Source organism: Hordeum vulgare, chromosome 6H, assembly GCF_904849725.1.
Source record: "Hordeum vulgare subsp. vulgare chromosome 6H, MorexV3_pseudomolecules_assembly, whole genome shotgun sequence".
Taxonomy (NCBI): Eukaryota; Viridiplantae; Streptophyta; class Magnoliopsida; order Poales; family Poaceae; genus Hordeum; species Hordeum vulgare.
This window is the reverse complement of record NC_058523.1, coordinates 153,311,086-153,383,174: the sequence shown is the minus strand read 5'-3', so window position 1 is coordinate 153,383,174 and position 72,089 is coordinate 153,311,086. Positions and strand designations below refer to the sequence as shown.

The 72,089-nt window shown below is 45.2% G+C and overlaps 1 protein-coding gene across 1 annotated transcript; it reads left to right on the top strand.

The window, feature by feature from the left end:
* The first annotated feature begins 60,084 nt into the window (after positions 1–60,084).
* On the top strand, positions 60,085–61,086 carry LOC123406127 (BTB/POZ and MATH domain-containing protein 1-like). The gene has a single exon (XM_045099607.1). The coding sequence runs from the start codon at positions 60,085–60,087 to the stop codon at positions 61,084–61,086; it is 1,002 nt and encodes a 333-aa protein (XP_044955542.1).
* Positions 61,087–72,089: the final 11,003 nt, after the last annotated feature.

The following is a 72,089-nucleotide window of genomic DNA, read 5'->3' as shown; positions in this document are numbered from 1 at the left end:
ATGCAACTCCCACCGTTCCATCTCATGACTTGTGTCGTCACTCTCATATTGCCATTGCATGATCGTAAGATAGCTAGCGAGATGTTTCAACATCATACGCCAAGCTAGATCGTTGCACATCCCGGTACACTACCGGAGGCATTTCCTATAGAGTCATTTCTAAGCTTTGAGCTGTGAGTAAATAAAAGTGTGATGGTCATCATTATTAGAGCATTGTCCCATGTGAGGAATAAAAAAAAGGCCAAAGAGCCCAAAAATAAAAAAAGAGAACAGAGAAAAAAGAGGCCCAAGAGCCCAAATAAAAAAAAGAGAGAAAAAGATAGAAGGGACAATGCTACTATCTTTTTCCACACTTGTGCTTCGTAATAGCACCATGTTCTTCATGATTGAGAGCCTCTCGTTTCGTCACCACCATATGCTAGTGGGAATCTTCATTATATAACTTGGCTTGTATATTCCAATGATGGGCTTCCTCAAAATTGCCCTAGGTCTTCGTGAGCAAGCAAGTTGGATGCACACCCACTAGTTCTACTTTTGAGCTTTCACATACTTATAGCTCTAGTGCATCCTTTGTATGGCAATCGCTACTCATTCACATTGATATCTATTAATGGGCATCTCCATAGCCCTTTGATACGCCGAGTCAATGTGACCATCTTCTCCTTTTTGTCTCACAACCACCACCACACTCTATTCCACTTTTAGTGCTATATCCATGGCTCACGCTCATGTATTGCGTGATAGTTATATAAAGTTTGAGAAAGTAAGAGTGCGAAAACAATTACTTGGCCAATACCGGGGTTGTGCATGATTTACATTCGTTGTGTGAGGATGATGGAGCATAGCCAGACTATATGATTTTGTAGGGATAACTTTCATTGGCCTTGTTATTTTGAAAGTTCATGATTACCTTGCTAGTTTGCTTGAAGTATTATTGTTTTCATGTCAATAGCAAACTATTTTTTTGAATCTTACGGATCTGAACATTCCTGTCACATGAAATAAGGTGCAAAGGACAACTATGCTAGGTAGCATTCCACATCAAAATTTCATTCTTTATCACTTCCCTACTCTAGGACGAGCAGGAGTTAAGCTTGGGGATTCTTGATACGTCTCCAACGTATCTATAATTTTTGATGGTTTCATGCTATTATCTTGTCAAACTTTGGATGTTTTGCATGCCTTTTATATATTTTTTGGGACTAACTTATTAACTCAGTGCCAAGTGCGAGTTCCTGTTTTTCCATGTTTTTGACCCCTTTCAGAGGAGAATTTTGAACGGAGTCCAAACGGAATGAAACTGCAAAAAGATTTTTTCCAAAACAGAAAATGATCGGAAACCGGAAAATCAGGGCAGGGGGCCTGCAGGGTCCCCACAAGCCCTCATGGCGCGGCCAGGGGGGCCCCACGCCTCCCTGGCTTGTGGGCTTCCTGGGCCACCTCTGCCCTAGGTTTTGCGCGTATATATTCCCTAAAATCCCAGAAAAAATCAGGAGATCATCGAAAGTACTTTTCCGCCGCCGCAAGCTTCTGTCTCCGCAAGATCCCATTTGGGGCACGTTCTGATGCCCTGTCGGAGGGGGGATTCGGACACGGAGGGCTTGTTCATCAACACCATGACCTCTTCGATGATGCGTGAGTAGTTCACCATAGACCTACATGTCCATAGCTAGTAGCTAGATGGCTTCTTCTCTCTCTTGGATCTTCAATACAAAGTTCTCCATGATCTTCATGGAGATCTATCCGATGTAATCTTCTTTTGCGGTGTGTTTGTCGAGATCCGATGAATTGTAGATTTATGATCAGATTATCTATGAATCTTATTTGAGTTTCTTCTGATCTCTCTTATGCATGATTTCATATCCTTGTAATTCTCTTCGAGTTGTGGGTTTTGTTTGGCCAACTAGATCTATTATTCTTGCAATGGGAGAAGTGCTTGGTTTTGGGTTCATACCGTGCGGTGACCTGACCCAGTGACAGAAGGGGTAGCAAGGCACGCATCATGTTGTTGCCATCAAGGGTAAAAAGATGGGGTTTTCATCATTGGTTTGAGATTATCCTTCTACATCATGTGATCTTGCTTAAGCGTTACTCTGTTCGTCATGAACTCAATACACTCAATGCATGCTGGATAGCGGTCGATGTGTGGAGTAATAGTAGTAGATGCAGAAAGTATCGGTCTACTTGTCTCAGACGTGATGCCTATATGTATGATCATTGCCTTAGATATCGTCATGACTTTGCGCGGTTCTATCAATTGCTCGACAGTAATTTGTTCACCCACCGTAATATTTGCTATTTTGAGAGAAGCCTCTAGTGAACACTATGGCCCCCGGGTCTACTCCACACCATATTTTCAGCCTTACACTTTTTCTTCGTTGCCCTTTCCGCCTTCAGATCTCACTTTGCAATCAATCTTGAAGGGATTGACAACCCCTTTATAGCGTTGGGTGCAAGCTCTTTTTGTTTGTGCAGGTACTCTGGACTTGACGAGATTCTCCTACTGGATTGATACCTTGGTTCTCAAACTGAGGGAAATACTTACTACTCATGTGCTGCATCACCCTTTCCTCTTCAAGGGAAAAAACGACTCAAGCAAGAGAAGTAGCAAGAAGAATTCCTGTTGTTGCCGGGGAAGAACTTTTGTTGCCGTAGCAAACACAAACACCAAATAACAATTATTTAGGTTTTACCACCAATCCCGATGATAGAGGGAGCGTGCGATGTTTGATCACATCAACCTTGGAAACACTTCCAACACGTATCATCACCTCGCCTTTAGCTAGTCTCCATTTAGACCGTTGCTTTCATTTCGAGTTACTAATCACGCTTAGCAACCGAACCGGTATCCAATACCCTCGTGCTACTAGGAGTACTAGTAAAGTACACATCAATATCATGTATATCAAATATACTTCTGTCGACTTTGCCAGCCTTCTTATCTACCAAGTATCTAGGGTAGCTCCGCCTCAATGACCGTTCCCCTCATAACATAAGCACTTATTCTTGGGTTTGGGTTCAATCTTGGGTTTCTTCATTAGAGCAGCAACTAGTTTGGCGTTCCATGAAGTATCCCTTCTAGCCCTTGCCCTTCTTGAAACTAGTGGTTTTACTAACCATCAACGATTGATGCTCCTTCTTGATTTCTACTTTCATAGTGTCAAACATTGTGAATCAGTCAAGGATCATCATATCTATCCTTGATATGTTATAGTTCATCACGAAGCTCTAGCAGCTTAGTGGCAGTGACTTTGGAGAACCATCACTATCTCATCTGAAAGATTAACTCCCACTTGATTCAAGCGATTGTTGTACTCAGACAATCTGAGAACATGCTCAACGATATGAGCTTTTCTCCTTTACTTTGTAGGCAAAGAATCTTGTCGGAGGTCTTATACCTCTCAACAAGGGCACGAGCATGAAACCTCAATTTCATTTCTTAGAACATCTCTTATGTTCCGCAATGTTTTCAAAACTACTTCAGCGCGTTGCTTCTAAGCCATTAAGTATTGCGCACTGAACTATCACGTAGTCATCAAAAACGTGTATGTTAGATGTTCGCAACATCCACATACGATGCTCGAGGTGCAACACACCGAGTGGTGCATTAAGGACATAAGCCTTCTGCTTAGCAATGAGGACAATCCTCAGTTTTACGGACTCAGTCCGCAAAGTTGCTACTATCAACTTTCAACTAAATTTTCTCTAGGAACATATAAAAATAGTAGACCTATAGCGCAAGCTACATCGTAATTCGCGGAGACCATTAGACTATGTTCATGATAATTAGTTCAATTAATCATATTACTTAAGAACTCCCACTCAAAAAGTACATCTCTCTAGTCATTTGGGTGGTACATGATCCAAATCCACTATCTCAAGTCCGATCATCACGTGAGTTGAGAATAGTTTTAGTGGTAAGCATCTCTATGCTAATCATATCAACTATACGATTCATGCTCGACCTTTCGGTCTCATGTGTTCCGAGGCCATGTCCGCACATGCTAGGCTCGTCAAGCTTAACCCGAGTGTTCCGCGTGTGCAACTGTTTTGCACCCGTTGTATGTGAACGTTGAGTCTATCACACCCGATCAACACATGGTGTCTTGAGACGACGAACTATCACAACGGTGCACAGTCGGGGAGAACACAATTTTGTCTTGAAATTTTAGTGAGAGATCACCTCATAATGTTACCGTCGTTCTAAGCAAAATAAGGTGCATAAAAGGATTAACATCTCATGCAATTCATAAGTGACATGATATGGCCATCATCATGTGCTTCTTGATCTCCATCACCAAAGCACCGGCACGATCTTCTTGTCACCGGCGCCACACCATGATCTCCATCATCATGATCTCCATCAACGTGTCACCATCGGGGTTGTCGTGCTACTTATGCTATTACTACTAAAGCTACGTCCTAGCAATATAGTAAACGCATCTGCAAACACAAACATTAGTTTAAAGACAACCTTATGGCTCTTGTCGGTTTCCGTACCATCGACGTGCAAGTCGATATTAACTATTACAACATGATCATCTCATACATCCAATATATCACATCACGTCATTGGCCATATTATATCACAAGCATACCCTGCAAAAACAAGTTAGACGTCCTCTAATTGTTGTTGCATGTTTTACGTGGCTGCTATGGGTATTTAGTAGATCGCATCTTACTTATGCAAAAACCACAATGGAGAAGTGCAAATTCATATTTAACCTCTCCAAGAACCACCTCGGTCAAAACCAATTCAACTAAAGTTGAAGAAACTGACACCCGCCAGTCATATTTATGCAACGAGGTTGCATGTCAATCAATTAAACCAGTCTTTCGTAAGCGTACGAATAATGTCGGTCCGGGCCGGTTCAATCCAACAATACCGCCGAATTGAGAAAAGACTAAGGAGGGCGGCAAATCAAATATCACCGTCCACAAAACCATTTTTTTCTACTCGAGATAACATCTACGCATGAACCTAGCTCATGATGCCACTTTTGGGGAACGTTGCATGGGAAACAAAAATTTTCCTACGCACACGAAGACCTATCATGGTGATGTCCATCTACGAGAGGAGATTTAGATCTACGTACCCTTGTACATCGCACAACAGGAAGCGTTAAGAAACGCGGTTGATGTAGTGGAACGTCTTCACGTCCCTCGATCCGCCCCACGAACCGTCCCACGACCCGTTCCGATCTAGTGCCGAACGGACGGCACCTCCGCGTTCAGCACACGTACAACTCAGCCGTGTATCTTGTTCTCAGGACACGACGGATGAGCTAGACGTCGGGATCGCTAAACCCTGGGTGACCAGGGGGCGCCGGACATCGCTCAGGTGGGACCAACACTCATGTGGAGCACTGGCCCGGGGGTTGATTAATTATCCTCGGGGTCCAGAAAGTCCCTATGCAATTTTATTAGGTTATTAGGCAAATGTAGTACTAAAGGTGGGCCTTGCGAGACCAGCTTTAATCTAAAACGAATTATCAAGGGGGTCCCCATAGCAACCCCGATCATGTTAGGAGCTCTTAATTATGGAACATAATACCGGTAGCCGAAACTAAGGGGGCAAAGGTGGAACAAAACACCAGGCTAGAAAGGCCGAGCCTTCCACCTTTTACCAAGTATATAGGTGCATTAAATTAAATAGCATTAATATGATGATATAACAAGGAACCCATGTTATCACATGGAAGCAACTGCGCCTGCAACTAGCAACGCTAACACATGGTTAAGCAAGTGGTAACATAGCCAATCAGTGGTTTGCTAGGTTGTGAACAGGTTGAAGGTTTTCATGGCATTGTTGAGAGGCTGATATTTAACATGTGGTATGCAACGAGACATAGCGATAGAAATGATAATACAAGCATGACAATGATATTAATGGTATCTGGGGAAATGGTCATCTTGCCTGAGATCCCGCTGAGAAGAAGAATGACTCCGTGAAGCAGACGAACCGACGTAGTCGAGCGGGTCCTCACTTTACAACACGCTTGCGGAACTCTATCGAGAGAAACAAAAACGGAAACAAGAATCAACACACGATATTCACCACACGATGCACAACACATATGATGCATGAACGGAGAATATATGCAAGACATGGCATGGCAATTCACGACAATCAAACACTACACATACGAATTATTCAGTTCTATCCCGATTAGGTACACGGAAATATTATATGTGGTTAAACATGGCAAGAGGTGAATCGTAATTAAACTACCTATCTAGACATTTTAAATGAGGCCAGAAATGACATATAGCACCTCCGAGATGACCTCATACGTTAATTTGTAATTCTGTCCAGATCTTAACTAACACTTTTAAATATTTTCTAGACAGCAAAATAAATAGGTTCACGTGATTCTATGCGTCGTTACAAGCAATTTACACATAGAGAACATCTCCAACAGAGCTACGGTTCAAAAGATACGAACACCGCAAGATATGATGGCATGAATGCAATATGTGTGCAAATGGCATCCACAACATTTCAAAACACACAACCAACAAGATAATATGAAACTACACGAGATTCTAAACAAGTTTCATATAGGACACAATCAAATCAGAGCAACGGTTCAACAACTACGAGCTAAACAAGAAATCACTACAGTCTGCCAAAATCAGCCACATAGCATTTTCTACGCCCTCGAACAACTAGCTAGACAGAAACAAAATGCTCAAACAAGGCATGAGGAAATAGAGGGAAATATGCACTACCACATGCAACTTATAACACCTAGCATGGAAGCATGGATCACTAGGAAAATAGCTCACAAAATAGCATCTCACACACAGTTTCAGACTTAGAGAAAAACACAGTTTATGAAAGTGCAGTTTTCGATCTGAAGGCATATTGACAACAGAAAAACCATAAGCTACAGGACTCCAAATGGCATGAAAATTCACAGCATGCTAGAGAATCCTAAAGTCTACAACTAACTCCATTGCACCAACCTCAAAAGAGCTACAGATCACCAGATAAACTCATGCAAAGATAGCAACAAAATATAAGAGATTTCAGACTTAGAAATATTTCAGCATCTCCCAAACAACACTATTTCCTAGCAAGTTGAGAGCAAGCAAACCACACCTAAATATGGATTTCTATTGCAACCAAAATTACCAGGGGCTAGGCTAAACATCCAAGAGCAACTCTCTAGTTGACAACTCCTTCATATCACGCACGGATTAAATCCCACAAAATAAACAAAAGGGCATCATGGCAAAATATCACGCGCACTAACTTGCTCAAAATCTAAAACTAAATGCACAGTTAAATTCTATGGATTTTTTTACCCCGAAAATATATATAACATGTGGGGTTGCAACACAAAAATATCGCCACACGAATATGCGGGTATATGTCCTAAACACGATATAGCAAACTAGCGACGGAATCCTACGTGCAAAAATACAACCAACTACTCTAAAATACATGGCAAAGGGTCCCTAAAAACATGAACATTTTATCTACGGTGCTGGAGCTATCTGGACAAGCGCGAAAATAAATACGAGGCAATTAACCTATTGGGGCAACATGCAAAACTAGGCATTCGGTATGTGAAACTAATTCTAACATGCATGCAAGTTACAAAATCATAATCTACGCGAAATTCTACACGAGTTCCATATATAAATCTCTTCGATCCGACGCACGGTTAAAAAGTTACATGCGTTTTAAAAAACCTCTATTTCGGGAAAATTCTAAACTCACACGAAAAAATACCTAAAAATGCTACGGGCCGGAACTACTAGTGCTAGATACTATCTTGCGCCAAAGGAATATACGAGGTGAGGCGTGAGACGTCCCAAACGTATCTATAATTTTTGATGGTTTCATGTTGTTATCTTGTCAACTTTGGATGTTTTATATACCTTTTATATCTTTTTTGGGACTAACTTATTAATTCAGTGCCAAGTGCCAGTTCCTGTTTTTTCTGTGTTTTTGACTCTTTTCAGATCTGATTTTGGAACGGAGTCCAAACGGAATAAAATCCCCGAAATAAATTTTTCCAGAACACAAGAAGATCGGGGGACTTGAGGGCCAAGGCAGGAGAGCCACAGGGGGCCCACAAGCCCTGTAGCCGCCACCAGGGGGCGGCGGCTACCAGGCTTGTGGCCTCCCTGGCGCTCCCCTGCCCTAGCTCTTTGGCCTATAAATTCCCTAAAATCCCAGAAAAAATGAGGGCATCCAGGAAAACACTTTTCCGCCGCCGCAAGCTTCCATTTCCGCGAGATCTCATCTGGAGACCCTTCCCGGTGCCCTGCCGGAGGGGACTTTGGAGCTGGAGGGCTTCTTCATCAACATCATCGCCCCTCCAATGACTCGTGAGTAGTTCACTTCAGACCTACGGGTCCGTAGTTAGTAGCTAGATGGCTTCTTCTCTCTCTTGGATCTTCAATACAAAGTTCTCCATGATCTTCATGGAGATCTATCCGATGTAATCCTCTTTGGCGGTGTTTGTCGAGATCCGATGAATTGTGGATTTGTGATCAGATTATCTATGAATTATATTTGAGTCTTTGCTGATTTCTTATATGCATGATTTGATATCCTTGTAAGTCACTCCAAGTCTTGGGTTTTGTTTGGCCAACTAGATCTATGATTCTTGCAATGGGAGAAGTGCTTGGTTTTGGGTTCATACCGTGTGGTGACCTTTCCCAGTGACAGAAGGGGCAGCAAGGCACGCATCATGTTGTTGCCATCAAGGGTAACAAGATGGGCTTTTATCGTAGATATGAGATTGTCCATCTACATCATGTCATCTTGCTTAAGGCGTTACTCTGTTCTTTTGGACTTAATACACTAGATGCATGCTGGATAGCGGTCGACGTGTGGAGTAATAGTAGTAGATGCAGAAAGTATCGGTCTACTTGTTTTGGACGTGATGCCTATAGATATAATCATTGCCATAGATAATGTCACGACTTTGCGCGATTCTATCAATTGCTCGACGGTAATTCGTTCACCCACCATCTACTTGCTTTCATGAGAGAAGCCACTAGTGAACACTACGGCCCCGGGGTCTATTCACAACTATCGTTTCCACTTTCACTTTTACTTTGCTTTGTTTCCTTTTTGCTTTCAGTTCCCACTTTGCAAACAATATATAAGGGATTGACAACCCCTTCATAGCGTTGGTGCAAGCTCTTTGTGTTTGTGCAGGTACTTGTGACTTGACGCAATCCTTCACTGGATCCATACCTTGGTTCTCAAAACTGAGGGAAATACTTACCGCCGCTGTGCTACATCACCCTTTCTGCTTCGAGGGAACACCAACGCAAGGCACCAAGGCCACGGGGGGATCCTTTGAATATTTGCCAAGGAAGTCCCCAAAGGCGTAGCCGTAGCAGAAGGATTCCTGGCGCCGTTGCTGAGGAGTATCAAGACAAGAATAGTCTCCCGTCAACACGCTTGTTTCTGGCGCCGTTGGAAAGTCTTTTGTTGCAGTAGCAAGGCCTCACCCCGCGGGCCTGGCCCGGTGAAGTGGAGGAGGCTGCCTGGCCGAGCTGGGCCTCGGCGAAGGGAGGCAGGCCGGCCTGGGCGAGTTGGGCCTGCTGTGGGAGAGTGGCCACGCTGGCGCTGGCGTGAGCCGACTGGGGTCGCGGCCCAAGCGCAGGAGGTGCTCGTGCGGGCGGCCCAGACGCAGGAGGCGGTTCCCCGTCATTCTCCTCCGGTGCTCGAGGGCACAGGGGCCTGGCGGCGCCGGCGCAAGGCAGCGAGGTTGCAGGCGGCAGGGATGGCCTCGGATCGGTGGATCTGGTCCTCGGGGACCCATTCCCGGCGGAGGAGGAGGTAGGGCCGACAGGAGGCGGTGGCACGGCGGCTGGACTTGGCGGTGCGCGGGGGAAGCTGGCGCGGGGAGACCAAGGCCAGCGTCGGGGTGCAGGACGGCGGCTGCGGCTTGCTCGGGCACGGTCGGTGGCGGGAGACGGCCGGGGACGAGGGGCTCTGGATCGGGGCTCCTCCCTGATCTGGAGTTCGGGCCTCTGGTGGCTCTGTGATCGCCGGACGTGTCTGGTTTGACCACAGACATGTCCAGTAGGTGGGAAAACTGGCGAATCTGGGCCTTTGGATGGAAATCCAATGGTCCAGATCTGACCTGGGATGAGATTTCGGGGAGAGAGGAGATGGGGCCAGCAGGTGGGTTTTTTTGAGGGGGGTGGCTACAAAAATGACTAGGTGGAACCCTAGTGAAGTGAGAGAGGCCTCTCCATGGGGTGGTCTATTGTGGGGCGGACCTCGTTCGTCCCATCCCGATCCGACGACCACGAACGGAGGAAGTGGCTAGGTGGCACCAATGGCTGTGTAGATGGGCTATGTAGGGATGAGAGGGAAATAGTGCGGCGCGGCAACGCGATTTTAAAACACCGATAGAACGTCCGACGATAGACCGAATACGGTGTTGCTACGGTCGACCGTTCGGGTACCAGACGGACTCCGATTGCAACGAAAATTGGCACGCGGCCTAGCTACAACTAATTAAGAACGCACTTCAAGTTTCAACCCAATCAGAGAAAGTTTTATACACACTTTTAAAAACAGGATTTAAACGATGCCGCGGGCGCGTGCGAGTGTGGTCGGGCTTAGAACGGGCAACGACGAGAACCGACAACTAACAACGGATGCAAGTTTTCAAAACTGGCGGCAACGGGATGCCGATGCAATGCACATGATGCGCATGATGTGATGATGATGCGGTAAATAAAATAAACACATGACGAAAACGGAATAAAGGGGGAATCTTCTGGAACGTCGGTCTCGGGTTGTCACACCAAGCCTCATCCCTCTCTCCTCCTACATATACTAGAGGTTTTGAGGGTTTTGACATACAATTCGCCACGTGCTATCTCCTCTAGATCGTAGCTCTTCCTCTAGATTATTTCAGTGGTGCTTAGGCGAAGCCCTGCAGGAATAGTTCCACCACCACCACCACGCCATCGTGCTGGAGAACTCATCTACCTCTCCGCCCCTCTTGCTGGAGAACGCGGAGGTGTCATCCGTTCGGCACTAGATCGATATGGATCGTGATGGGATCGCGGGATGGATCGCGATGAGATCACGGGACGGGCTGCGATTTGGATCGCGAATATGTTCCACTACATCAACCGCGTTATATACTCTTCCGCTTAGCGATCTACAAGGGTATGTAGATTCAATCTCCCTCTCGTAGATGATCATCACCATGGATAGGTATTGTGTGTGTAGGATTTTTTTGTTTCCCATGCAACGTTCCCCAACAGTGGTATCAGAGTTAGGTTCATGCATAGATGATATCTCGAGTAGAACACAAAACAGTTAGTCGGCGTTGATGTTCAATTTGTTGCCCTCCTTAGTCTTTTCTTGATTCGGTGGTATTGTTCGATTGAAGCGGCCTAGACCAACTTTACTCATACACTTACGAGAGACCGATTTCATCGACTGACATGCAACTTGTTGCATAAAGATGACTGGCGGGTGTGTGTTTCTTCAACTTTAGTTGAATCGGATTTGACCGAGGTGGTCCTTGGAGAAGGTTAAATAGCAATTTGCATATCACCGTTGTGCCTTTGCGTAAGTAAGAGGCGATCATACTAGATACCCATAGCAGCCACGTAAAATATGCAACAACAAATTAGAGCACGTCTAACTCTTTTTTGCAGGGTATGCATGTGATGTGATATGGCCTAAGACATGATGTGATATATTGGATGTATGAGATGATCATGTTGTAATAGTTAAATATCGAACTGCACGTCGATGCTACGGCAACCGGCAGGAGCCATAGGGTTGTCTTTAAACTAACGTTTGTGCTTGTAGATGCGTTTACTATATTGCTAGGAGGTAGCTTTAGTACTAATAGCATAGATAGCACGACAACCTTGATGGCGGCACAATGATGGAGATCATGGTGTGGCGTTGGTGACGATGAAGATCATGTCGGTGCCTTGCTCATGGAGATCAAGAAGCACAAGATCATGGCCATATCATGTCACTTATGAATTGCATGTGATGTTAATCCTTTTATGCACCTTATTTTTCTTACAACGACGGTACCATTATAAGGTGATCCCTCACTAAAATTTCAAGATAAAATTGTGTTCTCCCCGACTGTGCACCGTTGCGACAGTTCGTCATTTCGAGACACCACGTGATGATCGAGTGTGATATACTCAACATTCACATACAACAGGTGCAAAACAGTTGCACACGCGGAACACTCGGGTTAAACTTGACGAGCCTAGCATGTACAGACATGGCCTCGGAACACAAGAGACCGAAATGTCGAGCATGAATCATATAGTTGATATGATCAACATGGAGATGTTCACCACTGAAACTATACTCAGCTCACGTGATGATCGGACTTGAGTTAGTGGATTTGGATCATGCACCACTTGAAAGACTAGAGGGATGTCTATTTGAGTGGGAGTTACTAGTAATATGATTAGCTAAACTCAATTTTCATTAACATAGTCAAAAGGTCTTTGCAAATAATGTTGTAGCTTGCGTTGTAGCTCTACTAATTTCTATATGTTCCTAGAGAAAATTTAGTTGAAAGATGATAGTAGCAATTATGCAGACTGGGTCCGTAAACTGAGGATTGTCCTCATTGCTGCGCAGAAGGCTTATGTCCTTAATGCACCGCTCGGTGTGCTGAACCTCGAGCGTCGTGTGTGGATGTTGCGAATGTCTGACATGCACGTGTTTGATGACTACGTGATAGTTCAGTGCATAATGCTTAACGACTTAGATTAATTGAGGCGCCGAAGATGTTTTGAACGTCACGGAACATATGAAATTGGGATTTCATGCTCGTGCCCTTATTGAGAGGTATGAGACCTCCAACAAGATTCTTTGTCTGCGAAGTAAGGGAGAAAAACTCAATTGTTGAGCATGTGATGAGATTGTCTGAATGCTACAATTGCTTGAATCAAGTGGGAGTTAATCTTCCAGATGAGATAGTGATGGTTCTCCAAAGTCACTGCCACCAAGGTACTAGAGCTTCGTGATGAACTATAACAAATCAGGGATAGATATGATGATCCTTGAGCTATTTGCGATGTTTGACACCGCGAGAGTAGAAATCAAAAAGGAGCATCAATTGTTGATGGTTAGTAAAACTACTAGTTTCAGGAAGGGCAAGGGCAGGAAGGGATACTTAATGAAATGGAAAACCAGTTGCTGCTCTAGTGAAGAGACCCAAGGTTGAACCCAGACCCGAGACTAAGTGCTTCTGTAATGAGGGGAACATCCACTTAAGAGGAACTACCCTAGATACTTGGTAGATGAGAATGATGGCAAAGTCGACAGAAGTATATTGGATATACATGATATTGATGTGTACTTTAGTAGTACTCCTAGTAGCATGAGGGTATTAGATACCGGTTCGGTTGCTAAGTGTTAGTAACTCAAAATAAAAGCTACTGAATAAACGGAGACTAGCTAAAGGCGAGGTGACGATATGTGTTGGAAGTGTTTCCAAGGTTGATGTGATCAAACATCGACACTCCCTCTACCATCGGGATTAGTGTTAAACCTAAATAATTGGTATTTGGTGTTTGGGTTGAGCATGAACATGATTAGATCGTGTTTATTGCAATACGTTTATTTATTTAAAGAGAATAATGGTTATTCTATTTGCTTGAATAAATACCTTCAATGGTTTATTTGAATCTCGATTGTAGCGATACACATGTTCATAATATTGATGCCAAAAGATACAAAGTAGTAATGATAGTAGCACTTACTTGTGGCACTGCCGCTTGAGTTATATTGGTATAAAATGCATGAAGGAGCTCCATACTAATGGATCTTTGTACTCACTCATTTTTGAAACATTTGAGACATGCAAACCATGCCTATTGGTATAAACGCATGAAGAAACTCCATACAGATGGGTCATTTGGACTCACTTGATTTTGAATCACTTGAGGCATGCAAATCATACCACATGGTCAAGATGACTGAAGGCCTCGTTTTTTAGTGAGATAGAACAAGAAAGTAACTTGTTGGAAGTAATACATTTTGATGTATGCAGTCCAATGAGAGCTAAGGCACGCAGTGGATATCCTTATGTTCTTACTTCACTGACAATTTGAGTAGATATAGGAGTATTTGCTTGATGAATCACAAGTCTGAAATATTGAAAAGTTCAAGCTATTTCAGAGTGAAGATCATCGTGACAAGAGGATAAAATGCATACGATATGATCATAGAGGTGAATATCTGAGTTGCGAGTTTGGTACACAGTTAAGACAATGTGGAAATTGTTTCACAACTCATGCCACCTGGAGCACCATAGTGTGACGGTGTGCCCGAACGTCGTAGCCATGCCCTATTGCATATAGCGCATACTATGATGTCTCTTATCGAAATACCACTATCGTTTTGGGTTAGGCATTAAACACAACCACATTCACTTTAAATAGGGCACCACGTAAATTCCATTGAGATGACAACGTATGAACCAAGGTTTGGAGAAACTTAAGCTGTCGTTTCTTAAAAGTTTGGGGCTACGACGCTTATATGAAAAAGTTTCAGTCTGATAAGCTCGAACCCAAAGCGGATAAATGCATCTTCATAGGATACCCAAAATAGTTGGGTACATCTCCTATCTTAGATCCGGAAGCAAAGTGTTTGTTTCTAGAAACGGTTCCTTTCTCGAGGAAAAGTTTCTCTCGAAAGAATTGAGTGGGAGGATGGTGGAAACTTGATGAGGTTATTGAACCGTCACTTCAACCAGTATGTATCAGGGCGCAGGAAGTTGTTCCTGTGGCGCCTACACCTATTGAAGTGGAAGCTGATGATAAGTGATCATGTAGCTTCGGATCAAGTTACTACAAACCTCGTAGATCGACAAGGTCACGTACTTCTCCAAAGTGGTATGGTAACCCTGTCTTGGAGGTTATGTTGTTGAACAACAATGAACCTACGAGCTATGTAGAAGCGATGGTGGGCCCGGATTCTGACAAATGGCCGGAGGCCATAAAATCTGAGAGAGGATCCATGTATGAAAACAAAGTGCGGAATTTGGAAGAGCTACTTGATGGTCGTAAGACTGTTAAGTATAGATGAATCTTTAAAAGGAAGACAAACGATGATGGTCACCATTAAGAAAAGCTCGACTTGTCGCAAAGATGTTTCCGACAAGTTCAAAGAGTTGACTATGATGAGACTTTCTCACTCGTAGCGATGCTAAAAGTCTGTTGGAATTATGTTAGCAGTTGCTGCATTATTTATGAAATATTGCACATAGGATGTCAAAGCATTGTTTCCTCGACGGTTTCCTTGAGGAAAGGTTGTATGTGATACAACCAGAAGGTTTTGTCGACCCTAAGGATCCTAACAAGTATGCAAGCTCCAACGATCCTTGTGTGGACTAGAGCAAGCATCACAGAGTTGCAATAAGTAGTTTGATGAGTGACCAAAGCTTTTGGTTTTATACAAAGTTTATGAGAAACTTGTATTTCCATGAAAGTGAGTGGGAACACTATAGAATTTCTGATGAGTATATGTGGCTGACATATTGTTGATCGGAAATGATGTAGAATTTCTGGAAAGCATATAGATTGTTTGAAAAGTTTTTTTCAAAGGAAAACCTGGATTAAGCTACTTGAACATCGAGCATCAAGATCTATAGAGATAGATCAAGACGCTTGATAAGACTTTCAATGAAATGCATGCCTTGACAAGTTTTTGAAGGAGTTCAAAATAGATCGGCAAAGAAGGGGTTATTGGCTGTGTTGTAAGGTGCAAATTTGAGTAAGACTCAAAACCCGACCACGACAGAAGAAAGAGAAAGGATGAAGGTCGTCCCCTATGCCTTAGCCGTAGGCTGTGAAGTATGCCATGCTGTGTACCGCACCTGATGTGTGCCTTGCCATGAGTCTGTCAAGGGGTACAAAGAGTGATCCATGATTGAGTCATTAAACAGTGGTCAAAAGTTATCCTTAGTAACTAGTGGACTAAGGAATTTTTCTCGATTATGGAGGTGATTAAGGAGTTCGTCGTAAAGGGTTACGTCGATGCAAGCTTTGACACTAATTCAGATGACTTTGAGTAGTAAACCGGATTCATATAGTGGAGCTGTCATTTGCAATAGTTCCCAATGGCGCGTGGTAGCAACATCTATAGGATGACATAGAGATTTGTAAAGCACACACGGGTCTGAAAGGTTCAGACCCATTGACTAAAAACCTCTCTCACAAGCAAGATATGATCAAACCTGTCGTGGTTTTATCACGGCAGATGTCCTCGAGAAAGGACTTAGTGTTGGAGCCATCGCACCTTGGTGGCGACTCAAAGGGGTTGAACGGGAGCGAGACAGAGATTTACCCAGGTTCGGCCCCTCGTGAGGAGGTAAAAGCCTACGTCCTACTTTGTGTTGTATTGATGATGTTTCGATTACAAGGAGGGCGTAACTCGCCTGACCTAGCTCTCGATGATTTCTAACCTGCCCTCTCCTTCTCCGGGACTCGCCTTTGTATACAGGTCGAGCCCTTAAGGTTTACAAGAGTCCTTGCCATTACGCAAGTCATGATTCTTCCTATCTCTAAGTCGCCGTGCTTTCCAAGACTTGAAGACCTTCCCAATGATCGACTCTTCACCAAGATCTTGAACCACCATCTAGCTACTGGGCTTTATTGGGCCAAAGCTTAAATCGCCAATGGATGAGTCGCCCGCTTGGTGACCCGGCCCAACCAAGGCGGGTCACACAACAAATAATATCCCCAACATTAGGCCCCAGATTGACTTGAACCTGTTCACGCCAATTCTTACCTAGTTAGGGGCGACTCACTCTGCTCTTTTTACGCATCATACGCTTAATCCGCCATCTTCCATTGAAATATCCAAGTCGCCGAACCGTTTCTTGTTGACACCATCTTATCCCTTTAATCTCGGAAGAAATGATGACGCAATCTCCAAGGGATCTTTCAGCACAGATATCCCGAAAATCTTGGCGCTATTAAAGCGAATCTTTTACCCTGTTTCAATTCCCGCCAAAGCGCCTTGATTCCAGCGCCCGACCCAATAAATAGGCTCGGGGAAGGAGGCAGGGCGCATCCCCACCTACCCATTTCGCTGGTCTTCTTCTTCCTCGCGACCACATCGAGAGCTTCACCGCCGCCCGAGGAAAACTCCACCTCCGGCCACCTCTTCTGACGCGTCTCCAGGCCGCCCAAGGATGCTGCACTCACCGCGGATTTCTCTTGGTCGCCACCGGACACCACCATCAGGTCAACCTTTCACCATTAGAAACCGATCTAAGCTCTTCGGTGTTCATTGTCCGCCGGTTCCTTAGCGCACCTTGAATCCTTTCATTTATATACTGATTAATTTGTAGTAGTGCTAGGCGCGGTAATTTCAACCATACTCTCAACCGATTAACTCTTGTCAAGGAACTAAAAGGGCTTCTGTCAAATCAGCTTTACTGTTTTCACCCTAGCCATAGGCTGTTTTACTTTATCCAGGCCTTTTTCCATTTATTTTTGCCTGCTCTGTAGATCTATGTTTTACTGTCTGTTGTATAAAACCTGTTTGTAGATCCGTACTTCACCATTTTAGCGAACATCTCTGAAGCTTTGAGTTGTCTCCCTCAAACAGTAGGAAATTCCTAAATCGCCCTTGTATCTTGACCGGTCCCTTGTTGGCGAGTCAACAGACTCCCTTAGTCACCTGACAAATGTTTGGCGAGTTAATTGATCCTTTTAACCGCTCAGTAAGCACTCGACGAGTTAATTTATCCGTAATCTTTTCCTTTGTAGCCATGGGTACCGTTTTCAAAGCCGATTGGCTCCCGACCAAAGTTGATGAAGCTTTTCTCAACGACTGTGTGAAGACAGGAAATCTCGACCCGAAAGAGGTTATCGGATGGCGATCCAGGTTTGGAGAAAAATTCCCAACCCGAAGGAAGGGGAAATAGTTGTCTTTGTTGAACACCTCGAACGGGGGTTTAAGCCGCCAGGGTCAAAATTCCTCAGAGATGCCATGACTTTCACGAACGTCTGCCTCCAAGACTTAGGACCCAACTCAATTAGTAACTTATGCCAGTTCCAAGTGTTCTGCGAAGCCTACTTGCGGATGGAACCTTCAGTTCCTTTGTTCTGGTATTTTTTTCATTTGAATCGCCAGACCGAATTTTCCAATGGCCGTAGCTTAGAACTTGGAGGCGCCAACGTTCAATGCTGTAGGGACAGCTCGTTCCCATCACTTGCCATGCAAAGCCATCCCAAAGGCTGGGGCGAGTCTTGGTTTTATTGCCAAGAAACTTCTCCTGAGGGTGAAAACAAGATCCTTGGCTATAGGGAGGAATGCCTTCCTACAAACTTTAAACTTCCAGACAAGCTCACTGAAGAAGAGGAGTCGGATTTTATTCTGGTGCTATCCGAGTTACGATCAACAATGGTCTCACTCGGATTGATTTGATCCGCTGTTGGGTAGAATGGCGCGTCCTTCCCTTAAGTCGCCGAGACGGCTTAATGTGTGAGTTTGATGGCACCTTGTACCATCCCCAATGCTACTTCCGTACAACACTGACGGAAAATGATATTGTGACCATCATCAAGAAGCTGACCGACGAGCCCTTGGCCAAGTGTAGCCAAATAGGGCTTAAGCCATTTTGCAAGATCAACCCGGCTCCTAAGGTAAATAACTTAACCCGCCTTTGATTTATTCTTTCCGACTTACTTGAATTATGATCCGCATAATAAAAATTCTACTTCAGAAAGGTGACCGATTCTGGTCCAAGTGGCCGAAAAAGATGGCCCTGAAGCAAGCCAGGCCACCTCCAAAAAATAAATCCAAGAGCAAAAGCAAAGCCGCCATCACTGAACCGTCTGATGTGGATGAATCCCAAATCGGCGACGTATCTTCAAAGGTAAAATTCTCTCTTCTTTGTCTTGACACCCATTGCTATAATTTGTGTTTATACCTCTGTATCTCTTATGTATAGAATGATGGCAACGAAAGCCAAGATGACTCCGTAGAGGTAATTTCTATTTCTTCCGACTCATCTTCTCCTCCGCCTAAGCCGGCCAGGCGGGTTTGTGGGAAGGTTCCCATGTCTTATCCAAATGCTTGTCTGGATCCTAATTTCCTTTTGAAGAAAGCGCAACATGCTTCCTATCGGAAGACTTGGAGTCAGTCTGGAGACTTGGTGTCCGGGTTACCAGCGAAAACTCCTACCAAGAAAAGGCAGAATGAGGTATCCGTCTAGAAGCGTCCCCCTTTGCTTCCTTTTGGATCATACTTATAACTTGCTCGTATCTTGAGGTATTACTTTTGCAGAATTCTCCCCCTTCGTTAGGCGACTCAGTGATGTCAGCCCTTCCGCCAATGATATGCGTTCCAGGGTAAGTCCTCATAATACTTACATTTGTCCTGATGATGATATTTTTTTAAGCATATCCCCTTCTCTTTTTAGAGCACAAGCGAAGAAAAGGAAAACTGGCGGATCAACTTCCACTACAGCTCCGGAACCTATTGAAAAACCGCGCCGACTCAGGCTAAGCCGTCAAAGGATAAGCCTGATGACCAAGCGGACCTCCCAAGTTCTCCCAAGGAAGGCACGGAAACGCCCAATCCGCCGAGTCCGTTGAAAACGACAGAGTATCCAGATGCTGTAATCATCACTGGTACTAGCTTCTCTAAGCCGGCTTCAGCAGTCTTGTCGAAGCATGTATCAACATCAGCCCAGCCTTCTACTGGACATGAGATTTCCAAGGCCAAACTATCCTAGTATGAAAATCTTGAATTTAAAGAGCTCTGCTCCGGCTTTCCAATTCGCCTGGAGACGAGTTATGAAATGGAGAAGAATCTACTCCTTATGATAAAGAACAGACATGAGGTACGCCTTAATGCATACCATCCTTATTAGCCCCCAAGGGTCGGGTCATCTGTCGAAAGATGAGCTGGGTCTTGATATTAGAAAAATCTTGCGACCTGTAATCCCCAAGGGCCGGGTCATCTGTTGAAAGATGAGCCGGGTCTTGATATTAGACAAATCTTGCGACCTGTAACCCCCAAGGGCCGGGTCATCTGTTGAAAGATGAGCCGGTTCTTGATATTAGAAAAATCTTTCGACCTGTAACCCCCAAGGGTCGGGTCATCTGTTGAAAGATGAGCCGGGTCTTGATATTAGAAAAATCTTGCGACCTGTAACCCCCAAGGGCTGGGTCATCTGTTGAAAGATGAGCCGGGTCTTGATATTAGAAAAAAAATCTTTCGACCTGTAACCCCCAAGGGTCAGGTCATCTGTTAAAAGATGAGCCGGCTCTTGATCTTGTATAATTTTGTCTAAAAAATTATACATTAGCCCCCAAGTGTCAGAGATGTTGCTTGCAATAATTCTGAGACTTGCCCCTTGATAATATATTTTGACAGGAATCTCTTGCCCAAGCTGAGTCGGCGTTGGGCGATTTAAAGAAAAGTTTAGCCGACCAGCAAGACACGCGGGCTAGATCAGAAGAAAAATGTCAAGTGATCTTATCTGAGATGGAGAAGCTGAAAGCCACCCACAAGAAGGCTCAAGCTGATCAAGGCGCCATGCTAAAGCGAGCGGAAAAAGCTGAAGCAAAACTTGAAACCATGCAACAAGAGTTGGCCGGCTTAAAGCAACATATCTCCAACATGGCACATGCTATCTTTGGTAAGAAGCAAACCTTGATCTTGTACTTTGTAAAAGAAACTTAGTATGAAGAAGTTACTGACCATCATTATCCCTTATATAGGTCCGAGAGCCGCCAACCTTCAGGATGACTGTATCTTGATGTTAAAGGATATTTACACATTAATAGAGCAACTGTATACCGGAAGCGTGCTGACCGTGAAGGTAGTGATGGGCGCCAAGGAACCCATAACATCAATCAAAAAGATGTTTGGCTGCTTATCTACCCTTCCGCCTCAGATAGGTGAGCTAACCCGATCAGCTGCCCGGAAAGGGGTACTGACTACGTTGAGTCAGTGCTTAGCATACGCTCCAGAGCTAAAACTCGAAGAAGTAGCAGCAGGCTTTCCCCAGCTCAAGGATGACGGGTCAGAATTTACTCAAGATGATTATCAGCGCGTTGTCAAAGAATCTCGCTCGACGGCGACTCAGCTTGCAGCAAGTTTGGATTTGTCAAAGTATCAAGCTGCTTATAATGACAAGAATAAGAAAATAAATTCACCGACCTTTGTGACAACTAGCTTGACTCCGCGTCGGCCCAAGAACCCTTTTGATTTGGAGGTGGACCTCTCGACATTTTTGAATGATGAAGATGAATTCGCCGCCTTATCCAAGTGTAATTGGGTGTTGGGACACTTACAACTTGAAGTCGGCCAGAGCTCAAAGCAAGCTGACCCGGGGACATCAGCGGAGTAGTTCTTCATGAAATTGGCCATCAGAGCCATGTAATAGGTTATTGTAGAAAACAACCTTGTTCTGCGATTTCTTTAAAACCCTTGTGTCGCCCTCATAAGGCCATTAGAGCCTTATGATACTTGACCCGCCATGTCAGTAGAGATTTTGATCATCAATCTGTTAGGCTAAAAACATACATCAAACCACCTCACTGAGTAATGGATGATAATAAATGATAACCGACTCAAGATGTTTCGGTGAGTCGGAAAAATTTGCAAAACCTTGTGGCAGTGCTAGGAAGGTGAAAGTAAGAATTTCGTCGGCTCGCTCAAGTCGCGACAGGATAGGACGAGTTATATAAACTCAAGTGCTACCCGAGGGAGACTTTTTGTGTAAAAAAGCTCAAGTATTTAGACCGGATGATCAGGCACGAGTCAAGCTTCAGCGAAGCAGGTTGAGTGAACCAATGGTTTCTCTATTTTCCATGTGGGGCGCTAGACGGTACCATGCATGTTTTAACCAAGGCGAGTTTAGGGTCCATAAAGCGGAGTAACTCGCCAAGAGTTCATGGGTCCATATGGCGATTCGGCCAACACATAGTCCAGTATAACCATTTGTAATGCGGTAATTTTTCGCAGACCAAATGGGTAGTAAGGCTGATCTCAATGAGAGGAAGCCCCCAAGTGACCTATGATTAGGGGAAAGACCGGTCATAGGATTGTAGAAGCGTATACGCTCTTACCACAAAACAATTTGGGAGCAAATAACCCCCAAGTAAGCCGGCCTAATCCACGGAATCATATAAGGCGCCTATGTTTGGATCGCGTGCTTGTAGCGACTTGATCCTCTTTGGCTTATCGAAACCCATTGTTGTAATAAGTGCAACATGGTGACTTATGCTCTCTGGTATGGATAGCGTCCATGCTTGGGCGACTTGTGAAGAGCAATAAAAATCCATACTTTCAATAAGATGAAATAGCAGGAAAGCCCCCAGAATTCATGGGCATCAATTTTGTTGCTTGATAAAAATGAAAGACTTACAATTTTCAAGAGAAGAAAAAACAGAGCAAATAACTCAAGTGTAATAAGGCCGCAAGTGGGCTATGTTCCAGGGGCGAGTTGACTCAGCCTCCGTGGTTGGCCGATCAGGCCGAAGATCCACCAGATAGTATGACCCGTTGCGAAGGATTTTGCTGACAACGAACGGTCCTTCCCATGGTGGTGATAACTTATGCATGCCAGTGCGATCCTCGATCAGTCAAAGCACTAAGTTGCCCTCCTGAAAAGTTCGGCTCTTGACCCGGCGGCTATGGTAACGCCGCAAGTCCTGCTGATAAATAGCCGATCGGGTGGCAGCCAAGTCGCGTGCTTCCTCCAAAGCGTCCAAAGAATCTTGACGCGTCAACTCGTTATCCTGTTCCACATAAGCAGCAACTCTGGGCGAGTCATGCCTAATGTCAGTGGGAAGAACAGCTTCTACTCCGTATACCATGAAAAAGGGAGTAAAACCCGTGGAACGGTTTGGGGTGGTTCGGATGCTCCAGAGTACTGAAGGCAACTCCTCAACCCAACACCCTGGGGTGCGCTCCAGGGGAACCATAAGTCGGGGCTTGATTCCTCGCAAAACTTCCTGATTCGCCCGTTCCGCTTGCCCATTAGATTGTGGATGAGCAACCGCAGATATATCAAGCCGAATGTGCTCACGGTGGCAAAACTCCTGCATCGCTCCTTGTGATAGATTAGTACCATTATCAGTAATAATGCTGTGTGGATATCTGAACCGGAAGATCAGTTTTTTCAAGAACTTGACCGCTATTTCCGCATCGCAAGAACCAACAGGTTCTGCTTCGACCCACTTGGTGAATTTATCAACCGCCACCAGTAGATGAGTTTTTTTGTTGGATGACATCTTAAAGGGACCAACCATATCTAGCCCCCAGACCGCAAAAGGCAAACTAATAGGTATCATCCTTAGTTCTTGAGTCGGCACATGAGCCTGTCGTCCGTAACGCTGGCAGCCATCACATCGACGAACTATCTCTTCTGCGTCTGCATGAGCCGTCAACCAAAAGAATCCGTGACGGAACGCCTTTGAGACCAGTGAACGTGACCCGGCATGATGCCCAAAATCTTCAGCATGGATGTCGTTCAGAATTACGCATCCTTCTTCGGAAGAAACGCATCGTTGGAATACCCCATAAGTGCTTTGCTTATATAATTCGCCATTGATGATGACCATAGATTTGCTCCGACGAACGATTTGGCGAGCCAACACCTCATCCGAAGGTAACTCGCCTCGTGCAAGATATGCCAAATAAGGAAGAACCCAATCCGGCGTAACCCGGAGAGCCGCCACAAACTGGGACTCAGGGTCTGGTATTGCCAACTCCTCTTCTAAGGGCAACCTTACGGAAGGATTATGCAAAATATCCAGAAAAACATTGGGAGGAACCAGCTTACGTTGTGAGACGAGACGTGAAAGGGCGTCAGCTGCTTCGTTAAGGCGCCGGTCGAAATTATCAACTTGATAGCCATGGAAATAACCCGCCACATCAGACACGACCCTTCTGTAAGCCGCCATCAGGGGGTCCCGAGAATCCCAAATACCTGAAACTTGTTGGGCCACCAGATCAGAATCGCCAAGACATCTGACACGCGTGAGGTTCATCTCCTTGGCGAGTCGCAAACCATGAAGCAAGGCTTCATACTCCGCAGCGTTGTTGGTGCATGGAAACATGAGTCGGAGAACATAATAGAATTTGTCTCCCTGGGGAGAAATCAACACCACGCCAGCCCCCGAGCCTTCTAATTGCCTAGACCCATCAAAATAGATAGTCCAGTACGTGAGGTGAGGCCTATCTTCCGGAATCTGCAATTCGGTCCATTCTTTGACGAAGTCGACCAATGCCTAGGATTTGATGGCCGTGCGGGGGGTGTACCGTATGTGGTGCGGCCCAAGTTCGATCGCCCATTTGGCGATCCGCCCTGTCGCTTCTCGGTTTTGGATGATGTCCCCGAGAGGAGCGGAGCTAGCCACCATGATGGGATGCTCTTGGAAATAGTGTTTGAGCTTCCGACTCGCCATAAATACCCCATAGACCAGCTTCTGCCAATGCGGGTAACGCTGCTTGGAGAGGGTTAGCACCTCGCTAATGAAGTACACTAGGCGTTGTACCAGATATTCCTTCCCTTCTTCCTTCCGTTCAACAGCTACTTCCACGCTCACCGCCTTGGAGTTTGCCGCGATGTACAGAAGCATAGGTTCCTTTTTAGTTGGGGCGGCCAAAACTGGCGGGTTGACCAGCTGCTACTTCAAGGCTTCAAAAGCTTCATTGGCCTTGTCTGTCCAAACAAAATGGTCAGATTTCTTAAGCAACTGATAGAGGGGAATAGCTTTCTCCCCCAGGCGGCTTATGAAGCGACTTAAAGCCGCGATACGTCCCGCCATGCGTTGAACTTGATTGATATTCACTGGTTTCTCAAGCGAAGTAACTGCCTCAATTTTGTCCGGGTTGGCCTCAATGTCGCGTTCGGACACCGGGAAACCCAAAAAATTTCCTGCGGGAACGCCAAAGACACATTTGGTGGGATTAAGCTTCATTTGATATACCCGCAGGTTTTCAAAAGTTTCCCTTAAATCTTCCAAGAGCGTCTCCCTCCTATGAGTTTTAACCACAATGTCATCAAAGTAAGCGTGGACATTGCGTCCGATTTGGCCACGGAGACAATTTTGGATGCAACGCTGGTAAGTCGCCCCAGCGCTTTTGAGCCCGAACGGCATGGACACATAACAAAAAGCCCCGAATGGGGTTATAAAAGCTGTCTTCTCCTGATCTTCTACATCCATCTTGATTTGGTGATATTCGGAATAAGCGTCGAGGAAACACAGACGCTCGCAGTCCGCCACTGAATCAATGATTTGATCGATGCGGGGAAGGGCGAAAGGGTCCTTTGGACAGGCTCTGTTAAGATCTGTGTAATCAATGCACATGCGGAAGGTGTTGTTCTTCTTGAGCACCAGGACCGGGTTAGCCAACCACTTGGGGTGGAAGACCTCTACGATGAATTCGGCGGCCAAAAGGCGGGTGACTTCTTCCCCGATTGCCTTGTGTCTTCCTCATTGAACCCGCGAAGGTATTGCTGAATCGGCTTTGCTTTTGGGTCAACATTAAGATGGTGCTCAGCGAATTCTCTCGGTACACCAAGCATGTCAAAAGGTTTCCACGCGAAGATGTCCCGATTCTCATGGATGAATTCGATGAGCGCGCTTTCCTATTTAGGATCCAGACCCGCCCCAATAGTAAACTGCTTGGATGAGTCGCCAGGAACGAAATCCACCATCTTAGTGTCATCCGTTGGTTTGAACTTGAGGGGCGGCTCAGCGTCTGTTGTTGGCTTCTTGAGAGGTGACATATCTGCTGGATCAACATTGGCCTGGTGATACTTGAGCTCTTCTCCAGCAGAGGCGACTTCTGCGTAAGCCGCATCCCCTTTCTCACACTCTCTTGCTATCCTCCTGTCACCATCAACCGTGATGGGTCCCTTAGGACCAGGCATCTTGAGTTTAAGGTAAACATAGCAGGGGCGAGCCATGAAACGGGCGTAAGCCGGTCGCCCGAACAACGCGTGATAAGGGCTCTTTAACTTTACCACCTCAAATATAAGTGACTCACTCCTGTAATTGGATGCTGTTCCAAACACCACTGTGAGTTTAACCCGGCCTATGGGGTATGCCGACTTACCTGGGACAATTCCATGGAATACCGTGGTTGACGGCATTAGGTCTTTCTCCAGGAGGTTCATCCTTCAAAAAGTGTCGAAGTATAGTATGTTGATGCTGCTACCACCATCCATCAGCACCTTCGATAGGGTGTATCCCCCGACTTGAGGAGCCACGACCAATGCTAAGTCGCCGGGGTTGTCAATTCTGGGCAGGTGATCCTCCCTACTCCACGAGATAGTCTGCTCGAGCCAGTGGAGGTACTTGGGGAGTGCCGCCTCAGATACACTGTACGCTCGGTGACTCACCTTCTTATCACGCTTGCACGCATTGGTGGTGAACACGTGGTATTGCCCGTTGCTTATTGTTTGGGATTGTTGCAGAACCCGCCATGATCATCTTGCCCCTGTGGAGCCCCCTGCGGGGGTGGATCCTAAAATACTCCGGGCGTGTTATACCGCTGTTGGTTATCCACTGGATATTGGCCGCTGCCTCGCTGCGAGCCGCCCTGCGCCCCCGGTTCGGGGAAGCCGCCGAACGGGTTCTGGCGTTGATTAGGTGCACCGAACTGTTCCTGCCGTTGGCCCTGGTCACCATTTTGGCCCTTTTTGATTGCCTTCGCCCGAAATTCCTGCATCACGTAACAGTCCTCCCAAGAGTGAGTCGCCGGCCCATCCACCATGGCATGGTGCGGGTAGGGGCCCTTGAGTATCTCATTATAATTGCGCGGCTTCTTGCCACTGTAACCCCTCTTCTTCTGGCGCTGGTTGCCGTTGTTGGCATTGGTGTTGGCGACGAAGTCCGTGGACCCTTCCTGCTGCCTTCTTTTGCCGTTCCCCCCATGACTGTGGTGGGCGCGTCCCTGAAGTCGGGTATGATTTTTGGATGACTCGTCTTTCCTCGGCGAGTTGGCCTTGCTGCCATCCTCTCCTGGATCTTTGGTATCGTCCGCTTCGGCGTACCTAGTGAGGGTGTCCATCAGTTCCCCCATATCCCGGACCTTTCGCTTGAGTCGCCCCAACTTCTGTACCAAGGGTTCATAGTGGCAGTTTTGCTCCAAGATCATCACAGCCTTAGCCGCCGTGATGTCGTCCGACGAGTGGATGATTTTTGCGACCCACCGCGTCCAGTGGTGAGTCGACTCATTGGGGCGCTGAACGCAGTGCTGTAAATTGACTATTGTCATTGGGATCTTGCAAGTTCCCCGGAATGTTTTTATGAAACACTCTTTCAGTTCAGCCCAAGTTTGGATGGAGTTGGGTGGTAGGTTTTTCAACCAAGTACGCGCCGTCCCCTCGAGCATCATTGTGAAGTACCTGGCGCAGACTGCTTCATTTACGTCGAGCATGTCCATGGCGATTTCGTAACTCTCAACCCATGACGTCGGCTCAAGGTCTGGGGTGTAATTAGGCACCTTCCTTGGTCCTTTAAAATCCTTCGGCATCTGCTCATTGCAAAGGGCGGGGGCCAAGCATGGCCCCCCTACCTGCCTGCCGCCTCAAACAAGTGGTGCTGGGCCGGTTTGAATGTCCGGGTGATCCCGACCCAGCGGGTCCCGATGGTCAGGCGGGTTAGCCTGGGGCAGGGGTCGCGGTCTGTTGGTTATGGCGGGCTGGTTCTCTGGCCGGCTCCTGGTGCGGCTTGCTTGGGGGGTGGAGTGTAGCCGATCGAGGTTGTGCGAGAACTGGGCGTTTTGAACCACCGCCGTCTTCAACATCTCAATGGCGTTTCTTGCTTCTATTTCGGCCGGGGTGTTGCCATGAATCAGAAGGGATTCTAAATGGTGAGTCGCAGTGAGCACGTTGTCCACGGGTTTGGAAAAGTGACCCCGAGGTGTCTGGAAGCGGGGAATGCGATCAACTGTTGGCTGAAGCGGCGGGTTTGGCGGCTGAACCGGCCCTCCTCCTGGAGCGTCTCCTGCCCCGGGGTGCGTGGAGTGTCGAAAAGGCGTGTAGGGTTGAGATCAGGGGGTAAACGCCCCTGGTGCCTCCTCTGATGAACAGCGTCGGATGTGCGCTGATGCCTCTCAAGCCGCCAGTTTTCGGTGTTCAAGCGGGCTGTCTCAGCGGTGATCTGAGCTTGTCGGGTCTCGATCCTGGCGGCTTCTGCTTCAGCATCTCGCTGAGCCTTTGCCACCCCATCTCTTAGTTTTGCCAACTCAGCATTTATCGTGCCCTGGTTTTCTGCTGTTACAGGGGTCGCCATGATCCTTGTTATCTCCGCTGTCAAGTCCACCAAGATTGCAGCTGGGCTCCTGGATGTTTCGCCAGTCCCGTCATTGCCTGCAGGGTTTTGCTGGGGCCGAGTCGCCCCTGCCATGTAGACGGCGATGTGATGGCGGGTCCGGTCGAGGACCTCGGGGTCCATTGCCAGTGACAGGCCTCCGAGGCAGCCCCTGTGTAGAGACTGATTTGAATCTGTGTTGCCCATGGATGATTCGTCATCGGTGTTGACCCGCGTAGTCTCCTGAGTCGCCGATCTTTTTGGTTCCTCAGATCCCTGTGTGAAACCGACAAAAACCGGGCCGGTTAGGTTTGGCGTCGCAACAGGGCGGACGTACCTGGCCGGCTCGACGATGTCGGTGAAGATGTCCGGCTCAGGCGCAGGCGATCCAACCATGCAGACAAAGATGTTGATCTTGCCGAAGGGGACTCTGTAGCCGGATTCGATTGAATCAGCCTCGGGCCCCCACAGCGAGTTGTTGATGTAGTACTTTCCGCGACGGCTCCGAGTCATGAGCCCCACCGCGTAGCTCCCTGACCCTGGTAGGGCTGCCTTTGAGAACTCAACTCCACCGTGCGTAGGCCCCATGGTGCCCGCCAACTGTCGTGGTTTTATCACGGCAGATGTCCTCGTGAAAGGACTTAGTGTTGGAGCCATCACACCTTGGTGGCGACTCAAAGGGGTTGAACGAGAGCGAGACAGAGATCTACCCAGGTTCGGCCCCTCGTGAGGAGGTAAAAGCCTACGTCCTGCTTTGTGTTGTATTGATGATGTTTCGATTACAAGGAGGGCGTAACTCGCCTGACCTAGCTCTCGATAATTTCTAACCTGCCCTCTCCTTCTCCGGGGCTCGCCTTTATATACAGGTCGAGCCCTTATGGTTTACAAGAGTCCTTGCCATTAGGTAAGTCATGATTCTTCCTATCTCTAAGACGCCGTGCTTTCCAAGACTTGAAGACCTTCCCAATGATCGACTCTTCACCAAGATCTTGAACCGCCATCTAGCTCCTGGGCTTTATTGGGACAAAGCTTAAATCGCCAATGGATAAGTCGCCCGCTTGGTGACCCGGCCCAACCAAGGCGGGTCACACAACAGATAATATCCCCAACAAAACCCCATAACTATATGGGTGTTAGGTTCATTGCAATCACATAGTGATGTGAACTAGATTATTGACTCTAGTGCAAGTGGGAGACTCTTGGAAATATGCCATAGAGGCAATAATAATTTCGTTATTATTATATTTCCTTATTCATGGTAATCGTTTATTATCCATGCTAGAATTGTATTGATTGGAAACTCAAAATACATGTGTGGATACATAGACAACACACTGTCCTTAGTGAGCCTCTAGTTGACTAGCTCGTTGATCAAATGTTGTCAAGGTTTCCTGGCCATAGACAAGTGTTGTCACTTGATAACGGGATCACATCATTAGGAGAATGATGTGATGGACAAGAACCAAATTATAAACATAGTATATGATTGTGTCAGTTTATTGCTACTGTTTTCTGCATGTCAATGTATCTGTTCCTATGACCATGAGATCATACAACTCCCGGACACTGGAGGAATACCTTGTGTGTATCACACGTCGCAACGTAACTAGGTGACTATAAAGGTGTTCTACAGGTATCTCCGAAGGTGTCTGTCGGGTTGACATGGATCAAGACTGTGATTTGTCACTCCGTGTGACAGAGAGGTATCTCGGGGACCACTTGGTAATACATCATCACTACAAGCCTTGCAATCAATGTGACTAAGGATTTAGTCACGCGATCTTGTATTACAAAACGAGTAAAGAGACTTGCCGGTAACGAGATTGAACTAGGTATGGAGATACCGACGATCGAATCTCGGGCAAGTAACATACCGAAGGACAAAGGGAATACTGTTGGAAATATGCCCTAGAGGCAATAATAAAATGGTTATTATCATATTTCCTTATTCATGATAATCGTCTATTGTTCATGCTATAATTGTATTAACAGGAAACAGTAATACATGTGTGAATAAATAGATCACAATGTGTCCCTAGCAAGCCTATAGTTGGCTAGCTCGTTGATCAATAGATGATCATGGTTTGCTGATCATGGGCATTAGATGTCATTGATAACGGGATCACATCATTGGGAGAATGATGTGATGGACAAGACCCAATCCTAAGCATAGCACTAGATCGTATTGTTTGTATGCTAAAGCTTTTCTAATGTCACGTGTTTTTTCCTTCGACCATGAGATTGTGCAACTCCCCGATACCGTAGGAGTGCTTTGGGCGTATCAAACGTCACAACATAACTGGGTGACTATAAAGGTGCACTACGGGTACCTCCGAAAGTGTCTGTTGGGTTGGTACGAATCAAGATCGGGATTTGTCACTTCGTGTGACGGAGAGGTATCTCTGGGCCCACTCGGTAGAACATCATCATGAGCTAAATGTGACTAAGGAGTTAGTCACATGATGACGTGCTACCGAACGAGTAAAGAGACTTACCGGTAACGAGATTGAACAAGGTATAGGTATGTCGACGATCGAATCTCGGGCAAGTTCTATACCGTCAGACAAAGGGAATTGTATACGGGATTAATCGAATCCTTGACATCGTGGTTCATCCGATAAGATCATCGTGGAACATGTGGGAGCCACCATGGGTATCCAGATCCCGGTGGTAAGATCATAAATTTTGAATTTATGCTACGTTACCCAACAGTGGCATCCGAGCGAGGTTTTCTATGCGTACATTCTATGCACGAGTAGAACACAAAAGGTTGTGGGTGATGATTTGTCAATTGCTTGCCGCTACTAGTATTATTATTTTCCGACGGTATTGTGGGATGAAGTGGCCCGGACCGACCTTACAGGTACGCTTACGTGAGACAGGTTCCACCGACAGACATGCACACCGTGCATAAAGGTGGCTAGCGGGTGTTTGTCTCTCCCACTCTAGTCGGACTGGATTTGATGAAAAGGGTCCTTATGAAGGGTAAATAGCTTTGGCATATCATCGTTTTGGCTGTCGCGTAGGTAAGAAGGCGTTCTTGCTAGAAACCCAAATCAGCCACGTAAAACTTGCAACAACATTTAGAGGACGTCTAACTTGTTTTTGCAGGGTTTGACATGTGATGTGATATGGCCAAAGTTGTGATGTTGCATGTGTGATGTATGAGATGATCATGTTATTGTAATAGGATTCACGACTTGCATGTCGATGCGTATGAAAATCGGCAGGAGTCATAGGAGTTGTCTTAATTTATTGTATGAGATGCAATGCCATATGTTTACTACTTTTACTTCATTGCTAACGGTTAGCTATAGTAGTAGTGGTAGTAGTAGTTGGCGTGACGACTTCACGAAGACACGATGATGGAGATCATGGTGTCACGCCGGTGACAGTGATGATCATGCGATGCCTGAAGATGGAGATCGAAAGAGCAAAGATGATAATGGCCATATCATGTCACTATATGATTTCATGTGATGTTTATCATGTTTTTCATCTTATTGCTTAGAATGACGGTAGCATAATAAGATGACCCCTCTTAAAAATTTCGAGAACGTATTCCCCTAAGTGTGCACCATTGCGAAGGATCGTTGTCTCGAAGCACCACGTGATGATCAGGTGTGATAGATTCTAACATTCGCATACAACGGGTGTAAGCCAAATTTATGTTGGGGAACGTCGCATGGGAAACAAAAATTTTCCTACGCGCACGAAGACCTATCATGGTGATGTCCATCTACGAGAGGGGATGAGTGATCTACGTACCCTTGTAGACCGTACAGCAGAAGCGTTAGTGAACGCGGTTGATGTAGTGGAATGTCCTCACGTCCCTCGATCCGCCCCGCGAACAATCCCGCGATCAGTCCCACGATCTAGTACCGAACGGACGGCACCTCCGCGTTCAGCACACGTACAGCTCGATGATGATCTCGGCCTTCTTGATCCAGCAAGAGAGACGAAGAGGTAGAAGAGTTCTCCGGCAGCGTGACGGCGCTCCGGAGGTTGGTGATGACCTTGTCTCAGCAGGGCTCCGCCCGAGCTCCGCAGAAACGCGATCTAGAGGAAAAACCGTGGAGGTATGTGGTCGGGCTGCCGTGGAAAAGTCGTCTCAAATCAGCCCTAAAACCTCCGTATATATAGGTGGGAGGGAGGGGACCTTGCCTTGGGGCTCAAGGAGCCCCAAGGGGGTCGGCCGAGTCCAAGGGGGAAGGCTCCCCCCCCCCAAACCGAGTTGGACTTGGTTTGGTGGGTGGGAGTCCTTCCTTCCCTTCCCACCTCCTCTTTTTTTTCTTTTCTCTTTGATTTTCTTTCTTAGGTGCATAGGGCCCTTTTGGGCTGTCCCACCAGCCCACTAAGGGCTGGTGTGCCAACCTCAAGGCCTATGGGCTTCCCCGGGGTGGGTTGCCCCCCCCCCCCGGTGAACTCCCGGAACCCATTCGTCATTCCCGGTACATTCCCGGTAACTCCGAAAACCTTCCGGTAATCAAATGAGGTCATCCTATATATCAATCTTTGTTTCCGGACCATTCCGGAAACCCTCGTGACGTCCGTGATCTCATCCGGGACTCCGAACAACATTCGGTAACCAACCATATAACTCAAATACGCATAAAACAACGTCGAACCTTAAGTGTGCAGACCCTGCTGGTTCGAGAACTATATAGACATGACCCGAGAGACTCCTCGGTCAATATCCAATAGCGGGACCTGGATGCCCATATTGGATCCTACATATTCTACGAAGATCTTATCGTTTGAACCTCAGTGCCAAGGATTCATATAATCCCGTATGTCATTCCCTTTGTCCTTCGGTATGTTACTTGCCCGAGATTCGATCGTTAGTATCCGCATACCTATTTCAATCTCGTTTACCGGCAAGTCTCTTTACTCGTTCCGTAATACAAGATCCCGCAACTTACACTAAGTCACATTGCTTGCAAGGCTTGTGTGTGATGTTGTATTACCGAGTGGGCCCCGAGATACCTCTCCGTCACACGGAGTGACAAATCCCAGTCTTGATCCATACTAACTCAATTAACACCTTTGGAGATACCTGTAGAGCATCTTTATAGTCACCCAGTTACGTTGCGACGTTTGATACACACAAAGCATTCCTCCGGTGTCAGTGAGTTATATGATCTCATGGTCATAGGAATAAATACTTGACACGCAGAAAACAGTAGCAACAAAATGACACGATCAACATGCTACGTCTATTAGTTTGGGTCTAGTCCATCACGTGATTCTCCTAATGACGTGATCCAGTTATCAAGCAACAACACCTTGTTCATAATCAGAAGACACTGACTATCTTTGATCAACTGGCTAGCTAACTAGAGGCTTGCTAGGGACGGTGTTTTGTCTATGTATCCACACATGTAAATGAGTCTTCATTCAATACAATTATAGCATGGACAATAAACGATTATCTTGATACAGGAATTATAATAATAACTATATTTATTATTGCCTCTAGGGCATAATTCCAACAATTTACACACGCGAAACACTTAGGTTGACTCGACGAGCTTAGCATGTACAGACATGACCTCTAATACAAGAGATCAAAAGGTCGAACATGAGTCGTATGGTTGAATACGATCAGCATGAAGTTGCTCACCATGACGACTAGTCCGTCTCACGTGATGATCGCACACGGGTTAGTCAACATGGATCATGTATCACTTAGATGACTAGAGGGATGTCGATTTAAGTGGGAGTTCATACTTAATTTGATTAAATGAACTTAATTGTCATGAACTTAGTCTAAAAGTTGTCTTTATAAATATTGTAGATGGCCAACGTCAACCTCAATTTCAACGCATTCCTAGAGAAAAACAAGCTGAAAGATGATGGTAGCAACTATACGGACTGGGTCCCCAACTTGAAGCTCATCCTTGAAGCAGCTAAAAAGGCTTATGTCCTTGATGCGCCACTAGGTGACCCTCCTGTTCCTGCTGCAGCCCAGGACATTCTGAACATCTGGCAAACGCAGAGTGATGACTACTCTCTGGTTAGGAAGCGGGGCTCCAAAGGCGTTTTGAGCAACACGATGCATATGAGATGTTCCAAGAGCTGAAACTAGTTTTTCAAGATCATGCCCGTGTCGAGAGATATGAAGTCTCTGACAAGTTCTTTAGCTGTAGGATGGAGGAGAACAGTTCTGTCAGTGAGCACATACTCAAAATGTCTGGGTTACACGGTCATCTGACTTCACTTGGAGTCGAACTTCCGGATGACGCTATAATTGACAGAATCCTCCAGTCTCTCCCACCAAGCTACAAAGGTTTTGTGGTGAACTACAACATGCAAGGGATGGAAAAGACCATTCCCGAGTTGTACTCGATGCTCAAGTGTACAGAAGTAGAAATCAAGAAAGAGCATCAAGTGTTGATGGTCAATAAGACCACCAGTTTCAAGAAAGGCAAGGGTAAGAAGAACTTCAAGAAAGACGGCAAAGCCGTTGCCACGCCCGGCAAGCAAGATGTCGGGAAGAAGAAAAAGAATGGACCCAAGCCTGGGACTCAGTGCTTCTATTGCAAGGGAAAAGGTCACTGGAAGCGGAACTGCCCCAAGTACTTAGCGGACAAGAAGGCCGACAACTTTAAAGGTATATGTGATATACATGTTATTGATGTGTACCTTACCAGCGCTCGTAGTAGCTGCTGGGTATTTGATACCGATGTTGTTGCTCACATTTGCAACTCAAAGCAGGAACTGCGGAATAAGCGGAGACTGGCCAAGGATGAGGTGACGATGCGCGTCGGGAATGGCTCCAAGGTCGATGTGATCACCGTCGGCACGCTGCCTCTACATCACCCGTCGGGATTAGTTTTAAACCTTAATAATTGTTATTTAGTACCAGCTTTGAGCATGAATATTGTATCAGGGTCTTGCTTAATGCGAGACGGCTACTCATTTAAGTCAGAGAATAATGGTTGTTCTATTTATACGAGTGATATGTTTTATGGTCATGCTCCGCTGGTGAATGGTTTATTCTTGATGAATCTCGATCGTGATGTTACACATATTCATAGTGTGAGTACCAAAAGATGTAAAGTTGATAATGATAGTCCCACATACTTGTGGAACTGTCGCCTTGGTCATATCGGTGTTAAGCGCATGAAAAGCTCCATACTGATGGACTATTAGTCTCTTGACTTTGAATCATTTGACACATGCGAACCGTGCCTCATGGGCAAGATGACTAAGACTCCATTCTCAGGAATAATGGAGAGAGCGACCGACTTATTGGAAATGATACATACTGATGTGTGTGGTCCAATGAACGTTCAAGCTCGCGGTGGCTACCGTTATGTTCTCACTCTCACCGATGATTTGAGTAGGTATGGGTATATCTACTTGATGAAGCACAAATTTGAGACGTTTGAAAAGTTCAAGGAATTTCAGAGTGAGGTTGAGAATCAACGTGACAGGAAAATTAAGTGTCTACGATCTAATCATGGAGGAGAATATTTGAGTCATGAGTTTGGCACACACCAAAGGAAGTGTGGAATCATTTCACAACTAAGGCCTCGTGGCACACCGCAATGCAACGGAGTGTCTGAATGTCGTAATCGCACTTTATTAGATATGGTACGATCTATGATGTCTCTTACCAACTTAATGCTATCATTTTGGGGATACGCATTAGAAACTGCAACATTCACTTTAAATAGGGCACCATCTAAATCCGTTGAGACGACACCGTATGAACTATGGTTTGGCAAGAAACCTAAGCTGTCGTTTCTTAAAGTCTGGGGCTGCGATGCTTATGTGAAGAAACTTCAACCAGAGAAGCTCGAACCCAAAGCGAAGAAATGTGTATTCATAGGATACCCTAAGGAAACTATTGGGTATACCTTCTATCTTAGATCCGAAGGTAAAACCTTTGTTGACAAGAACGGATCATTTCTAGAGAAAGAGTTTCTCTCGAAAGAAGTAAGTGGGAGGAAAGTAGAACTTGATGAGGTAATTACACCCCCTCTCGAACCGGAGAGTAGCGCAACACGGGAAATTTTCCTCTAGCGCCTACGCTAACTGAAGAGGAAGTTAATGATGATGATCATGAAGCTTCGGATCTAGTTGCTACTGAACCTTGAAGGTCCACAAGGGCACGCTCCACACCAGAGTGGTACGGCAACCCTATGATGGAAATCATGTTGTTAGACAACGGTGAACCTTTGAACTATGAAGAAGCAATGGCGGGCCCGGATTCCAATAAATGTCTTGAGGCTATGAAATCCGAGATAGGATCCATGTATGAGAACAAAGTATGGACTTTGATGGACTTGCCCGATGATCGGCGAGCCATAGAAAATAAATGGATCTTCAAGAAGAAGATTGATGCAAATGGTAATGTGACCGTTTATAAAGCTCGACTTGTCGCAAAGGGTTTTCGACAAATTCAAGGAGTTGACTACGAAGAGACTTTCTCTCCCGTAGCGAAGCTGAAGTCAGTCCGAATCATGTTAGCAATTGCCGCTTTTTATGATTATGAAATTTGGCAAATGGACGTCAAAACAACGTTCCTTAACGGGAATCTTAAGGAAGAGTTGTATATGATGCAACCAGAAGGTTTTGTCGACCCTAAGGGTGCTAACAAAGTGTGCAAGCTCCAGCGCTCCATCTATGGGCTGGTGCAAGCATCTCGGAGTTGGAACATTCACTTTAATGAGGTGATTAAAGCATTTGGGTTCATACAGGTTTATGGAGAAGCCTGTCTGTACAAGAAAGTGAGTGGGAGCTCTGTAGCTTTCCTCATACTGTATGTGGATGACATATTATTGATGGGGAATAACATAGAGTTGTTGGAGAGCATAAAGGCCTATTTGAACAAAAGTTTTTCAATGAAGGACCTTGGAGAAGCTGCATACATATTAGGCATCAAGATCTATAGAGATAGATCGAGACGGCTCATAGGTCTTTCACAAAGTACATACCTTGACAAGATATTGAAGAAGTTCAATATGGACAACTCAAAGAAGGGGTTCTTGCTAGTTTTGCAAGGTATGAGATTGAGTAAGACTTAGTCACCGACCACGGCAACAGATAGAGAGAAGATGAGTACTGTCCCCTACGCTTCAGCCGTAGGCTCTCTAATGTATGCCATGCTGTGTACCAGACCTGATATAAACCTTGCCATAAGTTTGGTAGGGAGGTACCAAAGTGATCCTGGTATGGAACACTAGACAACCGTCAAGAATATCCTTAAGTACCTGAAGAGGACTAAGGAGATGTTTCTCGTTTATGGAGGTGACGAAGAGCTCGTCGTAAAGGGTTACATCGATGCTAGCTTCGACACAGATCCGGATGACTTAAGTCAGAGACCAGATACGTGTATGTTCTGAATGGTGGCGCAGTGAGCTGGTGGAGCAGCAAGCAAGAAGTCGTGGCAGCATCTACATGTGAAGCGGAGTACATAGCTGCTTCAGAAGCGGCTCATGAAGGAATTTGGATGAAGGAGCTCATCGCCAACCTTGGAGTGGTTCCAAGCGCGTCGGGTCCAATGACACTCTTCTGTGATAACACTTGGGCCATTGCCATAGCCAAGGAGCCCAGGTTTCACCGGAAGACCAAGCACATCAAACGCCGCTACAGATCCATCCAGGACCATGTCCAGAGTGGAGTAATAGATATTTGTAAAGTACACACGGATCTGAATGTTGCAGACCCGTTGACTAAACCTCTTCCTCGAGCAAAACATGATCAACACCATAATGCTATGGGTGTTCGATACATCACAATGTAACTAGATTATTGACTCTAGTGCAAGCGGGGGACTATTGGAAATATGTCCTAGAGGCAATAATAAAATGGTTATTATCATATTTCCTTGTTCATGATAATCGTCTATTGTTCATGCTATAATTGTATTAACAGGAAATAGTAATACATGTGTGAATAATAGATCACAATGTGTCCCTAGCAAGCCTCTAGTTGGCTAGCTCGTTGATCAATAGATGATCATGGGCATTAGATGTCATTGATAACGGGATCACATCATTGGGAGAATGATGTGATGGACAAGACCCAATCCTAAGCATAGCACTAGATCGTATTGTTTGTATGCTAAAGCTTTTCTAATGTCACGTGTCTTTTCCTTCGACCATGAGATTGTGCAACTCCCAGATACCGTCGGAGTGCTTTGGGCGTATCAAACGTCACAACATAACTTGGTGACTATAAAGGTGCACTACGGGTACCTCCGAAAGTGTCTCTTGGGTTGGTACGAATCGAGATCGGGATTTGTCACTCCGTGTGACGGAGAGGTATCTCTGGGCCCACTCGATAGAACATCATCATGAGGTAAATGTGACTAAGGAGTTAGTCACATGATGACGTGCTATGGAACTAGTAAAGAGACTTACCGGTAACGAGATTGAACAAGGTATAGGTATACCGACGATCGAATCTCGGGCAAGTTCTATACCGACAAACAAAGGGAATTGTATACGGGATTAATCGAATCCTTGACATCGTGGTTAATCCGATAAGATCATCGTGGAACATGTGGGAGACACCATGGGTATCCATATCCCGCTGATGGTTATTGGTCGGAGAGTGTCTCGGTCATGTCTGCATGCCTCCCGAACCCGTAGGGTCTACACACTTAAGGTTTGATGACGCTAGGGTTATAGGGAATTGTTATACGAGGTTATCGAAGGTTGTTCGGAGTCCCGGTTGAGATCCCGGGCCTCACGAGGGGCTCCGGAATGGTCCGGAGGTAAAGATTGATATATAGGATGGATGGGTTTGGACGCCGGAAATGTTTCGGGCACCACCGGCAAAGTGTCGGGATCACCGGAAGGGTTCCGGAGGCCCACCGGCAGGGACCACAAGCCCTGAAGGGCTACGTGGGCCAAGTGCGGGAGGGAACCAGCCCCTAGGTAGGCTGGTGTGCCCCCACACCCATCCCATGCGCAACCAAGAGGGGGGAGGGGAAACCCTAGGCGCTGGTGGGCCTAAAGCCCACCTAGTGGTGCGCCACCCCCTCTCCCTGCCCTAGCCGTCGCACCTCCCATCTGGGGGAGCTGCCGCACCACCTAGGGTGGGAACCCTAGGGATGGTACACCCCCCTCCCCTCCTCCTATATATATAGAGGGTTTTGGGGCTGTTTTACACACAGTTTTCCATATCCCTTGGCGCAGCCCTGCTTCCCTCCTTCCTCCTCTCCCACGGTGCTTGGCGAAGCCCTGCCGGGAGACCTCGTCTCTCCATCGACACCACACCGTCGTGCTGCCAGAGATTTGCCCCAACCTCTCCCTCCTCCTTGCTGGATCAAGGTGCAGGAGACGTCACCGGGCTGCACGTGTGTTGAACGCGGAGGTGTCGTGGTTCGGCACTAGATCAACATCACACCGCGATCTGAATCGCCGTGAGTATGACTCCATCAACCGCGTTCTAGCAACGCTTCCGCTTAGCGATCTTCAAAGGTATGAAGATGCACTCACCCCTCTCTCGTTGGTAGTCTCTCCATAGGAAGATCTGAATATGACGTAGGAAAATTTTGAATTTATGCTACGTTACCCAACAAATAGCATACAGGATTACCTGAATCCCTGACATACGATAGAGATCTTCGTAGAATATGCACGAGACAATATGGACATCCAGGTCCCGCTATTGGTTATTGACCAGGGAGTGTCTCAGGTCATGTCTGCATAGTTCTCGAACCCTCATGGTCTGCACACTTAATGTTCGGTGACGTCTCGGTATAGTTGAGTTATATATGTTGATGACCAAAGGTTGTCCGGAGTCCCGGATGAGATCCAGGACGTCACGAGGAGATCCGGAAAGGTCCAGAGGTAAAGATTGATATATAGGAAGTCCTATTTTGGTCACCGGAAAAGTTTCGGGCTCATCGGTAGTATACCGGGAGTGCCGGTAGGGTACCGGGGACCACCGGGAAGGGTGCGACGACCCAAAAGGGTTCATGGGCTGTAATAGGAGGTAGACTAGCCCTTAGTGGGCTGGCCAAAGCCTCCCCTAAAGGGCCATGCGGCTGGAATAAAGAAACAAGGAAAAAAGGTCAAAAGGTGGAAAGAGTTTTCAATTAGGAAAGTGTCCTAATAGGATTCCACCTCCCTTGTGGGAGGTGGATTCCTCCTCCTTGGTTCGGCCGAGACTTATAGGCTTCCCTTGGAGTCCAAGCCTCCTCCCTCTCTCCTCCTATATATGCTAGAGGTTTTGAGGGTTTTGACACACAATTTTCCACGTGCTACCTCTCCTCTAGATCGTAGTTCTTCCTCTAAATTATTTCAGCGGTGCTTAGGTGAAGCCCCGCTGGAATAGTTCCACCACCACCCCTCTTGCTGGATCAAGAAGATGGAGATCGCCATCGCACTGTACGTGTGCTGAACGCAGAGGTGCCGTCCGTTCGGCACTAGATTGGGATGGATCGTGATGGGATCGCGGGACGGATCATGATGAGATCACGAGATAGGATACGATTTGGATCTCGAAGATGTTCCACTACATCAACCACATTATATACGCTTCCGCTTAGCGATCTACAAGGGTATGTAGATTCAATCTCCCTCTCATAGATGATCATCACCATGGATAGGTATTGCGTGTGCGTAGGAAATTTTTTGTTTCCCATGCAACGTTCCCCAACACAACATAGAGATGTTCACCATTGAAGCCAACTCAACTCATGTGATGATCGGACTTGAGTTGGTGAAATTGGATCATGTGTCACTCGAATGACTAGAGGGTTGTCAATTTGAGTGGGTGTTCTTAAGTAATATGATTGATTAAACTTATTATCATGAACATATTCAAAATGTCTTTGCAATTTATGTTGTAGTTTGCGTTGTAGCTCCACTGTTTTTTGATATGTTCCTACAGAAAACTTAGTTGAAAGATGATAGTAGCAATTATGTGGGTTGGGTCCGTAAAACGAGGATTGTCCCCATTGCTGCACAGAAGGCTTATGTCCTTAATGCACCGCTCGGTGTGCTACCCCCCGAGCATCGTCCGTGGATGTTGTGAACATCTGGCATACATATTATTTATGACTATGTGATAGTTTAGTGCGTAATGCTTAACAACTTAGAATTGAAGCAACCAAAATGTTTTGAACGTCACGGAACATATGAGATGTTCCAAAAGGTGAGATTTGGATTTCAGGCATGTGCCTGTGTTGAGAGGTACGAGTCCCCTGACAAGATTCTTTGTCTACATAGTAACGGAGAAAAGCTCAATCGTTGATCATGTGCTCAGATTGTCTGTTTACTATAATTGTTTGAATCAAGTGGGAGTTGATCTTCCAGATAAGATCATGATTGGATCGCGAAGATATTCGACTACATCAACCGCGTTATATACGCTTCCGCCCCCGATAAGAGCCGCGTATCTCAGTCTCAGGACACGACAGATGAGCGATGGTTACCACGCCAAAACACCGAGTTGCCCCGGGGAGCATAATAAGCTGCTCTGGGTTGGACCAACACTCATGAGGAGCAGTGGCCCGGGTTGTTGATTAATTCCTGGGGGTAGCTATTCCCTATGCAGATCATTATTAAGTGATTAGCAAAATAACACCAATGTTGGGTCCTGCCGGACAAGTCTTAACACTACACAATTTATCAAGGGGGTCCCCATAACAACCCCGAACGTGTTAGGAGCGATCAGTTATGGAATCAAACACCGGTAGCCGAAAACTATGGCGGCAATAACGGAACAAAACACTCGACAAAAGGCTAGGCCTTCCGTTATTTACCAAGTATATAGGCGCATTAATTAAAATAACAGAATTAATATAATGATATCAAACTCATGTTATCACATGAGACAATTGCACCTGCAACTAGCAACGCTAACATTAATAGCTGAGCAAGCCAACTTAGCCATTCAATATTTTCTAGGAGGGGAGAAGTGTTTGGGTTTCATGGCAATTTAAGGAGGCAATTATTTCAGTGGTAGGCAGTGAGCATATGACGAAGGAAACGTGAATCTAGCATAACAAGTCTAGAGATGGAATCAAGGTCATATCATCTTGCCTGTGATGTCCTCAGCTTGGAACTGCTCTTGTTCGTCCTGCACGTACTCTCCCGGATCCACGTACTCGTTCTCCGATCCCGGTGCTACCCAACATAAGAATAGCATCCAATGAACAACATCACAACAAGATGCAACAAGCACATGATGCATGTGATGAAAATGAACATGCATCTCTATTATATTCACTTGCACATGCATGAGGAGTAAATACAAGCTCCTGGACAGAACTGTACTCTAAGCTATCTTGACATGCATTAGGATGTCATGAACAGATGCGTCACGCGAAAACGATGCAAAAACATATAAAGAATGTTACGAACGGAGCTACGGATCAACCGGAAACAACAAAACAAGAAATAGAGTCCTACGTATCAAATCCACCACCACACACTCCAATGGCATACTTCTGGTATTCCTAGGTTGCCAAGACATAAAACAAACAAGTATGGATGGGGTGGTGCAAGGAATATCACCACACCATCAACTATGCACTCACAAGCATCAAAACATCAAAACTATACAATCTGCCGTCCGTTCGGCACTAGATTGGGATGGATCGTGATGGGATCACGGGACGGATCATGATGAGATCACGAGACAGGATACGATTTGGATCTCGAAGATGTTCCACTACATCAACCACATTATATACGCTTCCGCTTAGCGATCTACAAGGGTATGTAGATTCAATCTCCCTCTCATAGATGATCATCACCATGGATAGGTATTGCGTGTGCGTAGGAAATTTTTTGTTTCCCATGCAACGTTCCCCAACACAACATAGAGATGTTCACCATTGAAGCCAACTCAACTCATGTGATGATCGGACTTGAGTTGGTGAAATTGGATCATGTGTCACTCGAATGACTAGAGGGTTGTCAATTTGAGTGGGTGTTCTTAAGTAATATGATTGATTAAACTTATTATCATGAACATATTCAAAATGTCTTTGCAATTTATGTTGTAGTTTGCGTTGTAGCTCCACTGTTTTTTGATATGTTCCTACAGAAAACTTAGTTGAAAGATGATAGTAGCAATTATGTGGGTTGGGTCCGTAAACCGAGGATTGTCCTCATTGCTGCACAGAAGGCTTATGTCCTTAATGCACCGCTCGGCGTGCTACCCCCCGAGCATCGTCTGTGGATGTTGTGAACATCTGGCATACATATTATTTATGACTATGTGATAGTTCAGTGCGTAATGCTTAACAACTTAGAATTGAAGCAACCAAAATGTTTTGAACGTCACGGAACATATGAGATGTTCCAAGAGGTGAGATTAGGATTTCAGGCATGTGCCTATGTTGAGAGGTACGAGTCCCGTGACAAGATTCTTTGTCTACATAGTAAGGGAGAAAAGCTCAATCGTTGATCATGTGCTCACATTGTGTGTTTACTATAATTGTTTGAATCAAGTGGGAGTTGATCCTCCAGATAAGATCATGATTGGATCACGAAGATATTCGACTACATCAACCGCGTTATATACGCTTCCGCTTAGCGATCTACAACGGTATGTAGATGCACTCTCCCCTCTCGTAGATGGTCATCACCATTGATAGATCTTGTTTGCGCATAGATTTTTTTTGTTTCCCATGCAACGTTTCCCAACAGGGCCAACCACCCCGGGGGGGCACATAGGCCTAAGAGGTGGAGCACCAGCCCCTGGTGGGCTGGGCGGCCAACCTTATGGGCCTATGCAGCCGAAATAGTGGAGAAGGGGAGGAGTTTAACTAGGAGGAGGAGTCCTCCTAGCGCCTCCCCTAACCAAACCCACTTGGAGGAGGACTCCTCCTCCTCATGGGCGCGGCCGGCCAACCCTAGGGGAAATGCTAGGGCGCCACCCCTTCCCCCCCCCTCCTATATATAGTGGAGGAAAGAGAGGGCAGTCACACCACAATCCAAGGCGCAACCACCTCTCCCTCGCTCTAGTTCGTTGCTCCTCTAGCTTGGTTCGGCAGTGCACGAAGAAGCCATGCCGGATTGGCTCCATGTAACGACTAAGATGCGGTCCTTTTAGATTTAGGGAACGAGGCCCCAAAATGGAAAGAAGCGCATCTAAGCGTTTCGCAAGCACAATAACATAGCACATACATAATAATAGAATGACAATTAGGGATTCAACTGCCATCTCGTAAATAATATCAGAGTTTACATCACGCATTTATTCAAACAAGGTAGTTCTACTACGAACTACATAACATGAGAAAAGGCTATGCTACCCTGCATGCTTGTCCACAATCACGACCACGCCTCAGTCTTCTGGATAGTTCACGTACAAGCGGTCGTTCTCCTCATCGTACTGCCACGCTAGCTGCGTGCCATCGGGATCACCTGTGTCGGCCGTACCTGTACCTGTTGGTGTGTTGAAGTAATCTGTGAGCCACGGGGACTCAGAAATCTATGACCTCGGTGCCAGAACTAGTCAAGTTATTAGGTAAGGAAGGTTCAGTGTTTAGGTTGCAGCATCCTAAGCATTTATGATGGCTAACTTACGTAGAACAAGTATTGAAGGTGGTCTATACTAGCGATCGATGACTAGCTGATCAATAAGTGATCCTGAACACCTACTTACGTCAATCATAACCCCACCGTGTTCCCGATCGAAGAGAGGTCTTCGAAGGGGACAGTCACGGTTATGCACACAGTTGGCAATTTTATTAGATTAGGTTCAAGTTATCTATAACCGGATGTTAACAAATATTCCAAGTTGCCACATAACCGCGGGCACGGCTTTTCGAAAGATTAAACCCTGCAGGGGTGCTCCATCTAGTCCATCACAAACGGTCATGGGCCGTAAAGTAATCCTCTATCACTAATCTCGTGATCTCGTCGGATTCCTTAGAGGAAAACCTCAACTCTGGGGAGAACCAAAGCTTCACCGGGATTCCTATACGCAAGATATATCGCTAAGGTAAGACAAGACTAGCAGGACCTCCCGTCGCGTCGACGACCCCGATAAGAGCCGCGTATCTCAGTCTCAGGACACGACAGATGAGCGATGGTTACCACGCCAAAACACCGAGTTGCCCCGGGGAGCGTCATAAGCTGCTCTGGGTTCGACCAACACTCATGAGTTGCACTAGCCCGGGTTGTTGATTAATTCCTGGGGGTAGCTATTCCCTATGCAGACTATTATTAAGTGATTAGCAAAATAACACCAATGTTGGGTCCTGCCGGACAAGTCTTAACACTACACAATTTATCAAGGGGGTCCCCATAACAACCCCGAACATGTTAGGAGCGATCAGTTATGGAATCAAACACCGGTAGCCGAAAACTATGGCGGCAATAACGGAACAAAACACTCGACAAAAGGCTAGGCCTTCTGTTATTTACCAAGTATATAGGCGCATTAATTAAAATAACAGAATTAATATAATGATATCAAACTCATGTTATCACATGAGACAATTGCACCTGCAACTAGCAACGCTAACATTAATAGCTGAGCAAGCCTACTTAGCCATTCAATATTTTCTAGGAGGGGAGAAGTGTTTGGGTTTCATGGCAATTTAAGGAGGCAATTATTTCAGTGGTAGGCATTGAGCATATGACGAAGGAAACGTGAATCTAGCATAACAAGTCTAGAGATGGAATCAAGGTCATATCATCTTGCCTGTGATGTCCTCAGCTTGGAACTGCTCTTGTTCGTCCTGCACGTACTCTCCCGGATCCACGTACTCGTTCTCCGATCCCGGTGCTACCCAACATAAGAATAGCATCCAATGAACAACATCACAACAAGATGCAACAAGCACATGATGCATGAGATGAAAATGAACATGCATCTCTATTATATTCACTTGCACATGCATGAGGAGTAAATACAAGCTCCTGGACAGAACTGTACTCTAAGATATCTTGACATGCATTAGGATGTCATGAACAGATGTGTCACGCGAAAACGATGCAAAAACATATAAAGAATGTTACGAACGGAGCTACGGATCAACCGGAAACAACAAAACAAGAAATAGAGTCTTACGTATCAAATCCACCACCACACACTCCAATGTCATACTTCTGGTATTTCTAGGTTGCCAAGACATAAAACAAACAAGTATGGATGGGGTGGTGCAAGGAATATCACCACACCATCAACTATGCATTCACAAGCATCAAAACATCAAAACTATACAATCTGCCATAAACAGCATCATAGTAGGTTGAGAGCTACATGCAAAACACCTACAACCACCCAAATATGCCAAATAAGATATGTGACAGAAGCTATTCAAAAGCTCTACAAGCATGAGCAGAAAGCTAATTCAAAGGAGTTTCACACAGAAAGATCTACATCTGCTATCTTGGACAAAAATATCAGTTTTCAGGGACTTAGTGAAAATTCCAGATGCTCACTAGCTGTTTATGGTCTGAAGCATTTTGACAGTATCCAAAACATTAGCTACAGGAATCCAGATGGAATGAAAATTTATAGAGAGCTAGAAAAACACAAAAGCTACAACTTTCCAGTTGATAGCAAGGGCTGATCCCCAACACGTGGACTTCTACAAGCACAACAATAGGAGTAGAAAATATAAGCAGATTCTCAGACTTAGTGAAAATCACAGATTTTCACTAAACTGGAATTTCAGCCACATGCCTACTTTGACTAGGCACAACTTTCACACATGAACTACTAAGCATGAAACAAAACCAACATGCTATAGAGGGGGTCACCCTCTAATGCCACAACAAGGGATCAACCTCTTGGGCTCCTCACATCACATGGAACCAAGCTCTAAACATTGAACAAAACAGCAATATGACATTCCCAGAAAGTGTCCCAAAGTGGAATTGAAGCCACCATTGGATTTCTGGGATGATTCTACCCCAAAAACATATATAATACATAGGCACTTGCATAGAACAAATGAGCACAAAGCTAAGAAGAAAATAACATGGAATCACATAGAAAGGAATAGTGCATCATCACATGTGCTTCCACTAGATCATCACCTACACATGCATATGCACACTCTCACAAGTCCAATGGTGCACATGAGGGGTGGACCTCATGTTCATGTGACTTAGCACACTACCACACCACACATACATCAAGCACATGCATAATAAGCACCTACACATGCTAATTATCGCACACACCTTAGCTTACACTCACATATGCATTCCTACACCTACACATACAACTTGCACATGTGCTCATCAAGGCACATCATGCCTTGGGCATGTGTGTGACACCACACACAAGCACACACACACACATGCACAGACAACATCACATGAGAAACTATATATACACACACAAGGTATGTGGGGGGAAACCCACACACACACATACACCACACTTGCACAACCTGGTGCATGAGCTCAACACTCATGCACATAGGTTTCACACCACAACACACTACCCTAATACATCACACACTCATAACACACACACATAAAACTAGCTCACAAATATACATGCACTCAACCTATACATGCATTTCTACACATGATATATCAACTCATGCTCTCTAGCATCAAGAACAAGGTCATCCCGCTGCTTGGGAGGCAACAAAAAAAACCTCATATGGAGATCTAGCACACCACAGCAACTATGCAAGCAACAATGCAAAACAGGAAAAAAGCCAAAAATATAAAAGGAATGGGGGAGGGATCGAACCCTAGACCCCCTGTATCACAACACAGGAGCACACCACTCTGCTACTGCCATCAGATCGACAGAACAGAGGGTCTAATAGGGTAAGTAGCTCCCTGCAGCTACTGTGCCAAATAAACCACACAACCAAAAAGGTGCGCCGAGGGGATTCGAACCCACGACTTGCCACTGCACCAAAAGACCACTATCACTCTGCTACTCAGTTGGATCTTAACAGAGTAGGGGAGTAAACCCTTTTGAGCAACCCCCTCATGCTTCTCCTCTGCCCGACGGTGGCCGGAACAGGGGAAGTATCTCGCCGGCGGTACACACCGAATCAGCCTACAGCTCATCGATGGAAGGGAATAGGAGTTCCCAGGGTTCCATTTCTACCACTAGCTCTACTCGTGGAGCCCTACAACCACGACGCGCGACGGCACCGGCGACAGAGAAAGAACACGGCGAGAAGCTACGGCTACGCTCATGATCTGGTGACAGGGAAGAGGGGGGAAGGGATCTAGCTCACTGTGACAGCCTGATACCGACGTTCCAGAAGATTCCCTCTTCTTTCCGTTTTCGTCGTGTGTCTATTTATATTTGTCGCATCATCATCGCATCATTCGCATCATCTGCATGGCATCGGCATCTCCGTTGTCGCCCGTTTTCAAAACCTGCATCCGTTGTTAGTTGCCGGTTCACGAAGTTGTCCGTTCTGAGCCCGGCCGCACACGCACGCGCCCGCGGTACCGTCAAAACTCTGTTTTTAAAGCGTGTATAAAACTTTCTCCGATTGAGCTGGAATTTGTCTTGCGGTTTTATTTATATATAGGTAGGCCGCTTGTCAAATTTCGTCGCGATCGAAGTCCGTCTGGTACCCGAATGGTCGACCGTAGCGGCACCGTATTCGGTCTACCGTCGGACGTCTGTCGGTGTTTTAAAAGTCGATGCCGCGCCGCACCACTTCCCTCTCATCTTAGCCAACGCCACTCTACACACCTAACCCTAACCCGCCTCTCCGATCGGACCGCACGATCGCGACCGGAGGGTCGAAAAAACCCCAGATACCCTGCACCCTAGCCCCTTTCCCTATTTAAGCACCCCTCCCTGCCTATTTTGAGCCAAACCCTAATCCAGCCTCGAAACCCGCGCCCAAGTACCCAGCCGCCACATCCTCTCTCTCCTCCCGCCGCCGCCGACCCGCTCCAGCCCGCGCGAGGCCCTCCGGGCCCATTCGACCGCCGCTGCCCGAAGCGCCCCAGCACGCCCGCGCCTGCCCGCGCCCGGGGAAGAGCCCCGCAGCGCCGCATGCCCCGCCTCCGCGCCGCCGGAGTGGCCCCGCGCCTCCGCCGCAACTCCTGCCGGAGCTCCGCGAGGAGCTCGCCGTTCGCCGCCTCCCTGCCAGTGCCGCCATGTCAGCCGACCGCATCTCGCCCCCCCCCCCCCCGCCATGGATCCGTGCCGCCGTCGCTCCCCGCTGCCCGGACCCGCAGTGACCTCGCCGCCGTCTCGATCCTCGGCCTCCCCGTCGTGCCTCGTCGGTAACCGGCGTTCCCGTGGCCGCCGCCGGTGCCTAGCGCCGCCTCGAGCCGCGCCGCATCCTGCCCAGGTCGGGGCAGAGGAGGAGGACGACGCCAACGGCCGCAGGACCCGACCCGCCTTCGCCTTGCGTGGGCCTCCGCTTCGCCCGACCCAGCAGGAGCTGCAGCCGCCTGGCCCTTCCCCCGCTGCGGCCCAGCTCGGTCGCCCCGCACTGGCCCAGCTCCTCTCCTGCAGCCCACCAGGCCCGACCGCCTCCTCTCCTGGCCCGATGGCCCAAGGTGAGGCTGGCCATCCCCCCGCTTTGCATTTTTTCTTCTGTTATATTGCGCCCCTGTCGGCCCAAGTAGCATTTTAGGTTTTTATTTTGTTTTAGATATTTCCAGAAAAATAGCCGATTTTTATAACGCGCGTATCTTTTATACTGTAAGTCGGATCGCGTAGATTTAGATATATATCCCGTGTAACTTTTCGCGTAGAATCCGATTTTACAACTTGCATAATTGTTTGACGTCGATTAGCGTGCCGGATGCCTAGAATAGCGTGTTATTTTAATAGGATACGTCCCGTATTTAATTTTCGCGCAAGTCCGGATTGCTTGTGTGCCGTATTAGAAATGCCTATGTTTTAGGGACCATTATTCCAGGTATTTTAGAGGGGTTATTGGAATTTTTACGTGTAGGGTTTGCCGGTAGTTTATTTTCCTGTATATAGGTTACTTTTCCGCATTTATGTGTGGCTTTATTTTGTATTGCAAACCCCACATATTTTATATGTTTTCGGGATGGATTTTTCTATGCAATTATTTTTAGCTTTTGAGTAAATTAGTTCGCGCGATATTTTGCCATGTTGCCCTCTTGGCATTTTCGTAGGATTTATTCCGTGCCTCGTTTGAATTAGTTGTCAACTAGGGAGTTCTTCTTAGATGTTTTGTTTAGCCCCTGGTATTTTTGGTTGCAATAGAAATGCATGTTTAGGTGTGTTTTGATTGCCCTCAAGTTGCTAGAAATAGTGCTGTTTTAGAGGAGCTGAAATATTTCTAAGTCTGGAATCTGTTATATTTTGTTGCTGTTTTGTTTTGCTTCTATCTTTAGATCTGTACCTCTTTCGAGGTTGGTCCAATGGAGTTAGTTGTACCCCTTGTGTTTCTCTAGCATGCTGTAAATTTTCATGCCATTTGGAGTCCTTTAGCTATAGGTTTTGCTGCTGTCAATATAGCTTCAGATCGAAAACTGAACTTTCATGAGGTGTAATTTTCACAAAGTCTGAAATAGTGTGTGGGATGCCGTTTTGTGTCTTCTTGTCCTAGTGCTCCTTGCTGCCATGCTAGTGGTTGTTAGTTGTTTGTAGTAGAGAGTCTTGCCCTCTTTCGTGCCATGCCTTGATTGAGTTTATCGGAGTTGTGTGGCCGTAGTTGTGGGGCGTAGAAAATGCTATGTGGCTGTTTTTGGCAGATTGTAGTCATTTCTTGTTTTGCTTGTAGTTTTTGAACCATAGCTCCGATTTGATCGTGTCCTACATGAAACTTGCTTAGAATCTCGCGTAGTTTCATGTTCTCTTGCTGGTTGTATGTTTTGAAGTGCTCGTGACCGTCGTTGCACACATATTGCATTCATGCCATCATATCTTGCGGTGCTTGTATCTTTTGAACCGTAGCTCCGTTGGAGGTGATCTCTATGCGTAGATTGCTTGCCTTGACGCGTAGAATCACGTGAACCTAATTGTTTTGCTGTTTAACAACTAATTAAATGCATTAGTTCAGATCTGGACAGAATTGTAAATTAACATGTGAGGTCGTCTCGGAGGTGCTATATGTCATTTCTGACCTCATTTAAAATGCCTAGATAAGTAGTTTAATTACGCTTCGCCTCTTGCCATGTTTAATCACATTTAATATTGCCGTGTACCTAATAGGTATAGAACTAAATAAATAGACGTGGAGTATCGTCAATATGCAACTCTTTGCATATTGAACTTCACTTAATGTGTAGTGTTTGATTGCGTGGATTGTCATGCCGTGACTTGCATGTATTCAACTGCTCATGCATCATATGTGTTGTGCATCATGTGGTGAATTCCGTGTGTTGATTTGCGTTTCCGGTTTGCTTCGTCTCGATAGAGTTCCGCAACGTGCCGGATTGTGAGGACCCGTTCGACTACGTCGGTTCGTCTGGTTCACGGAGGCATTCTTCTTCCAAGCGGGATCTCAGGCAAGATGATCATTTCCCCAGTAACCACTACTATCATTGCCATGCTAGTATTACCGCTTCTATCGATTATGTCTCGTTGCCTACCACATGTTAAATACCAGCCTCTCAACAATGTCATGATAGCCTTCAACCTGTTCGACCTAGCACACCACTGATTGGCTATGTTACCGCTTGCTTATCCATGTTGTTAGCGTTGCTAGATGCAGGTGCAGTTGCTTCCATGTGAAAACATGGGTTCCTTGTTATATCACCCTATTAATGCTATTGAATTTAATGCACCTATATACTTGGTAAAAGGTGGAAGGCTCGGCCTTTCTAGCCTGGTGTTTTGTTCCACCTTTGCCCCCTTAGTTTCGGCTACCGGTGTTATGTTCCATAAACGAGCGCTCCTAACACGATCGGGGTTGTTATGGGGACCCCCTTGATAATTCGTTTTAGATTAAAGCTGGTCTGGCAAGGCCCAACTTTGGTTTTACATTTGCCCAACATAATAATTTTGATAAATTGAGATGCATAGGGAGTTAGCGCTACCTGAGGAGTAATTTTACATAAACAGGGGGGCCAGTGCTGATGGTGTTGGTCCCAAACGGTCTGCCTGCGGGGCCACCGCGGGGAAACTCGAGGTTTGGCACCTGTAGCTAGTTCCATCCGTCGTGTCCTGAGAACGAGATACGCGGCTCCTATCGGGTACGTCGACACGTCGGGCGGCCTTGCTGGATTAGTTTTACCTTTGATGAGATATCTTGTGCATCGGGATTCTGGTGATGCTTTGGGTAATCCCAGAGTTGAGGTTTTCCATTAGGGAATCCGACGAGATCGCGAGCTTCGTGATTGAGGATTTCTATGCGGCTTGTGGTAATTTGTGATGGACTAGTTGGAGCACCCCTGCAGGGTTAAATCTTTCGGAAAGCCGTGCCCGCGGTTATGTGGCAACGTGGAAACTTTGTTTAACACTGGTTCTAGATAACTTGAAGTTAATTTAATTAAAATATTCCAACTGTGTGCGTAACCGTGACTGTCTCTTTCGTGAGTTCCTTCTCTGATCGAGGACACGGTGGGGTTATGACTGACGTAGGTAGGTGTTCTGGGTCATTCATTTGATCATCAGTAGTTCACGTCCGTTATGCGTAGATCTTCCCCCTCTTATTTTCTTGTACTCGTAAGTTAGCCACTAAATATATGCTTAGTCGCTACTGCAACCTCACCACTTAACCATGCCTCACCCATTAAGCTTTGCTAGTCTTGATACCTTTGGAAATGAGATTGTTGAGTCCCCTGTGGCTCACAGATTACTACAACACCAGTTGCAGGTACATGTACAGGTTACTTGACGCGAGCGTGTTGATTGTTCATTTGGAGTTGCTTCTTCTTCTTCTTCTTCATCGATCTAGGATGGGTTCCAGGCCGGCAGCCTGGGATAGCAAGGATGGACGTCGTTCTTATTTTTCTCGTTTGTTTTCGTCCGTAGTCGGACCCTGCTCTTACTCTTGATGTTATGTAATCTACTGATGTGACTCTAATGTAGCTTGTGGAGAGTGTAAGCCAATTCTATATATATCTCCGCTTTTCGGTACATGTACTTGTAACGATATCCATTCTTGCGACACGACGAGATGCGCTTCTATCCCTGACGAGGCCTTCGTGCCAAATTGAGGATAGGGTCGCATCTTGGGCGTGACACTCACCCTCTGGACAAGGTAGACGCGTCGGCCGGAGAGGATGTAGAGGAATAAGGGGAAGAAGTCACGGCATGGATGAACGTCGGGGAGGAAGCCGTCGTCGTCGAGGTAGTGGTAGCAGGGCCGATCTCGTCGTCCTAGCTGCGGGAATGGGTCCCTTGAAGATCCCGCGTGCTCGCCGAGGGGTCGAAGAGGACGCAGGTGTACTGGCGCGACGGCGAGGACCCCCTCAGCTTGCGGCCATGGCGGAGGAGCTCGATCCCCTTACCTGAGCCATTGACAGAGAGAGAGAGGAGGAGATGGGAAAGAGGTGGCGACGCAAGGGGAGGAACCCTAGGCTGCACGGAGGCCAAGGGGGCTTATATGGAGGAGGAGGAGGCGAGGGACGCTCGTCTCGACGTCCGTGACGGCGTTGTTGCCGTCTATCTGTCTCTGTCTCACTGAAGAAGTCTGACGGAGGAAGGGGGAAAGAAGACATCGTCTACACTTTGTTTGTTTTAATTAGAAGACATCGTCTACAGGCATGGGCTGCGCGCGAGAGGAAGGGGCTTGGGCCACGCAGGGGAGAAAGCCCACCAGGTGGCGCGCGATAAGAGAGAATTAAAACCTCTGGGTTTTTTTCTAATTAAAACAAACAGAGAAAAGAATTAAAACAAAGGCAAAACTGTTGGAGTTTAAAATAAAACAAAATACCCCTGGTCATAAGGGAATTATGACCTATTTAAATAAAATGGAAAAGAAATATTTGGAGCAATTAAATATTTACAAAACAGGATATATTTGATCTGTTTTGTGAATAGTTGCACCTTTAAGACATAGTTTCAAAACAGCAAAATCATATCATCATATCCACCACAAATAAAACTAAAGCATGGGCATTTTTGAATCAAGGAAGGAGAAAAAGAATCTTGGCTTGAGATAAATAGAGAGGGGGGAAGTTTTGAATCCTATTAAAAACTAACATAGAAGCTTTCTACTTTCAAACCACCCCCACATCATTACATATCATCATCATATCACATCACATGTCATCACACCATCACATATGATCACAAGGCAACAAACAAAAAGGCATGGATGAATGGAATGCATTCATGCAAAGGAAAAACAAAGCAAGGTGACACATGAAATAACACATGCATAGAGCTCTCATAGTACTGACATGATGGACCCACATACAGAAGGTTCCAAATATGGAAAGATACACTCTTGGGGCATTACACTCCACCACCATCGCCGGCACGCCGATAGGCTATCGGAGAACTCAGCTACCTCTCCGCCCCTTCTTGCTGGATCAAGAAGGCAGAGATCACCATAGAGCTGTACGTGTGCTGAACGCGGAGGTGACGTCCGTTCGGCACTAGATCGGGATGGATCGTGATGAGATCGCGGGACTGATTCCGATTTGGATCGCGAAGATATTAGACTACATCAGCCGTGTTATATACGCTTCCGCTTAGCGCTCTACAAGGGTATGTAGATGCACTCTCTCCTCTCGTAGATGTTAGTCTCCATAGATTGATCTTGGTGAGCGTAGGAAATTTTTTATTCCCCATGCGACGTTCCCCATCAACAATGACAATGATCGATGGGAACTGGTGGTGGCTATTGATGGATGGTGGTTGGAGACAACGAAAGGGATGACGGCGGAGCAATGGCGTGACTAATGTGAACAGAATTTGAAACTCTAAAGGACTAGAAACTAAGACTGGCAACTCGACGCGACGATGCAACCGATCATTCAACTATGCAAGCACTGCAAAGAACATTGCAAAGGCTCACACTGGCTTGGATAAAGGATGAATAGATCTAACTTTTTTGTGTGTGTCTTTTTCTTTGGCAATAGGTAAGAAAAATAAATCTAATCTAGGGATAATTTGAAATTCTGATCGAGCAACCTGAAAACTGATACCACTTGATAGAAACGAGGTTCCCCATCTTTCGATGAGATGATGGCCATCGATTTGGTGCAGACGACTTTGACGATCCGACTACAATTGTGCACGATGTTGCGCCTTAGCAATCGCTAAACCAACTTCAAGAGGTTATTGACCATGACGGAGCAGGATCAACCTGACCACGAAGGTCTCTTCCTGCAAGCAATCGAAGAACACACAAGAATATGATATTGCAATCCGAATATTGTGAATAGAGATGAAATATTGATAAGGGTGGGGATTCTAAAGTGGTCTTAGTCTGGTTGTTGGACACAAACGAAGTACACGAAGTTGCAATGACTAACTTTTAACTAAATAAATCCCAAGCAAAAAAGCTACTAGGTTGATCTACTTATATAGGAGCAAAGGATGGCGGTCAAGGAGGTGGGAGGATGTCACAAGACACCCTAAAACTAACCCTGGGTCATACAAGGCCCAAGTGGAGGTGATGCAACATCTTTGGACTTGTAGTTTGACTCGGATTCTGGTGCAACGTAAGATTGTTTCGTCAATATCTCCACGCTCCCAATAAATTTTAAGGTGATTCCAATTTGGCTGGAACGTAGATAAAATCTACTTTCAAACAAAAAAGAATCACCCAATTCAGAGTCTGTATGCAAACATTGTTGCGTTTTGAGACAGATGTGTCTGTGCAGTCTGAATATGAGTCCAGAACATGGGAGACTTGGACTCTATCTTCTCTTGGGCTAAAAGCGGCGTGAGAGAACTTCTTGAACAGCCCTTAAATGTCTCCTTTTCCTTATCTTCATATGTGCATTGTTCAAGTGTCCGGTAGTTCTGCAATTAGGCATGAAACAAAAGAGGTGAAGTACTTTTGTTCTGTATAGCATAAATAAATTATTGCATAACTTTTATCAGAAATCACCTCAAATAAATACGCATATGCTATATTTGTGATCATATCCAAGGTAGCCATGTTCTCATCAGTTGCAACGGGGTTCGTCGGAGTTATAGTCACGGTCTTCTAGCGATTTTTTTGGCAACAACCGGTGTCGATTTTTGCTACAATCGTCCAATAAAAAATTGCATCCACGTTCGTGAGAGTTGCAACCCGAGTTTGCCCGAGTTGTAGCCACGGTCATCCAGCAATTTTTTTGCTACAACCGGTGTCGATTTTTGCTACAACCATCCACTAAAAAAGCGGCATCATCGTTCGTCAGAGTTGCAACCTGAGTTTGTCAGAGTTGTAGCCACGACCATCCAGCGTTTTTTTTTGCTACAACCGGTGTCGATTTTTGCTACAACGATGACCACGAACGAGTTCAAAGCCACGACCATGGGGGAGTTGTTGGGCTGCCGCCGACGAGTTGACCAGTGCTGAGGTAGAAGCATGCGGAGGATATGGGAGGGAGGAGGAGGTGCAGGGGCGCAGGACATGGACACATAGAAGATGAGGGGGAGCAGAAGTGAAGACGCAGCGACAGGGAACTCCGAACCGCAGCAACGGCGGCGACCTATTAGAGGATGAGCGGTGGGGTGGTCTGCAAGCGGTGGCTATAGGGGACGAGGGTGAGCAACCAAGGAGCTCCCACCGATGGCCGGAAGACGCGGGCGGGGCGAGCGCATCTCCCATGTGCGTGAGCTTCTGCTTTTTCTGTTCTGTTGGAAACCGATTGCAAAACTAGTTGTTGATTGATCTCGCGGTTACGCGCATCTAAATCAAGCGGTTCTGGGCTGACCAGCGGAATATGTGGTCCACGGACCAGCACAGAGTAATGCCCAAAAAAGAAGCTTCACCGTCTATAAGAAAAGTTATGATCAAATCCTCAAAATAATATGTGTATGAAAATTTACTTTTAGAAACCGAAAAAAATTTAACTAGGAGAAAACGGATGTTGCGGCCGAGGTGTGGTGTGGCGACAGCGGCGACGGCGAGCGGCAAAAGATGCAGCGTCGTCGTGCTATCAAAGGTGTGCGAGGAGGGTCGCAGCGATGCTGCGAGCCTGCGTTGGAGCCGGTCTGCAAACGCAACAAGAGAAGAAAGCGCGACACTAAATGAAGGAGATCATGCGGGGAGGTCCTATACGGCGCCTTCAGCGCCGGTTAGCCCAACCGACGCGTGCAACACTCCTCTTCGTGGGCCGGCCAATGTAAAATGTGTTGGTCCTTTAAAAACTGAAAAAAACTTCATAGAATTTTAAAAGGTTTCAGATTTGTGGAAAAAAGTTCACTGATTTTTGAAATATGTTTATCTATTTTCAAAAAGTTCACAGAATTCGAAAAGAAATCATCAATTTTCAAAAAAAGTTCATCAATTTTAAAAACAGATTAGTGATTTTGAAAAAAGTTCATGAATTTTAAATTATGTTCACCGATTTTCAGAAAAACGTCACCAATTTTTTAAAACAGTTCAGTGATTTTGAAAAAAGTCTGTGAATTTTCAATTATTCTCACCGATTTTCAAAAGAGTTCATCGATTTTAGAAAAAGAGTTCATCGATTTTTAAAAAAGTTCATCGATTAGGAAAAAAGTTCACGAGCTAAAACACATATCAGATCTCTAAATGGGCCAGCCTATGGCGGAGCTTTGCAGGCACCGGTTAGCAAAATTTACATGTAAGTGGTGACGCTAAATAGGATTTCCCGATAATGTTACTGTGTATCATGGGAGCTCCTATACGCCGCATTTTGCAGCGACTAGCGGCGGTTTCGCAGAGGGCGAGCTTTCCTTGGCCGCCCCATTTGCTGTATGTAGGGATGAAAATGGAGTGAAAAGTTTCCGCTTTTTCTGAAGGAAAAATGAAAACAGAGAGGAAATATGAAAATAGAAATGGAAATTTACAAAATGAAAATGTAATTTTCTATGTGAAAACAGAAACAAAAACGAAACAATGTTTTTCGGTGGAACATACATGGAAATGGAACTTTCCATTTTTGTTAATATGAAATTTCCTATTTTTACTTTAGTCCTATGGCTGCTTTGTAGATCAACCAACAAAAAATAGAAAATGACACGATGAATATTATGGATCATTTCAGGTCCAACTTACACTACCATATACGTACTCAACTAGACCCTATACACAATTGTCATGTACTACTACAATACTAGGATAAGTTGCTAACATAATCATATTATTTTCTAGCCATGCAAACAATTCATTAATTTTTGTTGTTGTGTGTATTACTCGATGATTCAAGGGGTTTCTAAGTTCTGGTCAAGGCCCACTTTTAATTCTGTATCCGCTCTGTATTTGCTCCATGTCCGTTTCCGATAGTATCTGTTTCCGTATTTATTTCGAGGGTTTCTGTATTCGTTTCCACTTCTGGAAAAAATATATGAAAACAAATTTGATGGCACTCAGTTCTGTCCGTTTTCGTTTCGTTTTCATCCCTAGCTGTAGGGATGGAAAATCATAAAAAGAAAAATGAGCGAGCAAAAGGAATCGAACACGGGACCTCTAGGTCAGAGTATGCCTTGGTTAACCATCTCAACTGACTACGAGAGGTGGAAGGTTACATGCGTGCATGTTAATGAACACAACAAAGCTATAAAATTTAACAACACTAACCATAAGCCGCTGCAGATTCGAAGTTTTCCTAAAATCTCAAACATGAATGTGTGAAACAAGAAATTATTTGAGAACAATCAATATTTTCATGGGAAAAAGGAAAAAATAAAATAGGAGAACAATTGTTGGAATTACAAACAATTTTGTGGAAATGCAATGAAATAGGAGAACAATTCTAAAGACACATGAACAAATTTGGAAGGGCAAACAATTTGTTAAATCACGAACATTTATTGAATCTTGAGAACAAAATTTTAAAAAAATCCGAACAAATTTGAAAGCGTGAACAAATTTTTAAAGCACGAACATTTTTTGAATTTTGCAAACAAATTTTAAAACCGAGAACAATTTTGATAAAACATGAACAAATTTGGAAGCGCGAACAACTGTTTAAACACAAACATTTTTTAATCGTGAAAACAAAGTTTTGAAAAGAAGAACAATTTCAGAAAAAAAACAAATTTGAAAGCGCGAACAAATTTTTAAAGCACGAATATTTTGCTGATTTTGAGAACAAATTTTGAAACCGGAACATTTTTACAAATTCTGGAACATTTTTTCAAATCCCGGATTTTTTTCAAATTTCAGAACATTTTTATTGAAAAATTCGAAACATTTTGATAAAAATTGCAGAACATTTTTCAAATTTCGCAATAGTTTTCAAATTCAAGAACATGTTTCAAATTCCGGATCATTTATTCAAATTCCGGAACATTTATTCAAATTCCGGAACATTTATTCAAATTCCGAAACATTTTTCTAAATTGCGGAACATTTTTCTAATTTCAGAACATTTTTCCAATTTTCGGAACATTTTTGAAATAGAAACAGAAAAAAAAAAGAATAAAAAAACTGATTAAAGGAATCTTTTAAAAAGTTTTCAAAACCGAAAAAACCATATGAAAACCTCCAGAAAGGTCTCAAAACCAGTATCGGTGGACCAAACCGCCTCGCTCGCTCGTAGCTCCTGTGAGCCTCAAATAGGGTTTCCCTGTATCGTTCCTCCGGTGCGGGTGCGACCCGCCGAAAGATGGGCCGGTCGATTGTCAACCAGCGGCTAAGAAGAAAAAAAAAGATTTATTGCGATTTTTTTTTGAGGATTTGATTTATTGCGATTTGAGTGGGTAAGTAGTTACGACTCTGGGTCGAATAGACTCCATGTGATTGACGACATGCTTTATTTATCTTTCGCACGGGCCGATATAACGGGATTCAGTTAGGCACTTCGTTACTAGCTTCGTTATACCGGAGTACGTGCGATAACGGCGTGTATTAGATCCGATCGATCCATCATGCCGTCGTCGAGCGCAAAGACGGTGCTGGAGACGGCGACGGCGACGTCGACGTGCACCCCGGAGACGGTGAAGTGCAAGCACGTGTTTGACATCCACGGATACAGCCAGCACAAGCTCCTCGGCCCCAACGTCTACATCAGCTCGGGTGCCTTCGCCGTCGGCGGCTTCGACTGGAACATCAGATACTACCCCGGCGGGTACCTGAAGCCCAAATACGTGTCCGTCTACCTGGAGCTCCTGAGCGCCGGCGCCCGCGTGCGCGCATCCTGCGACCTGACCATCGTCGGCCAGCGCCCCGGCGCACCTTCCCTGGTGTCGCGCACCCCGCCCATGCTCTTCAGCTCCGATCTCAGCAGGTTCGCGCCCAGCACCAGCAAGTTCGTGAAGAGGAGAAAGCTGGAGGCGGCGTCCTTGGGGCTCGTCCACGGCGACCGGCTCGTCATCGAGTGCGTCGTCACCGTCTTCATGTACCCGACCGTCGTCACCCGGACGGCCGCGCCGAACGAGGACCCGCCCTCGGACCTGCACCGCGACCTCGCCAGGATGTACGAGTCCCAGGCCGGGGCGGACATCGGCTTCCTCGTCGGAGGGCAGGGCTTCCGGGCCCACGGCACCGTGCTGGCCATGAGGTCGCCGGCGTTCATGGCGGAGGTCGTGCGTGGCGGAGGGTTGGGGTTCTCGGGCGGGTGCGTCGACATCAACGACATGAAGCCTGAGGCCTTCGACGCCCTCCTTTACTATATCTACATGGATTCGCTCCCTGCCGCCATGAGCAACGTGGACGGAGACCGTAAGAGGGAGCTTGTCATGGATCTACTTGCGGCTGCGGACCGGTACGGTATTCAAAGGTTGAAGCTAATATGTGAAACCGCCCTCTCCAAGACCCTTGAGGCCAACACAGTGGTGACCACGTTGACTTCAGCTGAGAAGCATCACTGCCAGAGGCTCCGTCAGGCTTGTCTTCAATTTATAGCTTCTTCTGTTAATCAAATCAAGTGATGGTTGTTCTAATTCTAGTATTTTTGTTTGTCCGATCCATGATTATTTTTATTATTTGTACATCGGAGTTCGCTGACAAATGAAAATCGCAGCAACTAAAAGCACTCTCCAAAGACAATGTAACATTGCAGAAAAATATGTTTGAGATCACAGCAAAAATCTTTCACGGTTACAACATTAATTATGGGGGCTGCTACGCGTCAGCCGGCGGATTCTTTGAAAAGATCTGCCACCTCCTAAGTCATCGGATATCGCAAATCAAGGCCGAGCGCCATGTACTACTGCAACATAGGTTGTGTTGCGGAAACACGGGTCATGTTGCAGAATTTTTTACGACATAGATCAAGTTGCAGATTTTTTTATTGCAACAAAGGTCTTGTTATAATTTTTTTCTTGCAACAACAATCTTGTCAAAGAAATTTCTGTCACAAAAGTCTTTTTACATAAACTTCACAGAAGTCAGAAAAATTACACAAACATTTTACAACAAAGGTCTTACTGCAGAATTATTTTGCAACTAAGATCTTGTTGCAAAAATTTGTATTCTTTTCATAATTGATGTCCGTGCTAGCCGTGGCCCTGTTCCTGGATAAGATGATGTTTCTAAGAAAGAAAAGGTTGATACGTGGTAGAGGATGAAGGCGGTTGACGCGTAGGAGCAATCCGCCGGTAGATGTTAATCATTTCCCATTAATTATTTAGAACAATCAATTTGCTAGCTTTTGTGTTTGCGTGTACAATTTTTGTTGTTTGCTCACTTTGTGGCTTCCATGTGCAATTACCATGCAGGTGCTAGTTCATGTGAAAAAAATGCAAGTGAAAAGGACGTGGATGTCGCCTAGAGCGCGGGGGGGGGGGGGGGGGGGGGGTTGAATATGCGCTTTAAAATAGTTAAGGTTTAGGCTTGAACAAATGCGGAATAAAACTAACGTTAATATTTCAAGCGCAAAACCTACAAACAACTAGGCTCACCTATGTGCACCAACACCTTATGCTAAGCAAGATAAACAACTAAGTGATAGCAAGATATATTACAATAAACAATATGTCTATCACAAAGTAAAGTGCATAAGTAAAGGGTTCGAGTAAGAGATAACCGAGGCACGGGGAGACGATGATGTATCCCGAAGTTCACACCCTTGCGGATGCTAATCTCCGTTAGAGCGGTGTGGAGGCACAATGCTCCCCAAGATGCCACTAAGGCCACCGTAATCTCCTCACGCCCTCGCACAATGCAAGATGCCGTGATTCCACTAAGGGACCCTTGAGGGCGGTAACCGAACCCGTACAAATGGCAACCCTTGGGGGCGGTCACCGAACCCGTACACGTGGCAACCCTTGGGGGCGGTTACCGGTACCCGTATAAATTGCTCGGGGCAATCTCCACAACCTAATTGGAGGCCCCGACGCTTCCCGGAGCTTCACACCACAATGATTGAGCTCCGAGACACCACCAAGCTTCTAGGACGCCAAAGCATCCACGAAGAACAATATCAAGGGTACTAAGTACCAAAGGTAGTAAGCTTCTCAACTTCTCACTTCCACGTATCACCGTGGAGAACTCAAACCGATGCAACTAATGCAATGGCAAGAACACACGAAGTGGTCAAGTCCCTCACACTCAAGTCCCTCCACAGCAACAAAAGCTATGAAAAAATATGAGAGGAAGAACAAGGAGCTCACAAAGAACTCCAAGATCAAGATCCAAGGGGTTCCCCTCACATAGAGGAGAAAGTGATTGGTGGAGATGTGGATCTAGATCTCCTCTCTCTTTTCCCTCAAGAACAAGCAAGAATCATTGGAGGGATTGAGAGTAATCAAGCTCTAAGAATGTCAACAATGGAGGTAGAACAAGAGCTCAACGGATGGATAAGACCAAGGGGGAAGAAGACCCCCTTTATATAGTGGGGGAAGGAATCAGACCGTTACCCCCACTTTCTGCCCGAGCTGCAGCGGTACTACCGCTGGCACTCCAGCGGTACTACCGCCAGCTAGCGGTACTACCGCTGGGCCCCTGGTAGTGCAACGGCACTACCACCGCCAAGAAAGTCTCCGCAAAAAGGTCCGTCCACGAACAATCGCTAGGCAGGCGGTACTAAGCTCCTGGAGCGGTACTACCGCTGACCAGGGGCGGTACTACCGCCAGCCAGCGGTACTACCGCTAGGGCCAGCGGTACTACCGCCAACTCTAGCGGTACTACCGCTAGGTCCAGCGGTACTACCGCTCGCCACTGAAACAGCCATAACTTTCGCATACGAGCTCCGAATCGAGCAAACCCAAGCTTGTTGGATTCAGGACGACAAGGGCTATCCAAACAGCGACCATGCGGTTATGAAAATGCCAAAGATATAGAGATGTGAGTCCTCTATGAATGAAGAACCGGCAAAAACTCCAACATCGAAAACATCATAGTAGATGCATATGGACTCCGTTTTCGATGAACTCGAGCTTGTCACTAAGATGACCATAAGCTCTAAAACTCACAAAGAGAAACACCAAACAAGAACCAAGAAGTATGATGCAAGGATGCAAATGGTTTGAGCTCTCAACAAATGATACGATCAAGCTACTCACTTGAGAGCCCCCTTGATAGTACAACAATCTATCCTAAACAGAAAACCTATCAAGGGCAAACCTATACCTTGCACCTCGTCCTCTTGAGCTAGATGATGATGATCTTGGCTTCCTCAAGATGGACCACCTTTCTTGATTGTGTTGGCTTCATGAAGACTAGTTGATTGCTCCCCCATACTCACTATGGGTGAGCCACTCTTCAGCATATCTTCACAAGTCCATTGCCACCACAATGGACGGCAAGCTTCAAGCATGATATCTTCGTGCTGATCCACTTGAACTTGCACATCGCAATCTTGATGACGATCACAACTTGACATCATACTCCATGGGTTGTATGAGATCTTCCCTTTGACGCAAGCCCATGGAAACACACCTAACCCCCACATAGAACTCTCACGAAGACCATGGGTTAGTACACAAACACGTAATGGACAATGCTTACCATACCATGGGATCACTTGATCCCTCTCGGTACATCTTGTACGCTTTGTGTGTTGATCATCTTGATTTACTCTTTGTCTGAGATCTTGATCAACCATTGATGATGATCACAACTTGACGTCATACTCCATGGGTTGTATGAGATCTTCCCTTTGACGCAAGCCCATGTAAACACCTAACCCCCACATAGAACTCTCACGAAGACCATGGATTAGTACACAAACACGTAATGGACAATGCTTACCATACCATGGGATCACTTGATCCCTCTCGGTACATCTTGTACGCTTTGTGTGTTGATCATCTTGATTTACTCTTTGTCTGAGATCTTGATCAACCATGTGTCTCTATGACCATTCTTTGGATAATACCTTGAATACCATCTTGGTCATCATATAAACTCCTTGAACCCAACAGATGGACTTCAAGAAGTGCCTATGGACAAATCCTATAAATGTAACTTAAGGCAACCATTAGTCCATAGGAATTGTCATCAAGTACCAAAACCACATATGGAGATATATGCTCCAACAGTAAGTGCTAGTTTATTTGGATCCTATGTGATATATACTTTTAGGCACTTGCAATTTGTGAAAAATATGGGTCTCCTTTAGCACTTGCAACGGTCGTATGTACTTATATGTGGAGGGAGTTAATGTGTATTGCAGAAAAAAGGAGTTGGTTTGTATGATGAGATATATCCCAAGGAATAGAGGCCTAGGAGAGGTCTAAAGTTATTTCCTAAGGCCTTGTTTGGTACTAGTGTATTTTAAGGAATTAGTGAGGATTATCCCGGTAAAACCCCTAAATCCCCACATATCCCATAACATCATTTGGTTCTAGTGTATTTGACATATTTCATCTCCACATTTCCCCATAAATCTCCAAATTCTAAATGCATTTTTCTCAATACCCAATACACTACCCCTACCTAGTGTATTGGGGATAAATGGGGATTTGAAGGGATTGGTTGAAGGTTGGGGTTTCATCCAATCCCTTTGGGGATTATCCCCACCAATCCCCTCAAAAACTCTAGTACCAAACAAGGCCTAAAAGTGGACCTGTCTGTGTAAGGGTCTTGTGAGGTCCACATGACAGTACCGGAACCAACATTGCATTAGAAATATTAAAAAATAAACATTCAGGAATTTCATTTTTTGTGAAATTCCAAAAACGTTCATAAATTTAAAAAGTCTTCATGAATGTGAAAATATTATTCATGAACTCTAAAAAATGTTGGACTGCACTAACGTCCAAACGTTCTATTTATATTTATATACTTATATGTAAAAGGAGTTGATTTGTATGATGAGATATATCCCTAGGAATAGAAGCCCAGGAGAGGTCTAAAGTTATTTCCTAAAAGTGGACCCGTCTGTAAGGGTCTTGTTAGGTCCACATGACAGTATCGGAACCAACATTGCATTAGAATTATTTTAAAATATTAAATATTCAGGAATTCCATTTTTTTATGAGATTCCAAAAACGTTCATAAATTTAAGAAGTCTTCACGAATGTGAAATATTATTCACGAACTCTAAAAAATGTTGGACTGCACAACCAAACGTTTTGTTTATACTTGTATACTTACATGTGGAGGGAGTTGATGTGTATTTCCCGCAGAAAAAGGAGTTGATTTGTATGATGAAATATATCCGGAATAGAGGCCCAGGAGAGGTCGAAAGTTATTTCCTAAGAATGGACCCGTCTGTAAGGGTCTTGTCATGTCCACGTGACAGTATCAGAACTAACATTACATTAGAAATATTTAAAAAAATTAAACATTCAGGAATTTCATTTTTTTTATACTCCAAAAACGTTCATAAATTTAAAAGTCTTCACAAATGTGAAAATATTATTCACGAACTTCAAAAAATGTTGGACTGCAATAACGTCCAAACGTTCTGTTTATAAGTCTTCTAGCATGGTAAAACTCAGAACCCAACGGTCCACCATAGCTGGTCGTAACCACCTGACCAAGCTTAAGTTGTGGCCAAAATGAGGTTAGATAATATTTACAAAATTGTGGTGATTTTTTTCTAAAGTACATGATGGTAACTTTAACATAAAAGAAATTGTTGACATATCTCAATAACTTATGTGTATTGCAGTTAATTTTTGCACTACATACCTCATAATTATGTGCAACACCGTAGTGAATTTGACCCGGGGAAAAAGTTGTTGAATCATACCCCGGTAACTATACAATAGTTCAATAATTTACGCATCACAGACCTGATAACTCACGCACAAAACCAAGGTAAACTTTTCATCCCAGGGAAAAAAGTTGTTGTAACACATTCCAATAACTTTCTTAAAAAGAGCATGATAATTTGCTGTAACACACACCTGGTTGAATCACACATAATCATAAGGATAAATATTGACCTAGAGAAAAAAAGTTGTTGTAACACACCCGGTTAACTTCTTTGTAACAAGCATGGAAATGTATATGCTATGAACCTGATAACGCATGGACAAACAACACGATAACTTTAGACCCGAAGAAACAAAGTTGATGAAAACATTCCCCGGTAATTTGTATGTAAATAGGATGGTAATATACATGTCGTAGACCTGATAAAAAGTTGATGTCATCCTAGATTCTATGTATTCAAAATTTTAAAACGTTGTCCTAAAAAATCTTTTTCGCATAAAAAACCTGTCGTGGGGAGACTTTCTAAACTAGATCCGATGTTGATATGTTCCGACATCTTTTTTTAGGTGAAAAATTATCACGTCGGGACTTACCATGTCTTGGTGTGTATACTATCATGTTATTTACATAGAAGTTATAGGGGTTATATTCCCAGCAATTTTTTGCCCCAGTTCAATTTACCGCGGTGTTTGTGTGTAAGTTATCACCCATGGGATGCATATATTGCCATGATATTTACAAAGTAATTTACAGGAATTTGTTTTTAACATATTTTTCTCTCGATCAAAAAGTTATCATGATGTTTGTGCATTAGTTATCATATTTGCGTATATTACCATGCTATTAACATAGAAGTTACTGCGGATGTGTCTTTAACAACTATTTTTCATGTACAAGTCACCGTGGTGTTTGTACCTGAATTATCATGTCTACGGTGCATGTAGTGAACTGATATTTGCATAAAATTTACTACGGTTGTGTTTCCAACAACCTTATTTTCTCGGGTTAAAGTTATTACGATGTTTGTACCTAAGTTATCAGACATGTGGTGTGTATTTTATCATGCTATTTATATAGAAGTTATCACGAGTGAGTCTTCAACAACTTTTTTCTCAGGTAAAAGTTGTCGTGGTGTTTGTATCTAAGTTATCAGGTCTACTAGGCGTACGATGCACTGATATTTGCATAAACTTTACCGGGGTTATGTTTTCAACTTCTTTTTCCGGGTCAAAGTTATCACGATGTTTGTACCTAAGTTATCAGTTCAGTATTGTGTATATTGTTATGATATTTATATAAAAGTTATCACGAATGTGTCTTCTACAACTTTCTTCCGCACGTAAAAATTATCGTAGTGTTTGTTCGTAGGTTATCAGATCGGCGATGCATATACTACCATGCTATTTTCCATATAAGTTATTGGATGTACAATTTTAATAACATTTTTCCTAGGTCAAATCACGTTGTTTATGTATAAGTTAGCTGGTATGTGGTGTGTGTATTGTCATGCTATTTATACAGAAGTTACTATCGTGCTTGTAACCAAGTTATCAAGTAGGCTGAGCATATACTATCATGATATTTACACAGAAATTATCGAGGGTGTGTTTTTAAATAATTTTTTCCTAGGTAAATTACCATGTTGTTCGTACGTAAGTTGTCAGGTCTACGATATATAATTCATCATGCTATTTATACAGAAGTTATCAGGGATATTTTTTTACCAAAAAAGAATCATGTCAAAAACTATTGTGGTGTTTGTACATAAGATAACAAGTTTCCGGTGCTTATATTAGCATGCTATCCACGTAGAGGTTACTAGGTTGTGAACTTCTTCTTTTTCAGGCTAAAGTTATCGTGATGATAATACATAAGTTATCAGGTCCATAATCATAAAAATATCATTTCATTCACACAAAAAACAGGATTATGTTTCAACATATTTTTTATGCCTTGATAAAAAAATTCTTCTTCCAAGAAAGAAAAGATAATTGGTGGAAATATTTTTTTTTGTTGACTAAGGAATAAATAAAAATAGCCAAAAAATCCTTTTTTGAGAGAAGCCAAAAATATCTTCAAAAATAGCTGTGTTGCGTGGTTCATGACCGGTGACCAGCCCCAGAAAAGAATCAAAAAACAAAATCCCGCTTGTTCCATAAAATGCACTAGCAGCATTTGTCAAAATAAAAGCAGCCTAACATGTATCTAATCAATAGGAAGGTATTTACCGAGATGTCTAGCGAGAGTATGACCAAACCTCTACATATAAGGTTCGATTCCCATAGTCTTTTTTTCGAGAAAAATCAATAGCAAAGAGAAAACAGAAACAATAGGATGCATCAATCGATGCATGAAGCCATATTATTAAAAGGAGGAATAAAAGTTGGTTTACCACTCAAAAAACAAGAGGCAGCGAACGGGTATGGTGGTTGGGATCACGACTGACAATGGCGGCTCTTTTTCTCCCACCTCTGGCTCTCTTCCTCAATCGCATTTCATGCTGCAACTTGTATCCCCGAATTAGCTATCCTTCCTTGTAATCAGCTACTGTGATTGCTTCGTGAGAGTTTGTCCCTAACACTGCGCCAGAAGGAGCAGCAGCGCAACGAGCTAGGTTAGCGGCGGCGGCGGCTTGGAGGAAGCAGCGACGACAACGGCGGCGCTAGCTAGGGTACGCCGAGTTAGGCTGATATCATGTAGAGGATTGATAGGATGCAAATCACATATGTTCACGGATATTCAGTGTCAATATATAGATGTACAAAGAGGTCATCATGTCTAAGACTTTTTTTGCATGGAATTATGAGCTTTATTTAAACGAATGTGTTCGCTGGACAGTCAGCTAAAAGGCTCCTGATCAGGAAGCTAGGAGTTTTCGTAAGCCAGCTTTCGGTAGCAGTCACCGCGAAAGCACTTCTTGCACATAGGTGGGCTGAACCATTAGCTGACCTACTTACATGTTGAATTACAGAAGAATGAAAACTAGCACAAAGCTCATCAATTTCTAAAAGAATTGGTGCCACAACTGAACGACTGTTGAGGCGAGTGTTCCAGAGGTTAACCACCTCCATGTTGTCGGTTTCCAACAGGACATGCAAGAACCCTATGAGATTTGCAAAGATGACGCCATCTCGAACTATGAGGGCTTCTGTGATCATGGAGTCAGTCACTCCAGGGTGCGGTTTGCACCAAGCACCCAGCAGGGCTGTGGATGACCGTGTGACGCCACCAGTTCCACTCTTTCCTTCGCCATAAGCGACCGCAACATCGGTATTAATCTTGATCTCGCCTGATTTTGGAGGCCGCCAACCATGCCCTCGAAGAACGGTCGCATGCTGCAAGGGGATATCAAGCAAGGCCAACGCCTCTTGAGTGAGCCTCACCGAGTTGGCCGGGTCCAGCTTGTCTCCATCATGCGTCCACCGATTGCAGGAAGTCCAAATGGACCACATCATAGTGATGATCGTTGATCGTTCTCTCATGGAGAATCTTGGGTCACATAGAATATCATAGGCCCAAGTTGATGGGTAAAGCTGCAGGAGTTTGATGTCCAAAAGTTGGCGTGCTTCCTCCCAAAAACCTTGAGCGTGTGAGCAGTGAATGAGGGCATGTTGTAAGTCTTCATCATGTGACTGACAGAGCTTACACAAGCTTGCATCTCGAATATGCCGAAACTTGAGTGTGCATTCGTCCGGTAGGATACCACGGAGGACCCTCCACCAGAACACTCGCACTTTAGGTACCGTCTTAAGAGATCACATCGCTTTCCACAATTGTTGTTTATTAACTGAAGATTCGGTGCCCAGCCCTTCTTCTCAAGCTTGAAGCTCTTTTTGAATCACTAGCACACATGTTCGTGCGTTGCAACGGGAAAAATAAATCATCCCCCATACACACACTCGACGACATCAAGAAATCATGTGAATTCTTTCACAAGTAGTACGAGAAACAACATGATACATGATGTTGTGCACAAATATAAAGGTGGGATGATTTTTTTAAGTAACTAAAGTTGTGTCCAATTTATTAGACAACAGACATATCTACCTAGTTGTCGGTAGCAATTCACGTCTTAGTGGTGTTCCTCCTTAGTAATACCTAAAAAATAATGCATTACCCGTAAAAATAATAACATATCTACCTAGTTGCCGGCACCAATTCACGTCTTTGTGGTGTTCCTCCTTAGTGATCCTTAAAAAATAATGCATTACCCGTAAAAATAATAATGCATATAATAGCAAATTACATTTTAGTACTCAATGGTAGTACGTGCATAAGAGCATTAGTTTAGTTTTGTTGATATATGTGTTTGTAACTGTAATCCAAGTCTTAATTTGCTTGCAAACATGTTAGATATCTCCATTGAAAACAATCAATCTGTAATGATATTAAAAACAATAGGCATTTTCAAATACTCCATATAAAATAAACTACTAATTAAGGGTGTAACATAAAAATAATTTTAGAAATGATTATCATGCAAGATAATATCATATCTAGAATGTACACATTTTTCCAGTGATTTTCGTATAGAACTTTCTAAATTTCAAGTTAGCATTTGAGAGATATGAATATTTTTGAAAATACTTGAGCTTGGGCGAGGCTGTTCTATCTTACGCTCACATAAAATCAAGAGAAAAGAAAGAAAAAGGGGGAGCGGTGGGTATGGAACTGAGGTTGGCTGAGTGGGAGCGTGAGGCCCCAACCAGTAGGCTACAGGCAGAATAATGATTACTCACGGCATAACATACTACATAAATATGCCGGATGCTGGTGACTTTAGAAAGAAACGAATCGGTATTGTAACTTACGGGTGGCATTGGTGGGTAATTTTTGCTAAATTTAAGGGTAAATATAATGACGAACGACAGAAGCTATATTTGCTTTATTATTAGTAAGATAAGACTAGAATGCGGTACACTGACTTAACAATGTAGTTGTCTGTCCTCTCATGTGCCCATGCCAATGTATCTTCGCCCCTGCCGCGTCGTAGAGGAATATTAAGTATAGCCTCCGCATCCGATGCGATAAAATTATGTCGAAGTAAGTCCTATTTCCAGGACCGGTTTTTAGAATCAGTCAGGTCGCTAACTAGGGAGATGGTGGGGACCATCGGTATTAGCAATGGGGACCTCGCGTGTGTTGATGGTATCCACTTATCAGTCCATGCGTTGATAGTGGTGCCATCGCCAACGCGCATCACGATTCCCGCAAGCAGGGCTTCCCCGCGTGCGATGATAGCCCGCGAAGTTGCTTTTTTTTAGAAAAGGAGGATGACCCCCGGTCTGTGCATCTGGGAGATGCATGCGACCATTTTATTGATTATTTCTGAGGACCTTACAAAGTAGTACAACAATATGTCTGAATCCGCCATCTTGGCAACATTTGCCGCTACTCCTATCCATATGATGAAGGAGTGCAAGCTTAGCCAAATACCCAGACCTCTCACCTAAGCCTAACATCTAAAGCCGGAGGCCCCGACCGAGCCACACACCGGGTCAGGGGCACAAACCGGTCTGACGCACTCACATGTGTCGCCGCCACCATCTTCCACTGGTTCATCTTCACAGCAGATTGAGGTACCAGCATTGGCACGCGCCTCCGCCATCAACGCCACCATGACGCCAAACGACGACCTCCACCTACGCGAGTCCATCTCTAAGCAGCGGTCGTAGATCCATGCTAGAATAGGGCCGCACCACCGTCGTAGCCCACCACCCATAAGCACCACCCAGCCCCAAGGTTCCCAAAGCGGCGCCTTCAAGAAGGGAACGACGCCGTGAGCGCTGCCGCCGCCCAACAAAGTTAGGGCTTTCGCCCGGGAGA

What these genes read in the sequence shown, in the direction of transcription:
- LOC123406127 (XM_045099607.1), top strand. Translation starts at nt 60,085, where the DNA reads ATGCCGTCGTCGAGCGCAAAGACGGTGCTGGAGACGGCGACGGCGACG.